We start from the raw sequence: 72089 nt of genomic DNA, 5'->3' as shown, positions 1-72089 counted from the left end.
AAAATAATTTATACATTCAAAACAAAATTCATAGTAGCTATAAATATTCGACTTATCAAAAAAAAGTTAATGTTGTAAATATTCTGCTAGCTATTGGATACGTCAGTTAAGACATGAACATGGTGGTATATGTTTTGGTTCTATTTTCACGTCCACAAGCACAAAGGTCTTAGAACTTTGTGAAGCAGTAAATGAACAGAAATGAAAATGAAGTAATTCGAGTAAGAAAAGAAAAAATATATATAATATTTAGTAATTAAAACCTGTTAAACAATAGATTCATTTGATATAATGTTATGCAGCATAATAGAGGGGAATGAGCTGTAGGCTGTAGCTCGAATGAAACAATGCAAGCTTCTTTTCCCTTTTGAGAGGAAGGAGCAGGGTACAAGATGTGAATATGCATCTATGGCTATGCAGGTTGGTGAGGTTTCATTTTCTAGTGGCATTTCCAATTAGAAATTACCCGCATTCAAGACACAATATCTTCAATTATACCATAATAAATAAAAATATAACAAAAACAATGTATTTAATATTGTTAGAGGTGTTCGATTCAAATAGAAATAGGAGATGTATTATCAATTATGACAATGAAAAAAATTAAAAAGAGGGAAAAGAGGAAAGAGGAAAAGAGGAAGGACCTGGGCTTGAATCCAAGCATTAGAGATGGTGAGAGGGCCGCGTTGGTTGATGAGACGGTAGAGGTCTTGAGCTATGTTAGATGCCTCCTGTGGCGCCACCTTCGGATTTATCTTCCGAAGATTCTCCCCCCTTTTTCGAGAGAAATGCCTCACCAGACTACTACTCATCATATTCATCAACCTACCACTACCACTACCAGTACTAGTAGCAGTCCTACTCCTACTAAACAGTCCGCCGACGAACCACATCTCTACTCCGATCACTCCGCCACCGTTTCTTTCTACTTCTCCACTCTGGGTCTGGGACCTCACCTGAGACTGAGAGCTGCTAGACTCTCAATATATTTAGGATTTTAAATGGGGAGGTTTTGGGTTTAGAAAGAAAGAAAGAAAGAAAGTAGAAACCCTTCCTAATGAGCACGTGTCCCTCACGTGGCCTTTACCTTTGCTTACCCTCCTCCAGTAGCATCCTTCTTCTGTTTATTACAACATGTTTTCAAAATTTAATGAAAATGAGTTGAGGTTTCATTCCCTCCCAAACTTCACATGAGATAAAGAGGAACCTTTTTAATTTCTTTATTATTATTATGAATTACTCATAATAATATTTAGATGATTTCATTGTTATCCCTCAATTTTTGAAATACACTAGACTATGCTAAAAACAAACACTTTTACAAATATCATTAGACCCTGTTCCGAAGTATCAATTAGTTCAACTTCAACCCCCAGCCCCAGCCTCTAAGTGAGGTGTTAGAAAAAGGGTTGTGTTAATAGGCACCGTAAGGTGCTCACTAACTGCAGCCCTTTGTACTTTTTTTTAGCTTTATTACAGTTTTATGTCATATTTTTGCAGCTTTTAGATTGTGGGACCAATTTTATAGAAGAGAAAAAAAATATTAAAATAAGTTGTAGGATCAGTTTTATGTGCTTTTTTTTCATTTTTTTTATCAAATAAGACCCACGTAAGTGCAACATTAACAAGTACTGCACGGTGCTTGTTAATATTTGCCATACTTTTAGCCAAAAATTCCCCCTACCTCTTTTTCCCTCCTCCTTTCTATTTAGACTACAATCCATATGCATTCATTCACATAAGATATGGCATCATCTACATATATATATTGCTGCAGCAGCAGTCACTTTGAGGCTTTCCTCCTTTTCTCATATGTCTTGAAACAAAAACAATTAACATTTATGTAAACGCGTTGTTAACATTTTATATATTCAGCCCACAAAACTTAAAACAAGTTCCACTTACGTCTCCACTATTTCCCACAAACAACATGAACAACGATGTCTCCATTTGGCTTCTGTTGCTGTGTTCCACCATTTCTTTTCTGATCTTACTTTTAAAGAACCATGATATCTGAAAAGCTCTCGAGGCTTTTGCAAAGAAATAACATAAACAAGTTCCAATTACAGCTCTGCAACTGCAAGACTGCATCTATCACAACATCCATGATGCAAAAGGACTGACAAACTGAGAAGTGAACAGGCCATCAACCGCACTCCGTGCAACTGCCACCATTTCAAATCCGTGCTATTTCTCTTTGCTTTTCGTTGATGAAGACATTCCCTCCCTATTACAATCAAATATTCACGTGGAAATTTCCTTAACCTTAACAGCAAGCTATGACTGCATAAACAGATTGTATGAAGTGGTCCAAGGTTCATGTGCAAGTTTGCTGTTGTGCGAAAGTGCAGAAGAGTTAATGGTTCTACCCTTTCCACTGAAAAGGTATACTCCAGATATATCCTGAAATAAACACAAACTAATTATCTCAGTAACCAACACATTGACATGGATTCCAAGATTTCCTCCATAAAGTCAATAAAACTACACCAAAATCCAATTCAATAATAATTCAGCTAAATGTTTCTAACACACATGCAAGGAGAATCATACCCAGATCAAAAAAGTTATCAACCACAACAAGAGGTTAGTAATGTTAGCACTCAATCAAAAGCTTTCTACCCACCAACTAAACTAACTCAAGAAAACATGCAGGGTAATAGAAATCTTCAACACTATAATATGTGGGTTTGAACAGCCTGTCATAGGTCAATCTTATAGATTTTGACGCAAACAGCAACAGACAAAAGTGGTCCATTTGCAGGCACTAATTTTCATCAGCAGAAAAATATATCCGTTATATAATCCATGTGACATCAGTATCAACTATCAAGTAACGGTCAACACTAAATATTTGATGCCTTGGAGTGTCCACCCATTAAACCAAGGCATGTCCAGAAAAGAGCATTAACCAATTCAACTTTGAAGCACCAAAGACACGAGAGGCACTTACCATCCAATCTGTCCATAGAACACAATCAAAAACTCATCACAAGAAATTGATGTTCTACTTCCACCCCACACTAAACAATACATGGGTGCATTTCAAGAGTCTCAAGAAAATATTACCTCAACAACGTTCATAAATAAGAAAAAAGGTGTCCTGCTTTATCACAGCATAAGTTGCTTAATATTACTAAATAGGAGGAGCATCTAAGATATTCCAGAAATTATCGATGTATATCAAGGTACAAGATTAGAACTAGCTGCATTAGACAATACACTCTAGCATGCCACATTTCTGTCAATTGCTTCAGTACAATCAAATTGCTGATATAACTACTGGAGTTGGACTGACACATGAAATTGTAGGCATAATAGCTTTGATTAAGATATATATAACGAAAAAAGGTGTGCCTGCATAACAACTTTGGTTTGAGAATTATAATACAAATTATTAGGAGGAGTAAACTCACTGGTTGCACAAGGGCTGCATCAAGAACAGAGCTTATCCCTTTTTTAGGTGATTGCAAAAGGCCGAGAAGCTTCAAGACTGTAAAATGTAAATGCTACACAAGAAAGGCACGAGGGAACCTCTCGCATAATATTGGTTTCCACTACTCCGGGATCCACAGCACTTCAAATCAAACAAAAACAGAAACAAAAATGAGGTGGAAATTATTGTGGAACATCTTGAAAAAGCATAATGGATGACAGCATTTAGTTAGACCTAAAAATTCTCAAATATGCTTAAAAAGCAAAAATGTTGTACATGGTACGAGAATGGAAGACAAGAAATCTAGAGTACAAAGAGTTAAAAAAGGGAAAATGTAGGGATACAATCCTAGTTTTTAATGCACAAAGCTCAGAAAATGATAAATATGTATTCAAAAAATTGCACTCAAGCAAGTTTAGTGATAATTATATGTTCAAAGATACACCAAGGCCTGAAAAGAAATGAAAAACCATAAGAAGAAGAAAAAAAAAAGCGCAATACATGACAGAGACCCGATGATACTTTTCCATCAAGCAAAGTTGTCGGTGAAGCTCATAAGAAAACAGCACTAGGCATACTACGGCAAAAAATGGGGTGCTACTTGTAAGGTTTCAAATAAAAGGTAGTCTGATATATCTGGTGGGGCATTTATATCTTACATTTAGAATTCTCATAAATACGAGCACATGGATATGGTTTTGTTCTTGAGAAGCACTTCCCCGAAACAGTTTCCTAGTCAACCTGCAAATTAAAAACTGAAGAACAAGGAGTTCATGAATTTTGTGTTAAATAATCTGTTAGCCGATGCAATTATGGGTTTGAACTCTTCTAACTATAAATTCCTGCTTATAAAGAAATTTAACAAACCATCAAGCACCATGTGGAAAAGGTGATATTGCAGGAACTCTCATTACAGCATATCTTATCTTTTTGGCTCAATGGAAAGCCATCATAGCATATCTTATCCTGAGGGATCAATCAGCATGCACTTTTCTTTTGCCATTTTCAGTAAAGGCAACAGTCAGATGTTAGTAAGTTAGCACATTCATTCATTTACCATATTAATGAAACATTACAACTTAAGCCTGGTGACCTCTTTGACACATCAATATGCCTGTCAAACAAAATTTCCAGCACTAACATTCTTTTACAAGTCTCCTTCTTTAACTTCTCTTTTCTTTGCTTTTCTCTTTTCACTTTTTTTCCAACTAACGTCATCATATCGGCAGATTGAATGTATCAGAAATGGACAGCAATTTCAGAGCCAATGCCAAAGTAATGGCATTGGCATAGAATCAAGGATGAGCAAGTAGTACACAGGCAATAATTAGAAGTGTACTAGTTTTTCCCTAATGTAACACTAATTGTTCATAGAAACATGTTCACATACATAACTACAAACCAATTTTACCATTTGGATGAGTAAAAAAATGTAACATTCACGATCTGGGAAGGCACAGGACTATTTTTAAGAAGTGGTAGTAAAAGATTGGTCAAACAGAATGCACCAATGTAATTTGTAGCCATCATCCTGAAAAACACATGTAAACTTATCATCAAACAACCCATGATTGAACTTCATGTGGGTAGGAAACAGGGATGTATCACAGGCACTAAAACGAATAAGATATTTACTAACAATTATTTGTGATGACATCAAAATGTATTTTGCAAAGATGCAATAAAAAAAATCTGCTGAAAATGTAGCACCAAAAAACACAATTTTTGCATAACAAAGAAAGATATGAAATGGAAGATTAAACACATAAAACAAAGGACAAAAACGACTTCGACACAATCTTGTAGGTCTCAATTCCATGAGGTTCAAGTCTAATTGAGCATGGTAATATTGGTATTAAAAGTGCAGAGGTCACTAGCAACTTATGCTAGTTAGATCAAATTATACAAATCAAAAGAAAGCTGAAGCTCATCCAAATTGTTGTCATGCTGTCTGCATGTTTGATCATATAATTGGACCGAAGTACGCATATTTGAATCCAAAAGCCACTGCTGCAGAAAGCTCTTAAAGTTGAATATCGACTGGAAGGATGATATGTCAACCTGAAAAGCTTTGAGATGGGCATCCTTATTCCAATTTTTTATCTCTCTCACAGTCAGTCAGTCACAGAAAATTTAAGAAAAAACGTAAATTGAAGGAGGTTTTTTTTTTTTTTTTTTTTTGCATGATTTTAATTTGAATATCCTTTTGCAGTGTCAAAATATCAAAATAAAAATTATTTGGATATCCCTATATGGTGTCAAGCTATTAAAACTAGAAGAAATCATGCATGACAACAAGTTTTAATTTATTTATTTTTTACTACACTTGGTGTTTCAGAAAAGAATCAGCACTAAATCATTAAGCAAGCTCTATAAAAAAGTTTGGGTGCAAGTCAAAGTCAAAGACAAAGCACGCTTGAATGGTTAAAATATGAGGAAATTTAAATGTTTCGAATTATAGCATAGAAAAGGTTAAAAAACAATTGTGTGACTATTCTATGTGAATGAACATGTCATGTGATTTTATACACTGTTTTTGTGAGCAGAGACACACCCAACCCAGATGTAGCCAAACCAAACTGAACTAGTCATAGTTTAGTAGGGTGATTGGGAAATTAAGGATTGAAAGTAATTTGTTGAGAAAATAATAAGAATTGTGATAATGCAAACAACAAGTGGCAATAATAAGAGACAAGGAGAGAGAGAGAGAGAGAGAGTACCGCCATTCTCCAGAATTGTAGGTAGGGAGTAGGGAGCACATGTCCCCAATTCCTTCATATTTCTACAAATCCAAAAACCAAGACGCCATATCTCTCTCTCTCTCTCGTCAGAGCGTTCGTATGACCTTGGCGGGTCACACACTATAATGGAGCACATTTTTTTGAAAATAAACGATAGAACGGAGCACTTTTTTAATTTGGACAAAATTTGGATCCGAAGTCCAAACACCGTTATTGATGTTAAAAAAAAAAAAAAACAAAAAAGCTGTCATTAAAAAAAGTAAAGACAACGTTTTAATGTAATTTTAGTGTGTATAAATTTTTTGAATTTCAGTTAGTTTAACGGGTAAAATTTTTATTAGTTAAAGTTGATTAAAAAATTGAGAGTTGACGTGTTTTAGTTAATATGACTATTGTAGGGACTGGGTTTGAGCACTATTCTTAAGGGATAAGTGAATTCAAGCCCAGCAAGCCCAATACAATAAATTTGTAGAGAATGGGTAGAAGAACTGGACTTTAATGAGTGTAACAACAGTTGAAAATGATTTAAAGAATGAATAAGTGAAACAAATATGGACTTGAGCAAGCAATTCAATCATTGGCACTAGTCCGAGGAGCTTCAACTTATTATTTCTTGAGTGACAGTTGACAATGGTTGCAAAGTTAGTTTAGATTGCTACAGTGTTTTCTCTGGGAAAATCTCTGATCCTCTTCTCATGGAGGGTCTCTCCCATTATATAGTCCCCTCTAAACCATCCTAATCCCACACTTGTTGATCATCTGAGCCCTTACTTAAGTACCTATCCCATCAGACAACCATTTTTGGCTTTTTGTGTGTTGCGGTTGCCAAGACAGTACTATTCAGGGGTCTTCTCCACATGAATGCGACCAGAGTATTAGTTGTGGAGCATTTAATGTGGAGGCAGCAACTTTTCCTGGAATTGCTCTACCGCCATGCTCTAATGTGCTTACTTGTTGTACTTATATTTTTCCTTGGAATGCTTTGGAAGATTGTCTTTGCTGGTAAATCACTTTTCTTCTATCTCGGCTTTGGCTCGTCAAGGACAGAGTTGTCCTCGGCACGATTTCCTAGGTTGCCATGATCACCATTGTCTTTTTCATATGCGATTATGGGCCTCAGGCCCAATACAAAAGGTGGATGTATATCACTGGGCTCTATGACCCCATAATAGCCCCTCAAAATTATGCTGTCTGGCACCTCGGACAGAAAGGAGGATTTTGATGTCTTCGGGCGTACCTTAGGCTTATCACGTCTTGTCTTCTGCCAACGTCAGTGCCTTTTTAACTGCCCAAGGCATGTTCCTGACGCTTTGGCATCTGGAGCGCGCCCTCATTAAATTCTTGCGACTGGTTGCCCCTCACGTTCTACGACGTGATGGCAATCCAACGGTGGATATTTTTTCCAACTCATAAGCAGGAAAAATCCAGCTGCTACTTCGATTTGGGTATAAATACCCATTTAAATCAATTTGCCCAAATTACCTTTGCATTCAAGAGCTCCTGCGCATATACGTTGAATCTGGCAATCTTTCTCACTTACTCGTGTCTCTTCAAAAGACTGTCTGAGGACACTTTCCTCATCCTTGTAAGTTTTTTCCAAACTTTTTAAATTTTCTTTACTTTCCTTTCTCTGTGTCTTTCTTCCTTCGCCTTTTTTTCTCGACTTTCTTTAGCTTCTCTGAACTTTTCCTAGGGATGGGTAGATTTAGGAGTTTGGTAGAGTCCGAGGAAAGGATGGAAAAATTTAAGGCTGACTACAGGATTCCACCCAACGTGGGCCAGAGATATTGTGAGGAGGGCGAATGACATTTTCTAAGGCAAAAGGGTGGGATGGTGATTCCCATGATCGCCTTCATAGAAAGTGGCGTGAGAATCCCTATGGGGCCGGTGATAAGGGATTACCTTAGGTTTGTTAGATTAGCCCCCACTCAGTGCGTCCCAAGCGTCTTCAAAATATTAGGGTGTGTAGACGCCTTAAACGAGAAAATGGGGCTATGGTTGACCCATCATGATGTAAATTGGGTCTACAACCTTCACCACCTGAAGGGGAAGGGGTACTACCTGAAAACAAGGCAACCTAAAATCAGGCTCATACAGTGCCTTCCCGAGTCTAGCAAGGGGCTAAACAAAGATTTCCTGATCGTGTCCGGGGAGTGGCATGATGGCGTCCCTTGCCCGACGGAAGAAGGGCGACTAGGTGGGGCTCTAGAGATAGAAGTAGGACTTGTTCACTGCCTTATCATGATTTGTGTTGTTTGGCTTCTAACCCTTTGCTTTTCATGGTTCTGCAAACAGATGCGCCATTGAACTAAACTTCAATTTGGCTAACAGGGAGAGCTTGGACAACATCCTCAAGGCCGAGGTGTTTGTGAACGAGGACAACAATCAGCTCAGGGTGGCTCAACTGATACTGGGATATACGCCAATCTCTCGCACTTTCCAAGTGCCAGTGTCATCAAGGCCCACGATCCACGTCTCCATAAGATCAACATCGTAGTTGAGGGTTTCCTGCTCCCGGAGGGTGCTTCACTTCCGGAGGGCGTACCCTTGGTTGGTTCTTCTTCTTCCCGTCCCGTGGTAAAGGAAGAGGAAGAAAAAACAAAGAAAGAAGAAGAAGTCGTTGAGTTAGGTTCATCCGAGGACAAATTTAAGGTGTTCAACTGAGCTCAGTCATCTGAGGACCCTTCTGGTGATCTCGGCGACCCAAACTATACTGAAGCAGACTTCCCCTCAGCATAAACTCCTTTTGAAGAAGATATGGGTATACAGAGGAGATAAAAAACAAACTTGCTGGATTTGATAAAGTCCCAGCCGGGGAGGGAGACACAAGGGAGAGCAGCTCAAAACAAACTACCCTCCCCTTCTTAAAGCAGGCTCCCTCCTACTCCATCCAAACTTCTTCCTCCTCCTCCTAAGCCAACCTTACCGTCGAGACCCGAGCCTTCCATCCCCAAACAAAAAAGGGAGTCAAAGGGCAAGGAGGTGATGGAGGTTGAGAAGTCTCGCCCCACACCAGAAGAAGAGGCCCAGCGAGCCGCCAAGCAACAAAAAGTTGGGCACAGGGGATCTATGAAGAAGGTCGATCCTCTACCTAAGCCCCAGGCCTGGCCCTTGGCTCCAATGCTCAATAGAGCCCCCCTGATGGACAATGCTTCCATCAGGGACTTCTAAGGAGGCACCGACAGCCATGTGGCCAATGCTTTGGAGAGGGCCCTGTTACTACCCTCGGACATGGCCGAGCTGCGATCCTTTAGGAGGCAGGAGGTCTTCCTCAGCCTCAAGAGGTACTTAGGCATAGTAAGGTTTCCAACTTACTTAGTTTAGTTAGTTAGCCCCCTCTTCTTCTTTTTTAGCCTTTGTTCTTTGTTTACCTTGCATTTGTTCTCTTTTTTAGGCTATTCAGGCCACGTTTAGGGCAGAGGAGATGGCCAACAGCTGCAATAGACAACTGGAAGATGAGAGGAATAGGTGTGTTACGGCTATAGAAGCCTTTAACTTGCCGACCAATCTACCTAGGACCTGAGAAACAAGTTGAAGGACGAGGAGAAGGTGAGGAGGAGTGCGGATTCAGCAAGCCGAAGACCAAAGGCTACTCCTTCGCAAGGCCGAGGACCAATTGGCTGCTGCCAAAAGGCAGATTGAGTCCTTGAAGAAAAAATTAGAAGGTGCAGAGAAAGCCAAGAACACTATGGAGAAGGCTAGAGACGAGGTAGTGAAAGCTCGGGCGAAGGCAGAGAAAGCTAGGGAGCAGACAGAGGAGACTAAAGAACGGACCGAGCAGGAGGCTTATGAGATAGGGGTGGCTTAGACTGAGACCAATCTCAAAGCCTAAGTTCCAGGGGTATGCAGGCTCTACTGCTCCCAAGTTTGGGTCGAAGCCCTCAACCAAGCTGGGGTTGAGGCTTCATCTAAACTTAGGATAGCAGAGAACGTGTATTACCCCCCTGCTCTCCAAGAGTCTGCTCCTGCTAGTTCTGAAGCCGATACTGCCCCCGAAGCAGCAGAGGCAGGTCAAGACAGTGCCACCAACGCTCCTACTCCTCTTGACAAGCCTGCCGAGGAGACTGAGCATCTTGGGGTGTCAGAAAAAGAGAAAATCATTAACCAGGAAGTACCCCAAGATGTGATGAAGCCTCCAACTGACCCTCAAGCTCCTCCTGCTGAGAAGGAGGCCCCTGAGAAAATGGAGTTAGTCTTGGCCTCCCTTGCTGTGCCCCTCAAAGTCATTCCTCCAAGCTAGGATTCTGAAGCCTCTGACACAGCCTATCAGCAACCTTCCAAGGACAAGTTGACTATAAAGCTGAAGAAATAGGTTGTTTCTGTTTATTTGTGTTGCTACTGTTGTTTTTTCTCCTTTCTTTTTTTTAGGTGTACTTGAATTTTTGTCATGAAACTGCCTTTTTTGTAATGAAATGTGTGCACTTCTTTCAATGATAAGACCCTTTGCTTATATGATTCGTGTTTTTACTAACATTTGAGTAATCCTAGTAGTGTGACTCATCTTTCATTGAACGGACAATCAAAAAATACTAAGTCCACAATGTAAATTTCAACTTAGGCTTTAATTGATAATTGAGTAATCTCAATAATGCAATTTGCCTTTTATTGGGTGGACCACAAAAGAATTTAAGTTTATAATGTAGATCCCATACCTTCTGAATTGGTTACCATAATGGGCTAAAGATGCTAAGTTCATAGTACTTATAAAAATAAACCTCCAACTTCTAGGTTCATACATTATGACAGGACGTGCAAAGGTACATTTTTTATAAACTTAATGACTTCAAGGAGACACTATAGTATTGACTATAAAGGAAAGATAAGCCCAGTGTACCTTGAAATGCTTTAAGTGATGCTCATGGACGGACATTGGTTCTGTCTAATACTTAGATAGTTGCTAGAAGTTATTAGTTTCCCCAAGATTTGTGGTCCAAGGAGCCATACAAGACCTTGGTTCTGTCTAATACTTAGATGGTTGCCATAAGTTATTAGTTTCCCCAAGGTTTATGGTCTGAAGAGCCATACAAGACCTGAGTTCTGTCTAATACTTAGATTGTTGCCACAAGTTATTAGTTTCCCCAAGATTTATGGTCTAAGGAGCCATGCAAGACCTTGGTTCTGTCTAATACTTAGATGGTTGCCAGAAGTTATTAGTTTCCCCAAGGTTTGTGATCCAAGGATCCATGCAAGACCTTGGTTCTGTCTAATACTTAGATTATTGCTACAAGTTATTAGTTTCCCCAATGTTTGTGGTCCGAAGAGCCATGCAAGACCTTAGTTTTGTCTAATACTTAGATTGTTGCCACAAGTTATTAGTTTCCCTAAGGTTTGTGGTCCGAGGAGCCATGCAAGACCTTGGTTCTGTCTAATACTTAGATAGTTGTCAGAAGTTATTAGTTTTCCCAAGGTTTGTGATCCGAGGAGCCATGCAAGACCTTGGTTCTATCTAATACTTAGATAGTTGTCACAAGTTATTAGTTTCCCCAAGGTTTGTGGTCCGAGGAGCCATGCAAGACCTTGGTTCTGTCTAATACTTAAATTTTTGCCACAAGTTATTAGTTTCCCCAAGATTTGTGGTCTGAGGAGCCATGCAAGACCTTGGTTTTATCTAATACTTAGATTGTTGTCACAAGTTATTAGTTTCCCCAAGGTTTGTGGTCCAAGGAGCCATACAAGACCTTGATTCTGTCTAATACTTAGATTGTTGCCATAAGTTATTAGTTTCCCCAAGGTTTGTGGTCCGAGGAGTCATGCAAGACCTTGGTTTTGTCTAATACTTAGATAGTTGCCATAAGTTATTAGTTTCCCAAAGGTTTGTGGTCCGAGGAGCCATGCAAGACCTTGGTTCTATCTAATACTTAGATAGTAGTGAACCGCATGACACGTAATTACAATAAATCAGAGTGCAAACAAAACTGCTTTCATTAATAATAATACCTTCCTAGGTTATTTACATTCCATGGGCAGAGTATAGCTTTCTCATCTAAGTCTTTTAAATAATATGCACATATTCCTACTACTGAAGTGATGCGATATGGTCCTTCCCAGTTGGACCCCAACTTTTCCCAGGCCGGGTTCTTGGCACTACCCAAAACTTTTCTCAACACCATATCTCCTGGTGCTAGTGGTCGTAGCTTCACATTGACATCATACCCTTGCTTGAGTTTCTGGTGGTAATAGGCTAGTTGGATCATTGCCTTTTCTCTTCTCTCTTCAATTAAATCCAAACTATTTCCTAGCAGTTCATAGTTGTTGCTCGGAGTGAAGGTACTTGTTCTCAGCATTGGGAAGCTAGTCTCTAGGGGGATGACAAGAGTCTCTCCTGTTGACCGACGTGGTGTAGTCCGACATGTCCACAGGACGTGTGGCAGTTCTTCCACCCATCTTCCCTTCGCATCATCCAACCTCTTTTTCAGTCCATTGACTATGACCTTATTAACAACCTCAGCCTGTCCATTTCCTTGGGGATAGGCCGGAGTGGAATACATGTTTGTAATTCTCAGGTCACAATAGTATCTCCTAAAGGCCTTGCTATCAAATTGAAAGTCGTTATTTGAGATGAGGGTATAAGGGACCCCAAATCGAGTAACGATGTTCTTCCAGATAAATTTCTTAGCATCCACATCCCTGATGTTGGTCAGGGGCTCGGTTTCGACCCATTTGGTGAAATAGTCTGTGCCGACTAATAAGTATCTCTTATTTCCTGCCGCTTTAAGGAAATGGCCTACAATATCCAAGCCCTACTGAGCAAACGGCCAAGGACTAGAGAGAGGATTGAGGACCCCTCTCGGTTGGTGGATGTTTGGGGTAAACCTTTGGCATTGATCACACTTCTTGACATATTCTTGAGCTTCCTTCTGCATACCCGGCCACCAATATCCTTGAATGATAGCTTTGTGGGACAGAGATCTTCCTCCTGTATGACTCCTACAAATTCCTTCATGCAACTCCTCGAGCAGTAACTTTGATGCTTCGAGATGTATACATAGCAAATACGGCCCAGAATAGGAGCACTTGTATAACTTGTGATCCTCAGACAGCCAAAACCGATGAGCTTTTCTTCGTATTTTCTCAGTTTCTGATTTCTCTTCAAGTAATGTATCATCTTTAAGAAAGCTCACCATAGGATCCATTCAGCTCGGACCCACTCTGACTTGATGGATCCGAACCATGTCCTTCTTGACTCCATCTACTCTGCACAAGTCCTCAACAAGGATGACTCGAGGTAAACCCTACGCCGAGAAGGTGGCAAGAGTGGCCAATGAATCTGCGTGCATGTTTCCATTCCTAGAGACATGTGACAAGTCGAAGAATTCAAAATCCAATTGCAAGCACCTGACCTGACTCAAGTACTCCTGCATTCTCACATCTCTGGCCTCTAGCTCCCCCTTCACTTGGCCCACAACCAATCTCGAGTTCGAGAACACTTCCACTGCCTTTCCCCCCATTTTTTGTACCATGGCCATTCCTTGCAATAAAGCCTCATATTCGGCTTCATTGTTTATGGCCGAGAACCTTAGTCTCAATGATTTCTCTATGGTAATCTTCTCAAGAAATATTAGAACTAGCCCTACCCCGAACCCCCTTTGGTTTGTTGCGCCATCAACGTACACTTTCCAGCGTGAGAGTCCTTGCATGGAGATTGAGTCAATCGATTTTCCATCCACGTTTTGCTCCTCTGCTACTATTTCTATCGGGGGTTCGGCAAATTCGGCTATTAAATTAGCGAGGACCTGGTCCTTGACAGAGGTCCGAGGCATGTATTTGATATCGAAAGCCCCTAGAATTGTGCTCCACATGGCAATTCTTCTCGTATAATCGGTACTTCAGAGTACAGACTTAAGTGGAAGCTGAGTTAGAACAACAACTGTGTGCACTTGGAAGTAATGAGGGAGTTTTCACGTGGCATGCACTACTGCTAAAATTGTCTTCTCCAATGGTAAATAACGCATCTCGGCTTCATGTAATGATTTACTCACATAATAGACTGGTCGTTGTATGCCACCATCAATTCATATCAACACTAAGCTTACAGCATGAGGGGCCACCACAATGTAGGCGAACAAAACCTCATCGGCCTCAGGGCTGGACATGATGGGTGGCCGGGATAGGTATTCCTTAAGTTGCTAGAAGGCCAAAGTGCAGTCCTCGAACCACTCAAATCCTTTCCATTTGTTCATTATGAGGTAAAAAGGTCGGCACCTATCCGCAGATCTGGAAATAAATCGATTCAAGGTTGTGATCATTCCAGTGAGTTTCTGGACTTCTTTGGGGTTCCAAGGAGGTTGCAAATTGTGAATTGTTTTGATCTGATCTGGGCTCACCTCAATTCCCCTATGAGTTACCATATAGCCCAAAATTTTGCCAGACTCAACACCAAATGAGCATTTAGAGACATTGAGACGTAGTTTTGTGTTTCCTTAAGATGTCAAAAATGACTCCGAGGTCTCCCACGTGCTTGGACACCACTTTACTCTTTACCACCATGTCGTCTATGTATACTTCAATACTCTTGCCCAGTTGTGGCTCAAACAATCTAGTCATCATCCTTTGGTAAGTAGACCTCGCATTCTTCAAACCAAAGGGCATCACTTTGTAGTGGTAATTTCCAATAGGAGTCACGAACGCTATTTTTTCTTGATCACCCAGGGCTGGTGGTATTTGATGATAGCCTTGAAAAGCATCTAAGAAGCTCATCCGAGAATGGCCTACAGTTACATCCACTAACTGGTCTATCCGAGGCATGGGGAACGGGTCTTTTGGACACGCCATGTTTAAGTCTGTGAAGTCCACACAAACTCGCCACTTCCCACTCTTCTTCTTTACAACCACAGTGTTAGCCAACCACTCAAGGTAGAACACCTCCTTGATAGCCCCTTCTTGCTTGAGCTTTCTCACCTCGTCCTTGACAGCGTCGGCGTGCTCCTTGGATGGGCGCCGAGGTGGTTGTTTTTTGGGAGTGGCTGATGGATTTACATTTAAGTGGTGACATATGAAGTTCGGATCAATTCCTGGGGCATCATATGCGTCCCATGCGAACACATCAACATTTTTTCTGAGGAACCCTATCAATCCCTCCTTTTCCCGAGGGGGCAGTCGAGATCCCACCTGGAAGAACCTCTCCGGGTCATCGCCAATGATCACCTTTTTTAAATCCTCACATTTTGCTTCCTCGGTTGGTGCATTAATAGGCGATGCCGGGGTCTTTGATTGCTATGAGCTTTCTTCAACACGGGTCGAGGACTCTGCTCTGAGCTGATGTGAGATGGCAGCCACCAGGTACTCTCTTGCCGTAGCCTGGCAACCTCGAATTTCCAGGACCCATCCCTCGAAAGGGAACTTCACCTTCTAATGCAAGGTGGAGGCAACGACTCCTAGGGTATGAAGCCAAGGTTTAGCCACGATGGCAGTGTAAGGGGAGTAAGTATCCACCATAATGAAGTCAACCTCCACTATCTCCGGGCCGGTTTGCACAGGTAGTCTAATCTGGCCCTTTGGCATGACAATCTTCCCATCAAAACTCATCAAAGGGGAGCTATAGGGCGTCAAATCTTCTGGTCTCAGCTTTAGCCCCTTATAGAGATCGAGGTACATGATCTCGGCTCCACTATCACCATCACCATCTACCATTACCCTTTTCACGTCGTAACCCCCAATCCGAGAAGTAATTACCAACGCATCGTCGTGGGGTTGGATGGTTCCAATTTTGTCTTCCTCGGAGAAACCTAAGACCAGATGAGGATACACTTTGGGTCTTTTTAGCTCTGGGCCAGAGTCATCAGCAGGTAGCCGAGCTACAAACATCACCCTAGAAGGGCATGAGCCCGTCCTCCCCGGAGCAGCAAAGATTACGTTTATCGTTCCTATGGGTGGTCTTAAGGAAGTGTCTCTCCGGGGCTCCTGGTTTGCCTGGCCTTGATAACCACTGGAAGAATGCAAAAGGTGCCTCAGTTTCCCTTCTTGGACTAGCTGATCTAGGTGGTTCCAAAGGTTCCTGCAGTCTTCTGTAATATGTCCGTGGTCCTGGTGGTACTAACAATACAGACTCTAATTGCGTTTCATGGAGTCTCTAGCCATCTTATTCGGCCACTTGAAGAATGACTCATTCTTGATTTTCTCTAAAACTTGATGTACTGGTTCTCTGAATACGACGTTAATCGTCTGCGTGTTGGTTGATCCGGATTGCCCTGCGAAATATCTCCTCGGATGGTTATTGTTGTATCGATCCAACCTGAAATCACTCCTTTTTTGAGGGATAACCTTCTCCTTTCCTTTCCCTTGCAGCTGGTTCTCTTCCACTCTTTTGTATTTGTCAATCTGGTCCATAAGTTGACGTACACTGGTGACAGGCTTGTCAGTCAAGGATTTCCTCAAGCTGTTCTCGGTTGGGAGACCGCTTTTAAAAGTGCTGATGGCGACGTCATCAAAGTTGCCATCCATCTCATTATACATTTCTCAATATCTGTCCGAGTATGCTTTTAGAGTTTCTCCCTCACGTATGGATAATGACAACAACGAACTCAAAGGCCGAGGAGCCCTGCTGTTCGTAATGAAGTGAGAGCCAAAGGCTTAGGTGAGCTGCTTATATGAATCTATGGAGTTCATCTTCAAGCCGTTGAACCACCTCATTGCTACAGGTCCTAGGCTGGACGGGAAAACCTTACACATCAAAGCTTCGTTCTTGGAGTGGACGACCATTCTTTGATTAAACTTGCTCACATGCTCTACGGGGTCCGTTCGACCATTATAAATGGTGAACGTAGGCTGATGGAACCGCCGAGGTAGCCTAGCCTCTTTTATCTTGCGCGTGAAGGGTGACTTAGAAATCTGATCCAGAGCCTTACTCATGGCATCATTACCCAGGCCCCTACTAGATGGGCCCTTGTGTTTACCCAGGCTAGATGCACGTGAACCGCTAAGTTTCTCTGCCTGTAATTGCCATCCTCTTCATCATTAAAGGATATGTCAGAATTGGAAGGAAACCGCCTCCGCTGTGCATGGCGCAGTTTCTTTTTCAAGTCATCTATCTCCTGCTGCATGGCTTGGTTGCTGTTTTGTCTCTGGGATACGCGACTGCCTACTTGGGAGTGGCTTTTGCTCGTCTGGGTGGTATGCACACTCCCTTCTCGATTCCTTTCATTTTCCTGATTTTGTTCATGTTCAGGGCTAGGAAAATTACCCTGTTGCTGGGATCCTACGGGTTCTGTCCGTTGGGGACCTGCTTGGCATGGGTTTTCTTGGTGTGGACCTGATCCTACCATGTCTAACTGTTGCACTCACTAACACACAAGTTCTTCCCACAGATAGCACCAATTGTAGGGACTGGGTTTGAGCACTATTCCTAAGGGATAAGTGAATTCAAGCCCAACAAGCCCAATACAATAAATTTGTAGAGAGTGGGTAGAAGAACTGAGCTTTAATGAGTGTAACAACAGTTGAAGATGATTTAAAGAATGAATAAGTAAAACAAATATGGACTTGAGCAAGCAATTCAATCCTCGGCACTAGTCCGAGGAGCTTCAACTTATTATTTCTTGAGTGACAGTTGACAATGGTTGCAAAGTTAGTTCAGATTGCTACAGTGTTTTCTCTTGTAAAATCTTCGATCCTCTTCTCATGAAGGGTCTCTCCCATTATATAATCCCCTCTGAGCCATCCTGATCCCACACTTGTTGATTATCTGAGCCCTTACTTAAGTGCCTGTCTCATCATACACCCTTTTTTGGCTTTCTGTGTGTTGTGGTTGTCAAGACAGCACTGTTCAGGGGTCTTCTCCACATAAATTTGACCAGAGTGTTAGTTGTGGAGCATTTAATGTGGAGGCAGCAGTTTTTCCTGGAATTGCTCTACTGCCATACTCCAATGTGCTTACTTGCTGTACTTATCTTTTTCCTTGGAGTGCTTTGGAAAATTGTCTTTGCCGGTAAATCACTTTTCTTCTACCTCGGCTTTGGCTCACCGAGGACAAAGTTGTCCTCAGCACGGTTTCCTAGGTTGCCATGATCACCACTGTCTTCTTCATATGCGATTATGGGCCTCAGCATGGGCCTCAGGCCCAGTACAAAAGGTGGATGTATATCACTGGGCTCTATGACCCCACAACTATATATTTGAAAATCTAACGTTTGAATTACATGATCTTTACATTCTTTTCACATATGTCAAATTTTGTTTCAATTAGTATTATTTGCTGTTCGATCTATAAACTTATTTTTTATACACAATTTTATATTACAAAAATTTGAAATTTAAACATATAATTAATGATATAGTTATTGATCTTTAATCTTTTATAAATTTCGCAAACATAGAGGACATAAGAAAGAAATGTAATCTTTTTTCTTTTTTTTTTTACAAATTAAAGAAAGATAATTTAATAGAGAATTTGTCAAAATTCATATTAAATAAAAAAGATACTAAGTGGAGTTGTGAGTGAAGTTGTAACCTTAGACTATGTACAACTAAGTTTGTTGCCAAAGTTTGTCTTTTTAGTTATATGATTTTTTAATGGGTAATGTGACTTATTAATTTGGCACGTAATAAGTTTAAACACATAGGTTCAAACATGTTTAGAGCTAAAAATTTTATATTTTTTAGAAACAACTCCCACTAATCAATATATGATGAACTAAGTTGGGTTAGTATAAGCATAGCAATGGGTTATTGGGTTAAAATTTGCTCCCCAACCCAAAAAATAAATAATAATAATAATAATCCAATAACACAGTGTGTCGAATATTTTATTTTTGCTAAAGTATAATTTTAAATATTTTTTTTGTTTAATATAAAGGTTAGAATCTCTTTTGATCTTTAAAATTTGAAATTGTTTTCATTTTAATCATTTATATTTTAAAATTTTTATTTTTGTCTTGCCTTTTATTTTGATTTCATATTACCATGTCATTCTTATAACCATTCATAATATTTTTTTTGCCTAGAACAATGAAATGTTTGCATCCTACAACATTTTAAAGATAGTATTTTATGAAATAATTATACAAGAAGGACACTTAATGGTCCGATTACCCATATAATTGGACAACATGACCAATATGAAAGTGAAATTAACATAAATGCCAAAATAAAAACAATCTCAAACTTTAAAGGTCAAATGTGTACTTTAGTCCTTTTTTTTTTTTTTTCTTTAAAGGAGCCACACCAAAAATTCTGATTGAGCAAAGTAGTGGATAAGATGAAATTTACCGAACTCAAACCTAACTCCAAGAATTGAACAACCTACTTTCTAGATTTCAAATTGACTAGATAGTTTATTTAGATGCAGTCTAACGTTAATTCAATAGAAAAGAAAACTTTAGAGATCAATTGTCTAGAACTTTATAGGTGTTGGAGTGTTTACATGTGAGTAGTGTGGTTGGTTAAGTAATAAAGTCCCACATTGGATACTAATGAGAAGAGTAAATGGTTAATATAACAAATTTAAACTCATACCCATTGGGCTTAAACCTTTTGAGTTAAATGGTGTCTATATATGTTATATTAACTACTTAAGGAGTCTTCCCAAGATTTTTCTCTCCCCGACAATAGGTTTTTCTTGAGTGTGGTTGATGATTAGTTCATGTTACTAATTGAGATCAGGCGCTACTAGCCAAAGGCTGGGATTGTTCCCTCAATGTTCCTCTACTTGATTCTTTTTATTCGATGTATGGTTGACATTTAAAGTATGTTATTTGACAAGATAAGGTGCAGTTACGACATAGGTGTGGTTTTAGTCTAAACATATTTGGGACGATGATTAGTTCCCGATAAGTGAAGGGATCCTAACAATATGTCATCTCCTCATGAATTGAGATCAGGTGCTATGCTAGCCAAAGGTTGGGATTGTTCCCTCACTATCCCCCTATCTAAATCTTTTTATTCGATACATGATTGACATTTAAAATAAGACAAAATTTAGCTATAAAATTGGTTGTAGCCTAAGGCTACAACCTTACTCAATAAAATAAATGTTACTACATATTTTGAAAATCTAACCGTTGAATTACATATTCTTTGCACTGTTAATACACATGTCAAATTTTATGTCAATTGGATATGGCTACAACCTTACTCAATAAAATAAATGTTACTACATATTTTGAAAATCTAACCGTTGAATTACATATTCTTTACACTGTTAATACACATGTCAAATTTTATGTCAATTGGATATTATATACTATATGATCTATAAGCTTATATTTTATGCATTATTTTAAACTACAAAGACTAGCAATTCACACAATTTATTGATGGCTTAGTTATTATCTTTAATTTTCTAGAAATTTTACAAGTATGAAGGATATAAGAAGAAGATGTAATCCAATGGTAGAATTATCAAAATTCACCTCCAATTAAAAGATATTGAGTAAAATTGTAGCCTTAGGCTACAACTAATTTTGTAGCAAAATTTTGTCTTTTAAAGTATGTTATTTGCAAGATAAGGTGCATATTCGATGTGTGATTGACATTGAAGTATGTTATTTGACAAGATGAGGTGCAGCTACAACATAGGTGTGATTTTATATTGAACATTTCTGGGATGATGATTAGTTCCTAATAAGTGAAGGGAACCTGACAACATGTCATCCTATTACTAAGGGGAAAGGCTTAATTAATTAAGATTAGGGGAGCTTGTCTATTGAGCTCCAAGAGTAATTAGGCAAAGGTTGGGATTGTTCCGTTAGTGTCTTTGGTCGGTCCCTCTATTTGAATCTTTTTATTTGATATATGATTGACATTTAAATTTTGTTATTTTACAAAATGAGGCGCGGTTACAACTTATAACAGGGTTGTTATTGCATCGTCTGGGACTATGCTTCCTCTCTCTCATAGAGGGGTGGGTCCCACCCACCATGGGGCCCACCCCTTTATGAGAGGTAGGGAGTATAGTCCCGGACTATGTAATAATTTTCCCTTATAACATAGGTGTGGTTTTAGATTGAACATTTTTGGGATGGGTGCTAGTCTAAGGACTTTTTTGGAGGCATGTTGGCTTAGGCCCTGATGATCCTTTTGTTCTAAAGTTCATGGAGAAAATAAATCATCTTTATATGTGTATACACACAAGTAAGATAATGGTCAATCATAAGTAATACTCCACTTGTCTGATATCATATAAAGACTCAAGGAAAAATACAATGAGTGGATGAAGAGAGAAATATGGATGAATATTGTGAAAGATATATGTTGCAAGGAAAAAATAATTGTACAAAATAAAACTGAGAATATAATCTATTTTGAAAACTTAAAAGCTTACTTGATTTTTGAACACTTTGAATAATACTTTAAATACTAATTCTCATTCAAATGAGAGGTTTGATAATTTTATAAACAATATATTATGGTTTATAACTTACTATATTATTAGAAATTAAAATTTTTTTTTTCTTTCATACATGTGTGTATATATACATATGTGTGTGTTTATGATGTATGCATATTTTTTGAGTTTATCTTTTACGATTGCATTTGGTATTGGCTGAAAAGGCGATTTTTTTACTATTTAGTTTATTTTTGCTATTATTCAACTTATTTTTGCTACTATTTATGGATCTCATAGCACTTTTTGGTACTATTTATGGATCACATTGTACAATTTCAGCTAGCTTTACTTTGTATCTGTTTGGATACACGTTTCTGCGTCCACGTTTGTGGGTTTTACTCTTCTTCTTTTTTGGCACGCGTTTCAGGAGCAAATAACACTGTTACAGTTACTGTTCATGCACAGCAGCCATAATATTTGACTTTTCAACACATCAATGGGTCCCTGTACTATTTACGGGACTCACAAATCTCACTTTTCAGCAACTTTTTCATTAAAAAAGGGTCCCACAGTATTATTCACATATTTAAAAATTATTTTGCTACAGTGTTTTCAGTTTTAGCAAAATAAGTTCTATCCAAACAGGCCTTTTATGTATGATATGTTCAACAAAAAAATTTTAGTTTCAGCTAAATAAATTATTCCCAAACGGATCCTATATTAATACTACAGTTTAGTCATGTCAAGGAAAAATCCAACACCCACCACTAGACCATGGTTTTATAGAATATTACAAAGTATCATGGTTTTGTAATACTAAGAGCTACCGTAGTTTGGAGTTATCATACTTTTTACCATATAAGCCTAATATATTTCTATATATTTTCAATATTGGATTTATTGTAACATAAATTAATTCTCTTATTTCCGCTGTCTATACATAATTTTCTTTTCTTATTTTTATTTTAAAATAGTATCAAAAGTCACAATCTTTGTTTCTCATCAACATTTGTTGCCACTTCCGCTTATTAAAATTATGAATGGAACAGAAATGATAAAATATGTTCGTTAAAAATGAAATCAAACCACGCATAATAAGACTTTAGTGGCTCGAGCCACCCTACGCACGTGGCATGGATCTCCAGCTCTATGCCTTACTGTGTCACAACTTAGAGCATCCGCATCAGTCCATGGAAACTCTTGTAAAATACAAAAAACAGCTCTTTTTACACATTTTGACCCAAAAATGCTCCACATCAGTGCTTCTAAAATTGTGTAAAAATGTGTATATTTCTACACGAGCTACAGTAATCGTGGAAATATACACGGCTACTGTAGCTCGTCCATTTATTATTTTATTCATTTTCCGTTCGCTCCCTTTTTTCTCTCTCTTCTCCGTGCTCAACAAACTAAGTAACTTCTCTTCTCCTCATCTTCTTCTTTTTCCTCAAATGCACACAAACACACCCACACACAAACACATCCACACAGAAAAATCAACACAGAGATACACTTGCTCAAAAAAAAAAAAAAAAAAAAAAACTAGAGATACACAAACACACCCACACAAACAAACCCAAACACACAAACAACAAAGAGACAGATCAGTGCTTATCGGAACGATCGGTATTTGATCGGTGCTTGACTGGAACGATCGGAGCTCATGGGTCTTGCTTGATCGGAGCTAGTGGGTCTCGCTTGATCGGAGCTCGTGGGTATGGATCTTGCTTGATCGGAGCTAGGCAGATCGGTGCTTGTGGATCGGAGCCTGATCGGAGCTGTGGATCGGTGCTTTTGACCGGAGTTTGTGACCGAGAGGGAGAGAGATGGGTGGATCGGTGCTTCTGACTGGAGCTTGTGACCGGAGCTTGTGACTGAGAGGGAGAGAGATGGGTGGATCGGTGCTTCTGACCGGAGTTTGTGACCGAGAGGGAGAGAGATAGACCGGAGGGATGGGTATACAGAGACCAAGAGGGATGGGTATACAGAGAGAAAGACCAAGAGGGATGGGTATATAGAGAGAAAGACCAAGAGGGAGAGAGATGGGTGTAGAGAGAGAGAAAGCAACAATCAGATAAAATGGTGGAGAGAGAGCGCGCGCGTATAAAAAGGGTTAGTTGAGAGATATAATAAAATAATTAAGAAAATTGATTATTTAAATAAAAGAAGTTGTAGAATAGATGAACTGATGTGGGTGTTTTGTAAAAGTGATAGTGTAAAATAGAAAAAGTAGGTTTTTGGTGTAAAATAGACGGAATCTTTTAAACGAGCTGATGTGAATGCTCTTAAAGCAAACAGTTACAGTTGCACTTCGTAAACAATAAAATGGGTCAATTGCCGAAGCATTTTACTAAATTGAACTTCATTTGATCCATATAACCAACAAGAAAAATAGATTGTGATTATTTTTGGAGGGGCATTTATAAAAATTTCTGTGTATGTATGAAATCTAAAATAGTAATGTACAATATTTCATAACTTAATATGTGTTATAAACAACAACTAAATATAAGTTTTTTTTTTTTTTTTTGAAGTGCTAAATACATATAAATATAGTAGTAATATATACTGTATATTTTAATCAAACTAATCAAATATATTAATAAATTATAATTCCATACTATATATAATATATTAATTTTTTTTTTATAAGATAGAATTTCTACTCTAACCTAATCTAAGTGTATATGTGTGTAAAACTCCCTTTTGGAAATTTGAACTCCAGCCCTTACCCTCCACACTCCACAAACATTTATACTTGTGGTATTAATTATTACAATAACAAATAATATATTATAAGGAAAATAAAAAAGAAAGAAAATGAAAAGTAAAGTAAAGAAATAAAAAGAAAGCAAATGAAAAGTAAAGTAGCACAAAAATACTGTACATGGGTGAGGGTTCTACGGAAATTTCAAACTTGTCTTTCACTCTTTCTTGTCTAATTTAGTTACACAGAACTTTTACTTTTATATTATAAACCCAAAATTGCAATAGCAGTGGGAAAATGAAAAAACTTAAAAGAAAAAAAATATTTTGAATTGTATTATATTTTACAATATTTTTACAAAATGTTAATGTGACTAACTTCTTATTAGTTTTCATTTAGATCACTATTAATATCATTTTTTTGTTTATTAATAACCAGTAACCACATCAGCAATTTATAATATTTTTTGTAAAATAGTTTATATTTCTAGTATTATCCTTCTATTTAAATGAAAGTTATGTTTATTTTTAGACTTTCTTAAATATATATATATATATATATATATATATATACACATGTGTGTGTATATTATGGGGGTATGGGGCCAACATGATAAGGTTCTTTTAAAAAAATTTAAATTATTTAGGATAATTTCAACCAAAAAAAAAAAAAATCAATAGGCCAAAACTGAAGATTTTATATTGCAATAATTTTGTCCATGAGCCAGAAAAACTCGCAAAACAGTCGTCGCAAAGAGAGGATTTGGGACCTTTAGGCTTTAGTTATGGAATGACAGCTGAATAATGACCCAATAAGAACTTTTTTTCACAAATTTTCACTACTGCCGAAATGTTCTTGAGTTGTAATTTGTAAACGTTAGACAATGAAGTGGTGTGGTGATGAGCCTTATGAGAACTAAAAACAAAAATTTGACAAATCAACAGAGATGGAATTTGTTACGAAAAACAGTCATATGTTTGTTTTAGTTATTCCGCAGAGAATTGCTGCTTTGAAGTTTACACTAGATCGGTTAGACCACCAGCAGAGGCTCCATACATATTGGCCTTGTGATGATTATTCTCTAATTCCCCGAGAGAGAGAGAGAGGTCGTGTTAGCTAAAGAGTAATCTGTTTATATGGTCTGTAAACAGGTAAAGTTATGCATATATGAAGTAATCATGATTCACGAGAGAAATTGAAATTGAATTTGAAATACACACAATCCTAGCTAGTTACTAGCTATATATATATATATATATATATATAGCTAATTAGCCAGCTCCATTGCATACAACAAATGTACATATTCTGATCTGATTTGTCTGAACTAGCCTTGAACTTTGAAGGGTAATCATGAGAGAGAGAGAATTGGTCCTTCTCCAGTATTGGTTTGGCTGCAGGGTTGTGTAGAAATAGGAGAGGGAGGGAGACAGCTGCGGCGGCAAGTGGGACAGGAGGTGTGGGAAGACAACCACTGTTGAATGCAGTTCACGTGGAAGCCATGGTTACACCTTCCCAACACACGAATCCCCTCTCCCTCCACGAACTCCGACAAGCAAATCGCGCACTCTGCTTCCGTTCCAGCCAGCTTCATCCCCGTCGAAAACACCAGGCCCGGACCTGCAATTAACGTATCAGCTGCCTCTTTCTCCAGCGTGCTCTTTCGCTCATCATGTTGTACTTCTTGTTGTTGTTGTTGCTGTTGGTTTTGGGGTAGTGGTTGTTGGTGATTATTGCCACCACCACCACCACGTAGGAAGCAGCGAATGGCGGAGTTGAGAACCAAAGCACATATGAGTGCGCAGAGGAGGATGATGAGGACTGAGGCCGCGTTTGCTTCAAAATCCCGAGAATTAGAGTACGGCTGCCACCTGTTGCAGCCATCATCTTGTGGCTCACATCTTGTTCTTGTGGGGGTCGACGGAGAGAGTGGTGGGGAGAGGTGTATTATAGCAGATTCAGCTGCTACTGCCGCTACTACTGTTGCTGCTGCAGCTGGTTGTGGTGTTAGTGGTCGCATTTGTTTCTCTCTTTTCAGTTCTAAGGCTCACTGAAACATTCTGTATTTTCTGGCCTATGGCTTTGCTTTTGTTGTCTTCACTCTTTGAGGTGAGGCACAGCGCAGAGGCACTCAGTTATGCTTTGGAGAGAGAGAGAGAGATTGCGTAGGAGTCCAGACTGGTATTATTGATATGCGCACCAGGCATCAAGAAATGAATACGTACGCCTAAGGTTAATCTTTTGAATTTCCAAAAACACGTGGATCTTTCCAGGACGTGTAATTTTACTTTGTTAGTGTATTAGTTAGTGGTAATTACCATAAACTTATCTTATGTGGGGCCTGCAGTTCCTTTCTCTTCCTTCTAACTTGGCTTTACAGATTTCCTTAACCGCACTAAAAAAACCCCTTTCGATGTTCAACATATTTTGGGAGACAAGAATCTCACCATTTTCAAACGCTACTTCTTTTTAGAATATGAATATTACTTCTTCAAAAAGTCTTTCTTTAGGATCCTTATTTTTCCTTCATTATTTTCACTTTGGTATCTTTCCACTTGGTTTTTCTTCGTATTATACTATTATTCTTCCCTGTCTCTGTTTAACCTTTTTTTTTTTTTTTTTTCCATATCTTTGAGAACACGTGTTATACATCCAGGATTTCAAAATTTATATGAATTTAGAGTCTCTGATGATTTTAATAAGTGTCGTTTATGGGACTTGATGTAAACTTTTTATGGTTAGTCTTAATGGTGCTGATTGATAACGGATATAAACCCCAAGAAAAACAAGAGATTGAAATGTGACAATCATAATAATGTGCCCATTGCTAGATAGAATACATAATTAAATGCATCATTACATTATATCATCATGATATCATGTACCCATTGAAAAAAGGATAAAAGAAGAGGAGGGAAAATGTTAACAAATACCGTGCGGTGCTCGTTATCATTTCCCTTTTTGAATTGAACTTAAAAAAAAGGGAAAAAATTATTAAATAAATTGTCAAAAGGCGTTAAAAACTGCCCAAATATTTGAAAAGTTACCAAGAGATATGTTGTTGACGGGCATCTTATGATGCCCGTTGTGTTAAGGTGCCTGTAAACACAATCCAAAGAAGAGAACCATCCAGTTGCTGTAGACCCCAATAATGGAGAACTGATCTTTGGGCTTTTCTATCTCAAAAGTGGGTAGAAAACAAAAAACAAAAAGGACAGATGAACCAATGGGCTCCGAAACCATTAGAGCCTTTCAACAAACAGAAATGCTGACAGTAATTTCTAGTTTGTTCGTATTAGGGGAAAGGGGGTGAGGAGATATCAGTTACGTCCTTCTCAACCTTTAAAATTTGATTATCGGGAAAAAAAATAAAAAAAGAAGAAAAGATATCAGATATGTCTCAAAGGTTTCAGAAAGACGTAGACACTTGTCTCCATCTTTATCTGCTACTCAGAATTGCTCAGAGAATTGGACTTGTTATAAATTTTGTCGTGAATAAAAGAGGCCCACATCAGTAAACGAACATGAACTTGGCATGCCAAAACGCTGGCCTTTTTGGATCCACCGAGTTGACTCAGCAAATACATTCCACATGCCACATGTATCACGACTGCCCCCACTACTTGTACTAGAACCTTCATTATTTAACATTCTCAACAAGAAAAAAACAATACATTATTATTGAATAGATTGAAAATGAAATTGCCTGCCAGAGAGGCAACTTATCATAGTAGCAAATTGGAGCATCTTCTGCTACTAATGTCATATCTACTTTGCGAGTAGCGTGGTAGCGTCCTTGTCACCATTCCCCATGCCTATAGTTAATATGTTTAGTAAGAGATCCTTCGTTTTTTCCATCAATTTCGTGGGCCCAAGAAAACTAACTGGCCCAAAACAGTCAGGTCAATTTTGAGTCCAATGACTTCAACATTTTTTTTTCTTTCAATAGGGTGATAGAAAACCTGCAGCTCATGAAACTAGACCAACCAGATGAAATAACAAAGCCAAGGAACGATGAAACAGAATAGGAGCGGAGTTTTGAGGAGGAAGCTACCCAAAGCACCCGAAGTTGGAATTGGATAACCAAGGTAGAGTTGGTAATACTTTTGGTGTTGGAAATACTAAATGAATGTATAATATTTTTTAAGTAATAAAATATACATGAATGTCTTTATATAGGAGGCAAACTGTATAGTACAAGTATGTGTGCTATACAAGTAAACAATGTGAGCCTAAAGCTCATAACCTATTACACGTTAACAGCTCCCTTCAAACTCAAGATGGGTGTGAGACCAACTTGAAGTTGTCAACCAAATCATGAAAGTGTCCCTTAGGATGTGAGTTGGTGAAGATATCTGCAAATTGATCTTTAGAGGAAACCGAGAACAGCTTGAGAGCAACATGGATAAGATGATAAAGGATAAAATGACAATCGATCTCGATGTGTTTAGTCCGTTCATGGAAAATATCATTGTGAGCAATATGAATGACACTTTGGTTGTCACAATAAAGAGAAGTAGCAGAAGATGTGGACACACCTAAGTCCTTAAGAAGCAATCATAGCCAAAGGAACTCAAATATGGTATCAGAAAGGGCATGATATTCTACTTCAGTACTGGAGCAGGCCACAAGGGTTTGTTTCTTGCTTCGCTGAGAAATAAAAAAAGAACTAAGAAGAAAGCAATAGCTAGTGGTAGACCTGCGATCAGTGGAATCTCCTACCCAATCAGCATCAGAGAATGCACGGAGAATAAGAGGAGACTGAATAGAGTAAAAAATGCCATGGAAGAGAATGCCCTTCAGGAATCGAAGAATGCATAGAACAGTAGTATAGTAAGTCAATCGTGGAGCAGACAGATACTGGCTCACTTGGTAAACAACATAGGAAATGTCTGGATGAGTGATAGTGAGATAAACTAGGCTACCAACCAAGCGTCTGTAAAAAGAGAGATTAGACAATGGTTTCCCCCCTGAGGGAGTCAGATGCGCATTAAGTTCAATTAGAGTGTCAATAATCTTGCTATCAGCGAGTCCAGCTTGAGACAAAAGTTTAGAAGCATACTTGGCTTGAGTAAAATAAAGTTCATATATAGAATAAGTGATTTCAAGACCCAAGAAGTAGCTGAGATGTCCAAGATCTTTCATCTCAAACTGCAGACTGAGAAAGTAATTGAGTTTCTTGAATGCTACTAAGGTCATCACCAATTATGATCATATCATCTACATATAAGAGAAGCAAAATAGTGCTGCGACGAAGAAATAAGGTAGATTCATAATGACTGGCAATGTAACTTAAGCGAGAGATGGTAAAGCTAAACTTGGTAAACCAAGTTCATGGAGTTTGTTTAAGGCCATAAAGAGCACGTCGAAGGTGACAAACCTTGTTTGGATCAATAGAGACCAAGAGGAGGTTGCATATAAACTTCTTCACTTAAATTCTAATTAAGGAAGGCATTTTTGACATCTATCTAAAAAATGCCCCATTTACTAGCAGCGGCAACAACTAAAAGGGCATACACAATTGATATTCGAGCAACCAGAGTAAAGGTCTCTTCATAATCAATCTCATTCTTGTGTGTAAAACCTTTTGCACCAAATCCCAAGTATGGTTTTTAGATAATGCATCAAGTTACTCTTTCATTACAATCTGCCATAAAAGGTCAGTGGAGGCCTCACGATAGGTGTGAGGCTCGTATAGTGTAGCAAAGGTAATGTAACAATGATACTCAAGTAAATGTGCAGGAACAGATCTTACCCGAGTTAAGTGACGAAGTGGAATATCTTGTGCAAGATCTTCAGGTAGAGCAGGAGTAAGGAACCCAAGCTTAAGGTTAGGTAACTCGTCTTTGACCTGTTCATTAAAGGGTGATCCAGGAAAGACATCAAAAATATCTAATGGTTGGATAGAGAAGTCAATAGAAGGATTATAAGCAACTATAGAAGGAATATATGGCTCATCTAGAAAAAGATCTAAGATAGAGGAGGTAGATAGGGAGGCACGGAAGTGAGAGAGCTCGACAAAAAAGTAATATTCCCAAAAGACAACATTACAGGAGATACGGAGACAATGAGAGACAATATCATAACACCAATGCCCCTTTTGAGTTTTGCCATAGCCAATAAAATAACGAAGCCTAGACCGAGGCTTAAGTTTGTTTTGCTCATGTTTCTGAAGAAGAATGAAACAAGCAGAACCGAGGGAGCGAAGGTGATGATAGTCTAGAGGTGACCCAAAAAGGCACTCATATGGAGTTTGATTTTGAATGACAGGACTAGGATGCGATTAATAGCATGAACAACATGAACAGCAGCTTCACCCCAAAAAGGAGCAGGAAATTCGGCAGAAAGAAGGAAAGCACGAACAGTGTCAAAGATATGATGAAGTTTTCATTTGGCTCTACCATTTTGCTGAGAGGTATCTAGACAAGTTAGTTGATGAATAGTGTCATAGGAATGCAAAATAACTTAGAAAGCATATTGAGTGTATTCAAGAGCATTATTAAATTGAAAATTTTTAATGTGTTTGGAAAATTAAGTTTCAACAATTTTTGCAAAATTACAATATACTTGCAATAACTCAGAACGATGTTTCATATAAAAAATCCAGCAATAGTGAAAATAATCATCAACAAAGATAACAAAATATTGAGATCCACCAATACTAAAGACAGAGGAAGGCCTCCAGACGTCAGAATGAATTAGGCCAAAGATATCAATGGACATTGATTCACTAGTATTGAAAGACAAAGTTGATTGTTTTCCTAACTGACATGAAACATAATCAAAATTTTCGTTGGACACTGAACTTAACAAACCTCTAGAAGTCAAGTGTTGTATCTGAGAGGAAGATACGTGACCAAGTCGGGCATGCCAAATTGCAAGGGAATGAATAGAAGAAACTACAGCAGTATCAACAACAACAGAAACAAGAGTGCTTGCTCACTCCCAAGTGCAGGAGATCGTAGCAATATAATTCTCGGAGTTCCGAGGTCGAAACACAAAGAGCGGGGTAAATTCAAAGACAATGTAATTAAAAAAACTTTTGGTGAAGATGAAGAATAATTTTTGTCTGGTAATTGTTAACAAGAATAATAATAAAAATTAATTTTAATCAATAATGTAAATACTAGGGCATCAGGGTGTTTCCTTATATCGATATGAAATTCTTTGTGATCTAAGAAAACATCTATTTCATAATTGATTGTTCTTATACAATTAAAAACTTATGATTCGGTTGAACTGAGACAATTCAAGAACGCATGATAACCTTGATTGATAATACGGTTAGAAAAGTTTTCAGAAAAACCCATTCACTTTAAATTCTGATTTCTATTTGAAACTATTAGAAATTCATCTAAATAATAAGAAAAACATGATTGAACTTATTTAAAGCATATAAGAACTAATACATCAAAAGAAATCTAATTGAACAATCAAATATGTCGTTGATAAAATCCTAGAAAGAATCACATTAAATATTCATACAGTATAGAAGAAACATAACCCCTAACCCTAGCAAAGAGTTTAGGCTGCCATTAGAGAAAGGAAAATACAAGGTTTTCTCTCCAAAATTCGTTCTCCACAGCCTCCCTTCTAAACCCTAATGTCTAAGTGTCCAAAGAAAATAAAAAATTTACTATTTTAATTTCCGTTCAGGTTTACAGCGGTAACTTGTGAGTTAATTTCAGCCTTCAAAAAATGAGAATTTCGAAAAACTCAAAACTGGAAAGTTGTAGATATTTAAATCACGGTTCCAACCCATCTAGCCTTGTGTCAATTGGATTTTTGAGAAGAGATATACACCCAAAATACTGATCAGTACTCAAATCAGATTTTTCCTTTTCAGATTCTGCTTCTTTGATTTCTTTTCTTATTTGAAGCTTCCAATCATGGTAGACGATCCAAGCACTCCAGCTGCACCTCCTTAGACATTTAAGCATGGTCCTTTAGCTCCACTTTAATTCTAGTTTGACCTCCATTCTCTCACAAATTCCTGTAAACTCATCTTTCTCACATAATTTCCTGAAAGTAGAAAATTACACACAATGAATAGCATTTTATTCAAGAAATTATGTAAAGATAAATAATAAGGACTAATACAAATCATGACTTAATTATACAAATTAAGCATAATAATAAAGAGATAACGCCCATATAAATATATAACAAGTATATATTTTAAGGCGTTATCAAAGAGCAATGGGTAGAAGACAAAGATTGTCCATGGGAAACATACGCCCAACTCTAGGACCGGTCCCAAGCTCTTGTCCTGTCCTCAGATCCTGCACAATACACCTAGAATAATCAAAGGTAATGTGATAACCTAACTCAGCTAATTATCCCACAGAAAATGAATTGTAAAATAGGTTAGGAACATTAAAAACCCTAGGAACCGAGAGGTTGGAGGTCGAAATAGAACCTACATTATGACCAAACATTGTGGAATCATTTGCTGTGCAAATATTAAGAGGGTGTGGTGTAGGTTTAGGTTGAGAAAATAAGGACAAGTGAGGTGTCATGTGATTGCAACAAGCAGAATCCATAAACCAAGAGGAAGGAGACATACCAGATTGAACTGAGAGAGAAGATGAATAAGATGCATTACCAACCATAGGAATGGTATTAGCGATGATGTTTTAAAAGTCAACTGTGGAAATGGTGATAGTGGATCCAAAAAACTTGGACTATGGGGAGATGGGAGCCATTGGTTAGATATTCTCAGTGTTAGCAATAGTAGCAGTAGAAATGGAAGCATCTAATTTATGGCGATGATAGCAAGTCTCAATATTATGGCCAAGACGTTTGCAAAAGCATTTGTTGGACTGTTAAGGACGATTGTTTCAATAAGAAGAAAACATGTCCTTATTCTTCATCTAAAAGCAAAATATATAAAAATGGACTACAAAAATGGAATCTACGCGAAAAACTGGGTTAGGAGCACTTAAACTGCAAAAAAGTCAATGATCAAAGTCAACGGTTAACGACTCGGCCAACGAAGTCAACTATGATGACATCAGCAAGATGACATAAACAGTTGACTGATGCTAGCATAAGGAGCTAACTGGTTGCTAACGTAGTGATGACGCAGAGGATGACGTTTGCTAAGGCTTACATGGATACTGACATGGCAGTGATGACATCAGCATGAAACCCAACAGGGCGTGAGGCAAGTGGAGGCAACTCGCCGAACCTTTGGGCGGCGCGTGGGGGCACATGGCAACTCCAATGTAGACGTTTTCGGTGGCGTTGAGTAGATCGGTTAACGGTCTACATGGTGATAAGTCTCGTGTCTTAATCGAAGGTCAGAAGTGACAAATCCAATGGAGGTAGTGGTCTTGGCAACGGAGAATGACCTTCTGGCGATGGAGATTCAACCTTGAAGACCTCTGATGGCGGCAGAGCAGTCTAGAGATGGCACTAAAAAGGCTTACTAACTGGAGAAGTTGAGGCAGCGAAAAATACTTACAAAGACAAGACTGCAAGAGATAAGAAATTAAAGTTAGAGCAGTGGCTCTGATACCATGTTAGAAATATTGAATGAATGTATTGTATTTCTCAAGTAATAAAATATACATGAGTCCCTTTATATAGGAAGCAGAATGTGTAGTACAAGTATGTGTTCTATACAAGTAAATAAGGTGGGCCTAAAGCCTAAACCTACTACACGTTAACAGGAAGCTATAAGGAAAAGCTGGTTAGAACCATTCCAGGTGACTATGAACAAGCCTTTGGTTTGGTTTGGCTTCCTCCATGTAGAAAAGGACGATGAATCTGGTGGTGAGGAAGAGGTGACTCGTGAAGAAGAAGCATTGAGAATTTGAGGAAAATATAAAATATATATAAATTAAGAAAGAGTATCCATACCTTTTGAACAAAGTCATTGATAAGTGCATCAAGTATTCTATCCCAAATTAAGTATCAGAGTACACCACTTCCATTCCAATATAGAAAGAACATTAATGATATAAGAATAAATATAAAAAATAGTTGCAATACTTCTAGGATGTTACTTGAAATCTCAATTTGGCCAACCTTTTTACTTCAGTTGACAGCAGGAGATTCAAATGGATTATGCTAGTTTATCTATTCTCTACAACAAATGCATATCTTTCCAATAAGTATCACTTAATAAATATCTAAATAGATTACAGTTCACTAATATTTCAATTTGTAAGGAAGCTTGATTTCTGATCAACTTAGGAATTATAAGGAAGAGCACTGTAGTGCATTAGTTGTACTGGACATGTGTCTGTATCTCCACGTGTTTGAAATTATAAGAGTTGGAATTATTGATTATAAAAGTACTCACATCAATGGATGTATAATAGGGAAAAAAATGTAAAATTTACATAGTTTTGCCTAGAAATGACCAACATCAATCAGTATATAATTGTATAAATTTACAAGTTTATTACCATAAATGTGTAAATCTACACTAACACTATTTATTTTGCATTTAGTTTTTTATTCTATTTTTTACGTATCTCAAGGATGAAGAAAGAGAGTGAATGATAGTTATTGTATGTGAAGAAAGATATCTTAATAGATTAAAGTCCACTAATATTTCAATTTGTAAGGAAGCTTCATTTATGATCAATTTAGGAATTATAAGGAAGAGCATTGCAGTGCATTAGTTGTATTGGACATGTGTCTATATCCCCACGTGTTTGAAATTATAAGAGTTGGAGAATTATTGATTATAAGAGTACTCACATCAATGGATGTATAATAGGGAAAAAAAATGTAAAATTTACATAGTTTTGCCTAGAAATGACCAACATCAATCAGTATATGATTGTATAAATTTATAAGTTTATTACCGTAAATGTGTAAATCTACACTAACATTATTTATTTTGCATTTAGTTTTTTATTCTATTTTTTATGTATCTCGAGGATGAAGAAAGAGAGTGAATGGTAGTTATTATATGTGAAGAAAGATAAACAGTTTTTTTTAAATCAAGAAAATTTGACAATTTAATGAAATGTAATGTAAAATAGATAATGAAATGTATGATGTTTTGAAAAAAAGAGTGTAAATTATAAAAAGTAGGTCATTATGTTAAAATGGACAAAAGATTTTGCACAATGCAAATGCTCTAAAAATGTTGTATTTTGGGAAAAAAATTGTAACACTTGTGATACTTTATTATAAACATCAACAAATAAGTACTAACAAAAAAAGTGTTTTTTATTAGGAAAAAAAAAAAATTGTTCAACGTAAATATAGAGATAGTTCGTACATTGTATGGACTATGGAATAGATGTTATAATTGTCGGTATTGTATGATACGCGATATGTATCGTATGTAAAAAGTTTTTTATCATAAGAGAGTATCGTAAGTGCTCATAAATCGTGTGATACAAGATATATATCATATGAAGCGAATCGTATCGTATCGTAAAATCGTATATATCGTACAATACATAAACATTTGCTTTAAAAGTTGTATTTTATTTAAATCTAATAAGTTGTTAGACTTGTCTTTAACATAAAATTATTAGATTACTTAATTTAGCCTAATAAAATAACATGTTCATAAGTTTTTTTTTTTTTTTAAATTCTTTATTCTACAAAATTTGGACTACACACTTACACTTCACTTTTATATTTACAAACAATATAATTATTTTTTTTCATTATTGTTAGAAGTTTAAGAAACTAGAATGCCAAGAAGAATTTTTTTTTTTTAAATTATTAAAATAAAAGAACAATAAAAGATAATAAATGTTGATGTTGAAGAAGAAAATTTCAAGAAGAAATAAGCTTGCAAAATGATGAATATGATGATAACATTTACTTAGATGAAATTGATTGGGTAATATGATGAAAAATATATTATTATTTTGGGTCATTTATAATGTATTATCACTTTTAAGTTTAATCAATTTGAATGTGTATATTATAAACAAATGCTAGTTTGAATTATTTAGTTAGCTTGTTAAATATTATTACATAATTTATGAATAATGACTATTAGTTGAATATATTCAAAATTTATAATGAATATACCATTTATATATGTATATATATATATACCTTTTTTTTATTATAAATTTTATTAAGTGTCTGTAGATATTACAACATATGATACAATACGATACCAAAAAATATAAAATCGATTCACTTTACAATTTACGTGTTGACAACTATGTTTAGGGGTGTTCACCAAACTACTCAAACTGCACAACTGCACCTAAACCGCCTACAAAATGAAGTAACCACACCGCAAGTGGTAATGAAACCGCACTGCACTGCATTGTGTGGTTTTTTGATAAATATATATTAATAATTTAATATTATATGAAGTAAGTGTCCAGCCTAGTGTTATTACATTCTAGTTTCACGTTAAAAATGAGTTTGTTTTGCTTAAATACAAAATCAAAAATTCAATACATCATTCACTTCTCCATCTCACACTCTCTCTTTCACAAAATCAAAAATTCAAAAGTTTAATATTATTTTTTTGTTTTGTATATACTATATATTTGCAATACTTTTAGTTTACTATAAATTTGTCATGAATTTGTTTTTGTTTTGTATATATTTATGTTACGTTTTTTGTTACATATAGGTTTTTTTTTTTTTTTTTTTAAGTGTACTATCATATTGTCATGATTATTAATAGTAAATTAGAAGTTGACCATGACATCTTAAAAAATATACCATCCCAAAATCGACCAAACCACATCTTGTACATTGCACCGCACTACACATATGACTGTAAAATTGAGGTGCAGTGCGGTTGTGGTTTTGGCCAAACTGCACCACAAAGAGTACTGTTTAAAATGGCCCAAAATCACACCGAACCGCACGGCGAACCCCCTTAACTATGGTTGTTGTTTTTTAGGTTGATTTGGAGTGGTTTGGGATTTTCTTACATATAAACATGAGTTTAAAAAAAAAAATTGTGCATTAGGGAAAAAATTGTTAAACATGAGTTTTTTTTTTTAAACAAAAAAAAAAAAAACTGTGCATTAGAAAAAATTGTTCAATTTAAATATTTATAAATGTATGTATATTAAGAAAGAAAAGTTGTCTTCTCAAAAAAAAGAAAAAAGAAAGAAAAGTTTTTTATAAAAAAAGATAAAAAGATATTAAACTTTTATGTTTACCCAAAGAATTGATAAGGTCATGATAACTTATAAGAACAATTAAACTGTTATTTTTATTTAAAAATGGAAATGTTAGCATATGCTCTAAGAAAAGTTTTTATGGAAAAAAAAAAAATTAATATTTTAAAAGATTTTTATATTTCTCATAAAAATTGTGTCAAAACTTTGCTAAAATAGTTTATTAACAATTTCCCTAAACGTACCTGCTAAGATGAGCCTTTAAAAAGCTGTTTGTTTAAAATTTTAATTTGTTATGTTTATTTATATTTGATAACAAATACGCCCCTTTCTTTATATGTAAGACTCTGTGGCGCTCTGCCTTAGAACTTATTTAGTAGAATATTTTATCTTCTTTAGACTGATATTTCTTTCCCTCCTTTAACATTGTTACTGGTAGGATTTGTTGGGTTTTTTCTTTGGGCTTGGGGAAACAGTTTTTATTTGTCCATGTAATGGATTCTATTCTCTCTTAATGGAACTGTTTCACTCTATTAGACAAAGAAACTTCTCATGTCCATCTTATAGGATGTGGTGATAATCCTGAGTTTGTTTTGGCAGCAAAGTTTTTAACCAAACATGCTTTGAATGTTGAGGCTATTGGTTGGACTTTTAAGCCACTCTGGAAATCTCGGAAGGAATTTAAGATTTGGGATGTTGGTAACCATGTTGTACTTTTTGTTTTCCAAATTGACACTGATGCTGATCGAATGTTGATGAATGAACCTTGGAGTTTTGATAAACACTTGGTTTTATTCAAATGTCTGGAAAATAATTCATCTACACAAAAGATTAATTTCTCTCATACTCTGTTCTGGATTCAACTACATGGCTTGCCACTGAATAAACTAAATATCGATATTGCAAAGGAGGTCAAAAAAATTGTGGGCACAGTAGTTTCAACTCAATTTAAGAATGATATGATAGGGTTGACTCTATATGTATTAGAGTCCAAGTTGATGTTTCAAAACCACTTTGTCGGGGCCGTAAAGTTGTTTTCGAAGATGGTAAGAAAGGATTGGTGGCGTTTAAGTATGAGAAGCTTCCTATTTTTGTTATTGGTGTGGGCTTGTAAGTCATGATGATAAGGACTGTGAGCACTGATTATCTAGCAAAGGAACTTTGGCTATTGAATCATAGGAATTTGGAACTTGGCTTCGAGCCCCGATTTTCAATTCTGGTAAGAAGAGCATGGTTATTGTTGAAGGTTTTGGGAAGAGGTTCATGGTGTTTCTTCACGGTTATTGGTGGCTAGGGCAGTTATTGTCAGTTCTATGGATACAGAACAAGGAACCATTATTCCACTAAGTAAGGAAATTCAAAAAATTTCAACTGAGGGTACAACAACTGTCACTCAAACCACTACTCCACTTTTTGCAGAAAAAAAAAAGAAAGAAAAAAAAATTATTTGGTGGGGATTAATCACTCCCTAAAATTCAGTAAGGATATTCCTTCGAATTGTCAAATTTCCTCTCTGGACACTTCACTTTCAACCCCAAATTCTTTAGAAGATACAATTCTATAGATAGATGCTGAATTGAAGAAGTTTGATACGGTGGATTCTCTTCAAAAAGGTGTGGCTTAGGCTTATCCAAACTCTATACTTCCCTCATCTTCAAAGACTTTATCTGATAAGCTAGATAAGGATTTATTAGATATCAATGTTGTGGGGATGGCTAAGGAGTCTAATGTAAGTATTGTATCTATTCCAACTTCTATTCTCGTGACTAATCAATCCAATGAAGATGATATGCCTCTTAATTCAAGGTCCTGGAAACGATTGGTCAGAAAGAAAAAGTTAAAGATTGTATCCGTGCATGATAAGTCTTATGGGAAGAAAGCAATGTCTGATAGTGAAGAAAATCAACTGGATTTACCTTGCAAACGCTTGTAGGTTTTGAAAGATGATGAAGCAATACCTTAGAAATTGGCGAAGGCTGTTATGCAACCCCGCCAAGAACAATGAGTCTCTTAGTTTGGAACTGTTGTGGGCTTGGGAACCTACGTATAGGGAAGGAGCTTAATGAATTAGTACGGGTTAAAGATCCCTCTGTCGTGTTTATAGCTGAAATATGGGCAGATGAAACAAGGCTAAAACAAATTAAAAAGGATATTCAATTTGATTGTTTGTGTTTTGTTCCAAGAGTGAATAGAGGGGGAGGTTTAGCTATGTTATGGAAGAATTCTATCAATTTGTCAAATGACTCTTTCTTTAAGAATCATATTGACTTAATTATTGATAAGGATTCGAGTGAAGATTGGAGATTTACAGGATTTTATGGGGAACTAGATACACAAAAGAGGAAGGAGTCTTGGGATTTACTTTGTTTGTTGAATCAACGTTTTGATTTACCTTGGCTCTATGCTGGAGATTTTAATGAGATTGTGAGTAGTTTAGAAAAAATGGGAGGAAGTTCAAGAAGTCAAGTTCAAATGCAACTCTTCAGGGAAGCAATTGATGAATGTGGTTTTTTAGATTTAGGTCTCTTAGGGTCTCAGTTTACTTGGCAAAGACACTTTTCTAATGGTCATTCGATTTGGGAAAGGTTGGATAGATGTTTGGCTGATAATGATTGGTTGATTAAGTTTGTTGGATCTAAAGTGCATCACTTGCATTGTAGTACTTTAGATCATAATCCATTGTGGATTGTCCTTGATGGTATAGAAACTACTAGACCATTTAAACCTTTTCGTTTGGAAGAGATGTGGCTATCAGATAGAGGTTGTGATGAAACTATTGAAGCTGTTTGGACTAACATTAATCATGTGGATTCTGGAATTCGAGTTGTCAACAAGATTAATAAGTGTGGAAAAGCTCTTACTTCATGGAGCCGAAATTGTTTTGGTAGTGTGAGGAGGGACTTGGAACAAGCAAGGAAAAAATTAGTGCAGACCGAAAAGGATGCTATGACTTCAGGGGTTAATTGAGGAGTAAAGTTAATGATTTTCTTGATAAAGAGAAATAATGTGGTTTCAAAGATCAAGATCTTTATAGGCTGTTCATGGAGATAGAAATTCAAAATATTTTCACAATAAAGCTACTCAGAGGCTTAGAAGAAATAAAATTAGGGGCATTAAAAATTTTGCTGGACTATGGGTTACAAATCCTATTGAAGTTGCTAACTGCCTTGTAAGCTATTACAAGTCCTTATTTACAACTTCTAGTATTTGTCACCCGAAGAAGCCATCAGTACAATTCCAAGTTTAATTACCCCAGAGATGAATGCAAAACTTTCTATAGATTTCATGTTGTGGGAAGTCCAAGCTGCTTTAAAACAAATGGCTCCTCTCAAAGCCCCTAGTCCTGATGGTATGCCTCCACTCTTTTATTAGAATTACTAGAATCTTGTAGGTATAGATGTTTCACAATCTGTTTTGTCTTTCCTTAATTCTACTTCTCTTCCCCAACACCTCAATCACACTTTCATTACTCTTGTTCCAAAGGTTAATAATCTGGAATTAGTTTCTAATTTTAGACCTATTAGCCTATTCAATGTTTTGTACAAACTCTTTTCTAAGGTTTTGGTGAATAGACTCAAGAAAATTCTGCCTTAGATTATCACAGAACATCAAAGCGCCTTTACTAAGAATTGGAACATATCTAACAATATTTTGGTAGCTTTTGAATCTCTTCATAGTATGCAGAATCACAAATCAGTTAAGGAAGGTTTTGTGGTTCTTAGACTTGGTATGAGTAAAGCATATGACAGAGTAGAATGATCCTTTTTGGAGGTTGTAATGAAGAAGATGGGATTCAACGATCAATGGATTTCTTTGTTGATGCTCTGTGTTAAATCAGTCTCATATTCCATCCTTGTTAATGGTGAACCTAAATGAGTTATTCATCCTACAAGGGGTATTCGTCAGGGTGATTCTCTTTCACCTTTTCTTTTTCTCTTGTGCACTGAAGGACTTAATGGACTTATTTCCCAAGCAACTCATCAGGGTGATATTTGTGGTTTTTCTTTGAGTAAGTGCATCCCAAAATTGACGCATCTTTTATAAGTAGACGATAGTCTTTTGTTTTGTAGATCTACTACTTTGAGGAATGTTAGAAAATTATGGATATTTTAGGAGTATATGAGAGATGTTTGGGTCAACAAATAAACAAGAACAAGACGACTATCTTTTTTAGTAAATCAACTTTAGAAGCTAGTAGGAATCAAATTAAAGATTGTGGAAATAAAGCAGTATGAAAAATATTTGGGTTTACAATCTTTTGTGGGAAGGAAAAGAAGCAGTGCTTTGATTTCATTAAAGAAAAGGTTTGGAAGAAATTATAAGGGTGGGAGGAAAAACTTTTGTCACAAGCTGGGAGAAAAGTTTTGATTAAAGCAGTGCTACAAGCTATCCCTACTTACTCAATGAATTGTTTCAAATTGCCTCTAGGTTTATGTAATGACTTTGAGAGTTTGATTAGAAAATTTTGGTGGGGTCAAAGGGGTGGTTGAAGGAAAATCCATTGGTTGAAATGGGATGAATTGTGTAAGCCAAAGGAGGGAGGTATGGGCTTTAAAGATCTTACTTTGTTTAATGATGCCCTTCTTGCTAAACAAGCTCGGCAACTTCTTCACAGTAAAGATTCACTATTTTACAAGGTGTTTAAGTTTAAGTTTTTTCCTCATTGTTCAATTTTGGATGATAAAGAAAATTTTTGGGGTTCATATGCTTGGAAAAGTATTCTAAAAGGTAGATATGTGCTCAAAAAAGGTGTTCGTTGGAGGGTTGGCACAGGGGAAAGTATTAATTTGTGGGCAGATCCTTGGATGCCATCCTTTGAAAATACAAGGCTTCAATCTCCTTTGCCAGAATCTTTTATTGGAGCTCATGTTACTAATCTTATTAATCCTATGACCAAACAATGGGATCTTTCACTCCTTAATAATCTGTTTCTTCCCCATGAGGTAAGTTCCATCATGTCTATTCCTTTGTGTAAGAATCGGGTTGTTAACAAAATTTTCTAGCCTTTAAATCAATCGGGATTGTACGCTGTTAAATCTGGTTACCAATTCTTAGTGGAAGAGTAGAAGAATTCTGATGCTGATGGTCTGCAATTCGGCCAGGCAGATCTATTCCCTCTCGGTCAAGTTGAATGGAAGAAAATTTGGAGCTTGTCAATTCCAAATAAGGTGCGTAATTTTTTTTGGAGAGCTTGTAAAAATTCTATCATTGTCAAGACAAATCTAGTGAGAAGGAAGGTACTCAGTGAAGATATTTATGATCATTGTCATCTTTCCTATGAAGATACAATGCATGCTCTTTGGAATTGTCCTTGTCTTTCTCCTGTTTGGGATTTAGATTCAATGTGGAATTTTCGATGAAATTCAATTTTTAATAGATTTGGGGACTTGGTCAAATTTATCATTGATAGATGGAAGAATCTAGAGCTGTTTGCTGTTATAGTGTGGACAATCTGGTATAGGAGAAATCTCCTTCGCACATTAGACAAGCCTTTCCTTATTTCTCAAGTTCTTCCTAATGCAATTGCAGTTCATGTAGATTTTATCCATACTCTCTCTGATGATTTGCCAGCTCTAAATCCACATGGCTCATCCAGAGTAGTGTGGTTTCCTCCCTCTTACTTGATTTTTAAAGTTAACTTTGATGGTGTTGTGTTTAAGGAGAGTAATTTAGCTCGGATAGGGGTTGTAATTCGAGATGATCTTAGACAAGTTATGGCTTCCATGTCTAAAAATATTCATTTGCCTTCCTCAGTTGATAAAGTTGAAGCTTTGGCTATTTTAAGAGCCTTATGTTTTGCTCAAGAAGTAGGTTTTTCTTCTGTTATCCTTAAGGGTGACTCCAAGAGAGTTATAAAGTCTTTAAGGAGTGAAGAGTCTTTTTCTGTTTCTTTTGGTCATTTGATTGAGGATGCAAAGGTTATAGTAGTATCCTTTGTTGGTTTTACTGTTTCTCATGTTAAGAAACAAGGAAATTTTGTTACTCACAATCTTGTTAGACATGTTAGTGATTTAAAGGTGTGGATGGAGGGTGTTCCTTCACATCTTAATGTTGTAATTATTGCCCACTTGGCATCCCTTGTTTAATAATATTACAGCTTTCTGCTTCTCAAAAAAAAAAAAAAAACTTGGTGCAACCACTATTTTTAAGCTCAACTTTTAGTACGAGTTTCAAATATATATTCGAATTTAGAATAGATGCTCTCAATCCTTTTTTATTTTATTTTATTTTAATATTATTCTTAAGTGGATCGAGTCTTATAGCTTAATTGACACCTCTCTATGCATAAAATAAATTTTTTTTTTTAGAGATGCTACGTCTACAATATTTTTACAACAAATCACAAGTGGTTAGTTGTTATTGGTTCAAATTTCAAAGTAACGATAAGATTACTTTTTTGCCCCAACAATAACAACTAGTAACAACTTGCCACTTATGATTTATTGTAAAAATATTGTAGACATATCATTTTTTTTTTTTTTGGTTGAGAATCAAGTACTTGGGGTTCTATAAGAGAAAATCTTCAGAACTCCCTTGTTTAATAATATTACCGCTTTCTGCTTCTAAAAAAAAAAAAAAAAAAAAAAACCTTGGTGCAACCACTATTTTTAAGCTTAACTTTTAGTACAAGTTTTAGATATATGTTCGGATTTAAAATAGATTCTCTCAACCCAAATTTTATTTTAATATTAATTTTAAGTGGATCGAGTCTTATAGCTTAATTGACACCTCTCTATGCATAAAGTACATTTTTTTTTGGGTTGAGAATCAAGTACTTGGGGTTCTATAAGAGAAAATCTTCAGAACTACATGATTAACAACATACGGTAACTATTAAAAAAAAAGGTTAGAGTGCACTGAATGACTAAAATAAATGAAATGATACGATGAAGTATATGATTAGATTTGATATGACATGATATAAAGAAATGTTACATTCATAATATTTTTACAATACTTTCATAATAAATTTTAAGTGAGAAGTTGTTACGGACTCTGACTAATGTTGGATTCAAATTAAAAAACCATAATAACTTGCTATCTAAGTGTCTAGATTCAAATTAAAAAACCATAATAACTTGCTACCTAAGCGTCGTGAATGCAGTACATTTCTCTACTGTGATATATTGATATTAATTTTTTGCTGAATATGATATTGATATTAATTATGAGATCCTTTTTATGCATATGCATTATTATGAGATTCTAAACAGAAAAAACCTTTAGATGATACAATTTGACATGACATAAAATAGAAAAATAACACTTCTAAAATATTTTCATAACATTTTCACAGTAAATATTAGCCTCATGCACATAGCACACTTCTTTACTGTAATGTTGATATGAATTTGAAAATGTGAATGAATGCTTTTATTGATTTGAATTTGAATATGTGACAGAAAGAGGAATGTTGGAAGTTTTGGAGGAGTTAATAGATAGTGGAGTGACAAGTGGTGATTTGGGTTTGCAACAGAACATGTGAGTGTCTAGCATGGCCACACCATATCGATATGGCAGTAAATAGATTAGAGATACAACAACGCATGGTCACCACCAAAACCATGGATTTGTTGTTGTAGAGGTTGAGAGAGGGATCGTTCGATCGATCTGGTAACGGATGGCATCTTCTTCATCAACAACGGGAGTTAGGTCATGGAGGACGGCGTTTCTGACCCTCAGAGACGAAACCCTAACAAGTCATAGTCCTCACGCCAGAGGAGGCGCCTCCTCTTCCTCCATTCACCAACTCCTTCATCATCTCATCTTCTCCCATTCTCAATCTTTCATCTCCGCCGCTCCCCAACTTCCTCCTCACGAGGTTCTCTCTCTCTCTCTCTCTCTCTCTCTCTCTCTGTTATTGTTTTCTAAATTTGCTCAAAAATTCACATCTATGAATTTGAATATAATGATGATTTGATTAGGTTACCTCCGACCTCTTGTTTCTGCTGGAATTGGTTAATGCTCACGCCCCACCCGATGATATCACTGATACCTTTACTCTTACTTCACACTTGGTACGTACCTATGATTTTCTTGTCTCCTTTTATTATTATTTAATTCTCATTCTCTGTTCCTCGTTCTTGTTTTACCGAATATATTATATTTTCTTTCACAGATTCATGATGTCTGTCTTCGTGTTTCCTTTGACCTTAATCCATCTTCTTGGACTCTCATCCTTGACTCATTTACAAAGATGCTCCAATATCTCATTCACACTAATGCTGCTTCAGTTGCTTCCATCATCGAATGCCTCCACACCATTAAGTTTGTTTACTCTCCTTTTTTTTATCTCCCCCCAAATTCCTTTTTTTATGCATATGCATTATGAAATGCTACTTTTCTACCATTATACAACAAGTTTGGCATCGCATCATTATCAATTCATGACTTCTGTTCATTGTTTTTTGCTGTTCATACTTCATACCAGTCCATACTCCAGAGAATATGTATTCCAACATCTAACAATTATGTTCTAACTTCAACTTTTCGTGCCTCAGACGTCTTACTAGTCTATATCATAGAAAATGTTCACCATCTGAAGATACCCAGCTGGTGAAATTCCTTCTCAGTGTCATTTCGCGCTCTCATACGGAATTACTTTGCTCGTCTAATTCTATCAAAAACCAAAGACGTGCTGCTGACAAAGGAAAGAAAATGCCCAGATACAGCAGTTTGTGGGAAGTCCAGACTCTTGCTTTCACTATGCTTGGTGATACTGTCTCAAGCGATGGATCATCCATTCCAGTTGATATTTGGAAATTGATTATTGAGGTGGGCAGTGATCATATTAGCTTTTCCTTTCTTTGGTAATATCTACGCATATAGATTCTAAGGACTGTCTATTTTGAATAGGTTTTTAGGAAAGTGATGGATTTCCTGGCATCTAAGAGCTTGCTCGTGGGAGACACTGTTATGTCCAGGTATACCTCCTCCTCATAACTGAATCCCAAGAAAGACTAACAGAAAAAGCTCCCTAATGTTAATTGCTCTAATCTATGCATTTTTTTTTAAAAGTTCTTATCGTCCTCATGGATGGGTGGGTGGTACTTCTGCCCTGCAGGTTTTATGCATCTCTCTTGCATTGTCTGCATTTGGTACTCAAGGATCCTAAAGGTTCCCTTTCTGACCATGTAAGTAACATCTGTGTTTTGGGACTTTAGGTCATGTGATGAATTTGTTCCTGCAGTTTTTGTTTTTACAATCTCTTCCTTTGTGATATATTTTCCAGTTGACAGGTTTTGTAGCGGCACTACGAATGTTCTTTACTTATGGCCTTGAAAGTAGAACACAAATTACATATCCAGCTCCTGGTAACCAGGAGAAGGAGCTCCGTATAATGAGTAAGTCAAGCTTTGATGAACCTAAAAAAGTAGAGCATAGTCCATATCGGCCTCCACACTTGCGCAAAAAGGACACTTCATATATGAGGCAGAAGAAATCTCAAAATTCTCAAAGTTCTTCAGATCATGAATCTTCTACAGTTGATTTCACATCATCAGATTCAGATTACAGTGACAGTGATGGATCAGTTAAAGAAAGTGAGACTGTTTGGCACTCTAAGGTTAGAGTAGCTGCCATTGTTTGTATTCAGGTCAGTTCACAAATTCTTAATTCTCCTCATGATGCTTGAGTCATTCAAGGTGTCCTTTTTTTTTTTTCCGTCATTAAATCAAATGGCAATAGTAGCCTACAAAAATCAATGGAATCCTCCCCTTATTCTTCTGGTTGAACCCACCTCCAAACCTCCCCCCTCTTGGAGGGAAGGGATTGTACTTGGGACCACACGTGTTAATATGAACTTGTGAAGGTCACTTAGGTGATCATTGCACTTGGGGTGGCACGTGTGGGTTATTTTCTCAGATGCTAGATTTTGCTATAAATATATAGTCTTTTTGAGATAATGCCTAAAATGAGGACCTATTCAGGTCAACCTTCCTAAGACCCCTGATTGTAAACAGCACGTGTCAGTTCTCTTTATCAGTTTAGCACTTTTTGGTTTATTTGTATATGATGCTTGATTTTGAGATGTCCCATGTGTGTATTTGTTGCCTTTGGTACTTTTAGTTAATTACTACCTATCACAAAAGAGAGTTATGCTGTGCATGTTAGCTTAGCCCTCTCTGTAGATTTTTTATCACTACCTTTGGTGAAAACCATTTTGGCTATTATTGACAATGACAACTTTTACTGTTGGCGGGAAGGATCTCTGTCAAGTTGATTCCAAATCATTTACAACCCAATGGACTCTGCTTTTGCCGACCAGTGATGTACTGCAACTTAGGTGAAACTTTCATTGTTCTTTGTTCCTTTCTTGTTAAATTATTTCGATTGTCCCATCCCCAAATTTGTTAACCTTCCACTTCATTGTGACTTGCTTATATACAGGAAGTTTGAAGCGACTTTAATGACATGTTTGCTATATGATCCTTATTTAAAGGTATTGGTTCTTTTGTTTATATGTAATCACTTCTGTTTTTTGGTTATTTAATTAAAATCTAAGCGTCCAATATTAAATAAGTTTATTTGTAATCTGTGAGATACGATGCATATATTTCCTCTTTCTTGTTTGTTGCAGTTTTGATGCATCTTTTATCTATCATATTATGATTTTCCTTATTGGTTTCCCTGGCTAACACATTAAGCTGTTCTGTGCTGCCTAGGCTCGGATTGCTTCAGCCTCAGCTCTGGCAGTCATGTTGGATGGGCCTTCTACCATTTTTCTGCAGGTAGCAGAATACAAAGAATCTTCCAAATATGGATCTTTTATGGCACTTTCAAGTTCCCTCGGACAGATACTAATGCAACTACATGCAGGTATTTAAATACATTGTTGCACTTCTCATTTAGGCTGGTGCAAATTGTGCCTTCATTTTGGTGCTTTTTTTCAATGCATGAGGTTATTTATATACTGTTTACATGCTTGCATTTTACATTTTTTACAAATCCATTTTGTGTAGGGATTCTGTACTTAATCCAGCGCGAAACTCATAGTAGATTGCTGGCATCCTTATTCAAGATTCTCATGCTTTTAGTATCATCCACACCGTATGAATCTTCTTCTTAGTGATCTCATAATGCTGTACTATTTGTTACTGTTTTTCATGTTGTCCCTATTGTGCTTAACTAATTTGCAAAACCTCATACATGCAAAACATTTGTCACTTGTACCTGTCAGAATTCAGTTCCAAAACATGCCATACGTGGTTCAAATTGTCACCTTCTTGTTAGACTGGGATAACCTCGTTGATCATGGGTTTATGTCTATAAGTCCAATTCATCTACTCTGGCCTTAAATTATCCATATGTCTGTATACACATCTATAGTATTTAACTATCTTATACAATGATAGAATATATGATGTTATGATATAGTAAAGCTTGCTTTCTGATATGATGGTTAAATGGATATCAACCTGCAAAATTTTTTCTCAACTTATGCAATGCCAAACTTCTGATCTATGGCAGTTGGTAATGAATCTGAAGACTCTGAACCATTAATAATGTAGCTTTGTTTTTAGCTAAGGATTAGGATTTTCTACCTAGACCTAGTTGATTAATTATAGGCAAAAATGCAAAACTGACCTTCTAACTTTCACATTTTTTCATTTTAGTCCTCTAACTTTCAAATTTGTCAATTCAGTCCTTTGACTTTTAATTTTTGTCAATGTAGGATTTTGTTAGAACTCAGTTAGGGGCTGCCATTAATTGAGCCAAAACGACGTTGTTTTGGCTTTTTTTTTTTTTTTTTTTAATAATAAATTTCGGAATTTAAAGAAAAAAATCTGTATAAAAAAAAAAAACCGATTCAGAACTCCATCACCGAACTCCAGTGATAGTGCATAATATTAGGAAAAAAAAAAAAAAAAAAGACAGATCAATATTTCTTTTAAACAAAAGCACTTATACCAGAAGAAAGCCTTAAACGTTTTTAATTTTCCAACCCACAATATAAATCCTTAAATACTCCAATAGAAACCCATCTATTCATTTGAATCGTTCATCTGGGTTTTTGACGTTGCTCTCTCTGTCTTGCAAAGATCGACCATTCTCTCTTGCACAGATCAGCCCCCCTCTCTTGCATGGAGGACAATGGTGGGCAATGGTTTGGGTTTTTGACATTGCTCTCTCTGTCTTGCAAAGATCGGTGGATATGGCCACCGTTGCATGATATCGTTCATCTGGGTTTGCCAACATTTGACCGAGTTCCTTCTCCTCCCACCATAAATTCATATGGGTTTGCCTTAGTTTCTTGATTTTAATGTTTTTTGCATTTTGGTTTTGATTTCTTTCTGGGTTTTGTGCTAGATTTTTCTCTAATCTGTTTTGAGTTCAGGGGAAGTTTCTTTTCTTTTTCTTTTTTCTTTTTTTTAGATTTTTCTTTTTTTTTAATTCTGAATTAAAAAAAAAAATGCAAAACGGCGTCGTTTAAGGAGTTCTAACGGCAGCCACTAACTGAGTTATAACGGAGTCCTGCATTGACAAAAATTGAAAGTTAGAGGACTGAATTGACAAAACTGAATGTTAGAGGACTGAAATGAAAAAATGTGAAAGTTAGAGGGTCAATTTTCCATTTTTGCCTTAATTATATGATAAATGAGCCTAACAATGAACTAAACATATGATGTTATGGGTCTTTTTTGAATGGTGAATGAGCATACTTTGAATGTTTTCATCGTTGTGAGAAAATGTTCCTACTTACAATATTGTTGTTTGTATTCATGATAATTCTTCAGATATTCAAGAATGCCTGGAGAGTTGTTGCCAACAGTTATTACATCTCTTCAGACTAGGATCAATGAAGGGTTTTCATTCAAAAGTGATCAGACTGGCCTTCTGGTTAGTTTCCTCATGTGTTATATTGAAATATTTGTAACTCTCACTTACTGACCTCTCATCATATTTCTACCTCCTTTAACAGGCTGCTGCTGTTAGTTGCTTGACTGCAGCGCTGTCTACTTCACCTTCCTTACAAGTCAGAGAAATGCTTTTAGAAGAGATATCTACAGGTTAAATTCCACACCACCTCCCCCCCCCCCCCCCAAAAAAAAAAAAAAACACTTTCTCCTTTTTGTGTATGTGTAGGTAAATTAAATTTTTTTGAAAACCAACACTAGTTACAAACACCTAGAAGAACTCTTTGAATACCTCATAGATTCAAAAGGAAGTATGAGGTTGAAAAAACAGCCACATCAACCTTGGCAACCCAATAGCCTTAGGCCCGAAGCACGCTATCTCCTTATTCAACAAAGCATTTCTTAAGAGACATAACACTTGAACAGAGCTTCCATGAAGTAAGAAACACAGAATTCTAGACAGTACTACTTAAAGCCAAAATCTAGCCATTTTTAAGTTTCTGTTGTCTGTAGCAGACAATATAGTTTAGTGGATGAAACTAGTCGTGGAGTCAACACAAGTTGGAAACATGGAGGAATGCTGTAGAATCTAAAGAACTCACAAAGATGAAACATCTCTGTAACTGTGGCTTGATGGTCACAGAGAATAATAACTTTTTTTTTTTTTTTTTTGATAAATAAAGGAGATTTTATTTAATAACTTAATAATGAGTCACCTGAGTATACAGGAAATATACAGCCGGGGACCAACATAATTGAATACATAAATTACAAGCACCCATCAAATCATAGACCGAAGAAATAGAATGACTTCCTATGATAGACATCCAGTCCGATTGAGTTATAAAGAAGAAAAGTTTTAAACCAGCTATATTCCTTTCAGAATCTTCAAAACACTGGTTGTTTCTCTCCCGCCAAATGCACCATATCAAACAATGAGGGACAACCATCTGAAAGGATCAATTTGGGCATTTCTCAAATTTCAAGGGTTTTTGATTTCAAATTAGAAGATCAGGGGTGTTTTTGGTACTGGATATTTCTTAAGTCAAATAGAAAGTTTTGCAAGAATGTTATAAGACTAGCCATGTTATATGGCACTGGATGCTAGTTTATTAAGAAACATGTTCATAAAATGAGCGGATTTGAAATGATAATGTTAAAGTGATTAGTGGATATCCAAGGAAAGATAGGATATCGACATAGGAAAAGTTAATGAATTTGTTTACGTGTGGTTGTAGTGGGTGTAGAGTTAGAAGAATTTGTGGATCTAGGGTTTAGAATTGTTGAAGAAAGGATTATGGGGTTGTGTTTGGAATTAACAGGTAACTTGATAAGTTATTTGATGGCTATTTGGTAGAAGAAAGTAAGTAGGGTTTTAAAGTTTTGATGGGTAAAAGAAAGGCTTGGTTTGAGGTTGTAAGCAAGAAGGAAAGAGGTTTTTATAGTGTACAGGTGCTGTATGAACAGTATCTGTGTAGTGTGAACAGTATCACAAGAAAGAGTAGAAGAAAATAGAGAAGAGAAAGGGAGTAAAGAACACACAAGTCCAACATGCCTCAATGCTCAAAACACTCATTAATTTATTAATCAACTCCATTTCTTTTTTAATGTATAAAGCGCAAATATGTATATATAATGACTCTCTTGTATTAGTAGTATTTTTACTCTTGTATTAGTAGTAAACTAAAAATATAATAAAAAACTAACTTGAACTCGAAGAAAATAAACTCTAAGTTGTGATCTCCTAGAAAATTCTAGACTCAATTAAACTACCAAAATGCATTTGATTTGTAGGAATGGTTGAATTGCAAATTTGTCTCTGACTACAAAATTGACCATAACTAATAAAATAAAAACCCAAATAAAAAATTGTTTAACCCTAAAAGACTCATACCTAGGCCTTTAAAACCATACAAATTTTACTTCGATTGAATTTCACATGGACCCCATAAAATAATATGATTCTTGAATGGGTCAATTTGCAAAGCAATAGCAATTTAATCTTCCATGGCCGCATTGATGAAGGAGAGTCATTTGAAATGGTTTGGTCATGTGCAAAGGAGAGTGGTTAATGCACTAGTGGGAAGATTGATTTGATTCAAGTTGAGGGAACAAAAAGAGGTAGAGAAGACCTAAAACAATACTAGAAAAAGTAGTAGAAAAGGCATGTTAATTAAGGGGGTGACAAAGAATATGATTTTGGATAGGATAGAATGGTAGAGAAGAATACAAGTGAACAATTCTAATTAACTTGTTCAGGATCCATAGATGACCCCATGGTTTTGGGACAAGGCTTTGCTGTTGGCGGTGGGTATTGTCATATGTATAGAAAACATAGAATTTTTGTCTTCCACCTTTTTGCTACTTGACCACTTTCTTGACTTTGATATGTGATATGTCTTATAATTTTCGTTTGCTCTCATCTTTAATGATTTTGCTTCACCCACGTTATTTGGTTGGGGGATGGAAAAGTGGGAGGATAAAAGAGATTTTAGTTTCTCTCATTTGTGTTTGGTTGGGGGTGAAAAAGTGGAGGGATGAAAAACTCATTTATTTGGTTGAGAAGAAAAATGGGAGGATAGAGAATGAGGTTTGTCTAAATTTACTCTTATGTCCGTATTTTATTATATGTAAGAAATACTTTTCTCATACTGGTTTTACTTATCAAAAAAAAAAAAACTTTTCTTTGTAATAATGCATGCTTCTTTGAATGTACCTCGCTTTAGAGGCGAAAAGCATTAGAGCCTTGGCACTTCGCACTTTGCTCTTAAATGCACTTTTACCAACACTACTTTAGAGTTGAGAACACACATTGAGAATCATGATTGGGAACTTTGTATACAAAACCAGAAATAAGCATAGAGTATCTCTTTCATTGATTAACTGCTATACAGCCTTATGAATGTATTTATGGTGTCGGACTAAGAAATACAGTATGTGTCAAGTATAGAGTATCTTTGGGAACTTGGATGCTTTGGCTCATGTTTTATGTTGTAAGGTTGGTTGTTTGCGCTTGTCTTACTTGGGAATGCCTCTTGGGGCTCATTACAAGGATGCTTCGATTTGGAACTCTATTTTAGAAAGGATGGAGAAAAAGCTTTCAGGTTGGAAGCGGTTATATTTATCAAAAGGGGGTAGGCTTACTTTATTGAAGAGCACTTTGTCGAGCCTTCCAACTTATTATCTTTCTTTGTTTACCATTCCACAACATGTAGCAGACAGATTAGAGAGGATTTAGAGGAACTTCCTTTGGGGGAGATCTAATGAAGTTTTTAAATATCTGCTTGTTGCTTGGGATAAGGTTGTTTGGCTGGTGGAGGCAAGTGGTTTGGGGATTTGGAAGATTGGGCTTTTTAACCAAGCTTTGCTTGGGAAGTGGCTATGGCGCTTTGGGAAGGAAGTTACCCATTTATGGCGTCAGGTTATTGCCACCAAATATGGGGAGGGTAGTGGAGGTTGGTGCACTAGAGTTGTCAGAGGGACACATGGCGGTGGGTTGTGGAAGAGTATTAGAAAAGATGCAAATAGTTTCTTTAGTCATGTGGTTTATGTAGCGGGAGAGGGAACTCGCATTCGGTTCTAGCACAACCCTTGGAGCGGTCTTATTTCTTTGAAAGAGTTATATCCGGAACTGTTTGTTTGTGTTGTGGTTCAAGAAGCTTTGATTTCTGATATGATTTTATATGCACCAAATGGGGGAAGTAGGAGTTGGAACTTACTTTTCTGTCGTGAATTTAATGACTGGGAAACGAGGAGATTTTACTCTTTTTTTTTAGCATGTTTAAGCTAGAATACCAAGGGGGGAGCGTGATGATGTTATGATTTGGCAGTTGAATCGTAGTGGTATTTTTGATGTATGCTCCTTTAATAATTCTTTATTAAAAGCCCCTTTTGTTTCTTTCCCTTGGCAGAGCATTTGGTGTATTAAGGTACTTGAAAGGGTATCTTTCTTTTTATGGACTGCTGCTAGGGATGGGATTCTTGTCGTAGATAACCTTGTTAAGAAGAACTTGCCTCTTGTTAATTGGTGTTGTCTTTGTCGGTGTGATGAGGAAACTATGGATCACCTTTTACTCCATTGTAAGTTTGTTCATGCTGTGTGGAGTGAGGTTTTCCTTATGTTTGGGGTTCAGTGGGTGATGCTGGATACAGTTGTCTCTCTTCTTTTTGCTTGGAGGAATTGGTTGGGGAATTATTCTTCAAAGGTTTGGAATATGGTATCGGCGTGTCTTATTTGGTTAGTATGGAAGGAACGCAACGCCCCAACTTTTGAGGACATTGAGAGACCTATTGAACTGTTGAAGACATCGCTAGCTAGGACTTTGTTTGAGTGGTCCCGTATTTGGGGCCTCATGCATTGTATTTCCTTGTCTGATTTCCTTATTTCTGTTAGATCTGCTATTTGATTTGTTTGTATTCTTTCTTTGCCGTGTGTTTACAATCGTAAACACATTGCATTTTTGTTATCAATAAAAATTTTATTACCTACCAAACAAAAAATCTCTCTCCTTGCAACCGCCTTTGTCTTTAGGCTGGATGTTTATATGCATAATCAACTTATTATTAAGGTTGGAAATTTCATTGCTATTTTCTTTTTTGGTTACCTGGGAAATTCTTTTGATGCCTCTTTCCAGGTTTCCTTGAGGCTGAAAAGAAGTCAGGTGTTCTTTTTGCAATATTTCAATACTCAGAACAACTAACCAGCCCAAATATATGCTTTGAGGCTCTCCAGGTAATTTCATAAGAAAGCTAGTATTTTTTTTTATAATTTGTGTTGATTGATTTCCCATTATCAATACTGGGGTTAATAGTTCTTGTCTGGTCATCCTCTGTTCTTGCCATTTTCTCCTTGTCTTTTCTGAAGTCGGGTGACTGGGGGGTATGTGGTAATTGTCATGGGTCTGTTGAAAAATGTTATCTGGGATGCATATGGTTTAACTCAGTCTGCTCATTAAAGCTAAGGTTTTGTCTTACACAGCTATTAAATGAGAGAAAATCATAAAGCTTTTTTCTTTTTATTGGTAAGTTACACACACCCATTGGGTCTTGAACCCATGACTCACCCTCCATCCAATTATTATGGGAGGAGGAAGTGTTAGTTGTGCTATTGCTCATTGGCCTAAGGGGCACAGATATTATTATAAAATGTAATCTTTATGGGACTATTTGAAACCCAAACTTAAGTAGGCTGCTTACAACAGTAACATCCTATTATATGAACTCAACACTTAGATTTGTGCTCATACCTGTGTCCTTGGTACTTAGATAAAATGAGTTTTACTCACAGCTTTTGTCAAGACACTGGCTAGTGGTTGCTCAATGTTTTAATTAGTTGTGAAAATTATGCTAGAATTTAGAAAAAGGATGGTCGAAGATCTTAAAGATGTTACTTAAATTTTTGCTTTTGTTGGAAATAAATTGTTTTGGAATTTGACATTCATCGTATATTATTGGTCACAGGCACTTAGAGCTGTGTCACACAATTACCCAAACATTATGTTTGCATGTTGGGAACGAGTTTCCACCATTGTTTATGGCTTCTTCATGGTAGCAACTCCTGAAGTAGCTGCAAGGCCATGGAAGGGAAACGCTGGAGACATTGTTGGGGTTATTGGGGAAAAAGTGCTTACGGCTGCGGTCAAGGTAGGGCGTCTTTGCATGTCTATTCCCTTCCCACCCCACCCCCCCCCCGGGTGTCAAAAAAAAAAAAAAAAGGAAAAAAAGGCAGATTGTGCTTTTTTTAGTCCCAAGCATTCCCTCCTGTATGATTTCTACTGATAGTATCATATTGTTACTTCTGCTCAAATCTAACATGTCCTTCAATAATGTGTGTACTGATCCATATGGTTTATTTTTTTTGGTTCACTTCCTTAGCACCTCTTTTGATGGTCTCTTTATTATGAGATTAACGTATTTATCAGATCTTGGCCTGTGAAGGACTCTCACATGCTTCTGGAGAGTTCTGTTTTATGTTTTATCATGATGCTTAAACCTTATTAATCTAGGAATTTTGGTTGGTTGAATGCAAAATTCATAGTATTTGAAGTTAAGAGGATATCAGAAGATGTACAATAGAGCCTCCAGTTCTACATGCTCATTTTTACCATGATAGAGATGCAGTTGTCATATTTCCACCTCTTTATAGAACTTCTCTTCTGGATGATGTGCGGTGTGCCTCAAATGTGTTTCTCACTTTTTGTGACTGGAATGCCTTCTTCCTGTTCTTCTTACTTTCAGGTTTTGGATGAATGTCTTCGTGCAATATCTGGATTTAAAGGAACTGAGGATCTTTTTGATGATAGAGTTACCCCGTTTACATCTGACTGCATAAGGATGAAGAAAGTATCATCGGCCCCATCTTATGAACTAAATGGCACAGAAGCTACCAAAAATGAATCTGAAGCGTGTCAGACAGGCACTGAGCAGTGGTGTGAGGCAATTGATAAGCATATGCCTCTAACTTTATGGCATACTTCTGCAATGGTTGGTTAGGATTTTGATTTTGATTTTTTTGAACAATTAAGTTTCATTAGTATACTTGGTCCTGATGAAAATTTTAGAATTTCATATTGCTTGCTTTAATTTTTTTCGTTAGATCTAGATGATATGTGTGCTGTATTCTGCCATTATCTGCATAGACAGAAATAATATCTCTGCTGTATTCTGTCATATTATCTGCATAGACATTATGGCATTTTTATAAGCAATCTTGTCTTAATGAGGATAGTAAAAGTTTATACACACCTTAGAGCATTCACATTGGACTAGCAAAATTTTAGCCAAATTTAACTCAAAAAGCCACTTTGCTATTTCAACTAACACTTGACTCCCTATTTTTTTTTTATTAACTACTTTATTTAAATATTATTGATCTTTTCTATTTTTATTCACAAATAAATTGTTTGGTCAAGATCAGCCACCATTCCATTCAGAAGATTGGACACTCCATGGCCATGATCAGCCACCCACTGGCCAGGATTGGCCATCTCACAGCCAAATCAGCCACTCAATGGCCAATTAGCTAAGAAGCACAGACACGTGTATGACACGGCGACATGACAATTTTTGAAAAAATAAGACATGGGTACGGCGGGACACGTCTATTAGATAATTATTAAATATATTTATATTTATATTTATATTTTCCATATATTATCAAGCATTTGTTTTTCATATAATGTTTTATATATATATATATATATATATATCAAATTAAGAGTAATAATGGGTAATAAAGCAAATCCATGACTATTAAAGGATGTTTAGAAATTAGAATATAAACCAAGAATAAAGATAGTTATAGTATTAATTTTCAAATGCATTATTACTATTTAGAGCATGAATGCTCTCTTTGTTTTGTTAAAGGGTATTCGATTCCTCTTGTTATTGTGTCCTACCAGTGTCGTGCAAAAGTGTCCCAGTCGTGTCAAGTGTCCGACATGGTTGCAGCACGCCAAAATGAAGTGTCCTTGCTTCCTAGTCACTGTGTGCCCAACATTAGCCACCGCATGCCTGAGAGAGAGAGAGAGAGAGAGAGAGTTGGAGAGAGAACCATTGAAAAATATATACATTTATTTTTCTGAGCTACAGTGCTAGTTAGTTTGGACCATGCATTGTAACTTGATGATATGGAGAGAGAACCATTGAAAAATATATACATTTATTTTTCTGAGCTACAGTGCTAGTTAGTTTGGACCATGCACTGTAACTTGATGATATTAATGCTTTTTTTTTGGAGGGGGGGGGGTGGGTTGGTTAGCAAAATTTTAGCTGGAAGATGGATAATCCATTTGCTAAAGCTTTTTTATTATAGTAAGCTATATGTCTGGATTAAGACATTCAGATCCATTGATTTAAGGGAAAAAAATTCAGGGTCTTTGGGTTTTAAGGGCTTAAAGAAAATGTATCCTTATTATTATTATTTCGGCTGTTTTTTCTTGAATGTGAAACACTTTCAAATATGTGCTCAAATACGTGCTCAAATACATCAATTGTTTAATATTATTTGGAATAAGTAGTTAGATATGATATTGATGGATACTAAGATGTTAAGAGAATGGCATATATGGTAAGCTGGTGAATATTCAGTACTGCATGTCACTTGTGCTGAGTCTTTTTGTGAACCAAATACTTTTAACCTCTGAAAGAAAAAGGCCGTATATGACTTAATTTTTTTTTTTTTTTGATAGGTATGACTTAAATTTAAGTTCTCATCTCTAGGTTTCAGCAGAGTGAAAAGTTAATTTGAAACATTTTTTTAAATTTTTTTTTATAATTAGTTTCTTTTAGCTTTATTGTTATTATTATTTACATCCTTCAGCATTGTGGTGGAGAGATGTGAAATGTAATCTTTTTCCTTTTAAATTTATTATCATTACTTAAAATTTTGGTTTAAACCACTAAAATTATAAATCAGTTATAGAGTTGGACAATGGATCTATGCAAGCCACAGCTATTATAATGTATTGGTGGATTTATAGTTAACACTTCTGAAAATGTCTCTCCAATCCAGATGAACAATGGGTTTTGTTATTGTTTGAGAATGTAACAAAAGATTTTTAAGCAACACGCAAGGCAAAACAAGATATAAATATGGAGAGAAAAATGCCCAATGTTTTGAGGGGAAAGAGATGTGGACGACAAAAGTTTTTATTTTTGAAGACTTTATATGACTGGACTTAAACTTCTAACACTTTCTAGAGTTCCTGGATTCTTTGAGCTTCTAATAACATATATTTAGTTCTTTGTTTTTATTTTTGTTTGGGCTTTGCCTTTGTGTTTTTATTTTAATGGATTTTTGTTACTTATAACACACACACACACATATATATATATATCTAAATTTTCTTCCTTTTCCTCTGGAAGGTGAGAGCAGCATCAGTTACATGTTTTGCGGGTATAACATCTTCTGTTTTCTTTTCCCTCATGGAGGAGAAACAAGATTTCATTCTTTCTTCTTTAGTAAGTGGACTTGAACCTGTGTTTGTTATCTGTATTATGATGAATGGAATTGAATGCCTTGCTAATTAGGTTCTGGATTTAATTGCAAAATCTTTGTAGATTAAGGCTTCTGTAAATGATGAGATGCCTTCAGTTAGGTCTGCTGCTTGTCGAGCCATTGGTGTCATCTCATGTTTTCCTCAAGTTTCTCAGAGGTGATTCTGAAATATTGTTATATGGTCTATTAGAATTCCTATGATCTTTTATCTACTTGTTTTTATGCAAGAAAAATGGCTAGAGATTTTACTAAAAATGTAAACCATATAGTGCAGAGATCCTTGCCAAGTTTATCCCTGCTGTTGAGATTAACACTCGTGATCCCTTGGTCTCGGTATATTTTTTATTTGGGTTATTTTATTTTTTATATATATTTAAAACAAACATTTGATTTTTGTTGCTGAAGGAGGTAAACCTTATTTGAAAATACTTGTTTCAGGTAAGAATAACAGCCTCTTGGGCTTTGGCCAATATATGTGATTCAATCCGCCACTGTGTTGATGATTTTCAATCAAAACAATCTAAAGGTGGGGGTTGAAGTCACTAGAGTCGTATTATGAGTCAGGCTTTTTTTTTTTTTTTTGGGGAGAATCATTGCATTCAATATTTTAATTACTGTTTTATTATTATTTGTTGTTATAGACTCAGATGCGGACTCTTCATTAATTGGATTATTAATTGAGTGTGCTTTGCATCTTACAATGGATGGAGACAAGGTAATTGTTGTTGATTGGTTTGTTTTTTGCCCTTTGGTTGGGTGATATGGGGAGGCAGGAGGCACTCATCATTAAAGATATTCTCTAAACTTAGAATAGCACCTTGACCAATATGACCAACAATATAGAACCATTTTTGGAAGTCTCTCTCAGACTTTTTACCTCATACTTTTTATTCCAGACACTTGACCATCTTGTATGTAGATTTGTTTTATTATCTATGTGAGTAGTAGTATAATTGCTTTCTGATAATATATTGATGCAGAGCATCTGGCCTATATCACAAATACCACAAGCTAGATGAAGTATCAAACATTTTGATCCATTTTACATTTGCCCCTATCTGCTGCTTGCCTCACTTTTTTGTATGAAAATTACAGTCTCTCTTTAGTTGCTTAGTTTCCAGGTTTTACTCTCTTTTTTTTTTTGGGTTCAGCAGCAGATATGATCTATAAGCTGGAAAGAATTTGGTTATAGCTACCAAGCCTACTATACTTTTCTTTTTGTATTCTTTTTCATACTGTCTAATATGTATAATTGTTCATTGCTTTAGAAAGTCCTTTCTTTTTCATTACCATCAGATAAAATCAAATGCTGTGAGGGCTCTTGGGAATCTCTCAAGATTTGTTAAATATACATTTTTGTCTGGTGCTTGTGACAAACCAATGGACTATACTGGCCTATCTCAAAAGACCAGCAGCAATGAGGTATTTCCATCAAGTAGTTATATGAAAGGTAGCTACACGTCAAATTCTCTCCATCCAGCTTCTATGGGAGATCCGTGTCGGCTTGAGAGAATGGTCCAAGCTTTTATCTCTTGTGTCACGACTGGGAATGTTAAGGTATCGTATCCCCATTGTTATATTTGTGGAACCACGTTTCTAGTTGGACTTGGTTGAGAACTTGCATATCATTGTTTCTAATATCAAGTCTGTTGGGCACTGAGCGTGACATGTCTGTCTAGCAGGTCCAGTGGAATGTTTGTCATGCATTGAGCAACCTATTTCTAAATGAGACGTTAAGACTTCAAGACATGGATTGGTATGGTAATTATGCTTGCTTTTGTTGAGATGCCTATTTGTTTACATATGCATTTTCCTGATTTTGTGTTAACAAATTGTAGATGTGTGCTAATGCTAATAAGTAATTATAAGTTGATTAGAATGTAATAGTGAAGAAATTGAATAGACAGTGAAGATTTTATCTTTATACTGGCACTTCATGTACTTCATCTAGGTGTTTGCATATGGATATTAGTTTCAGGTTGTCTGTTTGTGCTATTTGTAGAACTCCATGTGCTCCTATAGAGTTGAATAAGGGGATAGAAACTTGCATGGTTGGGCATGTATAGAAAAGGCCATATGGATTCAAGTGCAATGAGGTCTGTTTTGGAGCTAGATGTGTTTCTGTATGCTAGTTTTTCTCTTCAGATTCATGAGCAGATAGTGCAAGTCTCCAGGGGGTTTTGTTACCCAAAATATCTTTTCACACTCTAAACCATTCCCATCTAATGGTAAATCAAATTTTTTTTCCCAGTTCATCTTTGCCTCTTGAACTCATGGTTATATTCGTCAGTTTTCTATTTTGAGAATGTGTTAGATGGATACCACCATTCAGAGTGGACATTACACCATTTTGCATAAAGCGAGGAAACAAAATATTTCACTTAGTACATGAAATACCTTGGCCTTTGGTAATACTAGTCCAAGATAGTTAATCGCATCCATTAGTTGGGTACCTTTTTCTTGGGGTAGTGACAATGATGTATGTCTCCTTGTTATTGTGTTATTTTTCCTCTCAATTTAGCTATGATACCAATAGACATCAATGAGAAAAGGGATAAAAGTGGCAGAAGTTGTCTTAATCTTTGTCTGTGGTTGTCATCTCCTTCTCCTTCTTCTCTTCATATTTTACTGTTTAAATCAGCCTCTGTTGAAAATACATAATTTTCCATTTGTCCCTCTTTTCCCCTTTCTTGCCTTGAATTAACACTGTCATATTTTTATTGTTCATGTATGCTGTGGCGAGTTGTAAATTTTTTAATGATAATATTTAGTTACAGTTCTTGTCATCCACCTTGTAAGCATGTCATAAACGTTTCCTTTGAGTATTAAAGTGCATTGTAATATGATGTAATTATGCATACCCAATAATTTGGCAGGGCTCCATCTGTTTTTAGTATTCTTCTACTGTTGTTGCGCAATTCTTCCAACTTTAAGATCAGGATACAAGCTGCTGCTGCTTTGGCTGTGCCAGCATCAATATATGGTGTGTATTAGGCTTGATTCCTTTCTCCATTTTTATGATTGAAATGTGATTGTAGTTGTTGTAGTAACTCAACAATTCCATTTACTTATCAGCATAAGCCAAAGCTAGGATATATATTGCATCGTGGTCATCTTCTTTTTAACCCCATGATTGTTTCATTTCCTGCTTTCTGGGACCTTCTTGTACTGTTCAATTTGAGGTTTCCTGCCCTGTTCTAAAATAAGTAATTGGATGAGAAGGTAACTTAGTCTTCTCCCCATTTGTTTAATGCAGATTATGGGAAATCCTTCCCAGATGTCATCCAAGGCCTGGAGAATATAGTAGAGAATCTAGGATCAGATCAGATTTCAGAGCCATCAAGTTTCAAATATAGGGTTGCACTTGAGAAGCAGGTCTAGCTCCTAGATCTTTTGCATTTGAGCACTCGTATGGATTGATATTATATGGGATTATCCCGATTTGCCTGTAGTTGTCAGATTCAGATGAGATAATAAAATTTAATATATTATATAATTTGAAGTAATGGGGACAATGTATGACAAATATTATATGGGTGCTGAAATATATTATATTGAATTGATGAGGTGAATTCATTTCTGTGGGTGCTTCCTATTATATACCCCTGGTGTATTAGGGTTGTGCCTCTCTGTCGCTTTGGTGAATTCATGTAACCAATCCGTAGCAGTTTGGATGAATTGGGAGTGTGTAAATAGTGACATATAAGTTTCCAACATATTATGACAAATGATGTGTGTTATAGTTATGTAAAGTTATTTATTTTAATTATCTGAAAAGAATGCTTATTTTGAAGTTGATAGAAGAAATACATATTGTTTCACATTTTTATTATATGAAAATTATGATCTTATTTACTAGAGATCAAACATGAATAATTTTTTGCGATTGTATTATCTCAGTTGCTTGGGATCTGAAAGTTTATTATTATTAGAACTTATATCTACTTAATGAAAATTCAAAATTTTTTCATGTTAAACACCATGCTGCTTGTATGTGCAGATAATCTGCATCAAATTGTTAGTACTACTGTCACAGTTCATGCTTGCAAAGTATCATGAACACCCCCCTACACTTCAAATCACCAATTCCTGACTACATTTGACCATGCGGGGGGGGCGTACCACTATGTTTGGGAGTTTATAAGAGATTGGAACATAATGAAATTGGTAGATTATACAAGAACGGAATGGACTATGGCATATTGTATCCATTGTGTCTGGGAATTTATAAAAGAAGGAATGAAAGGGAAAGTAATACTATACCATTTACTTATCAAAAAAAAGAAAAAGAAAAAAGTAATATTATTCCATTTACCTTTTATTGTCTTTTCTCATGATAGTGGTAGAATCAATATTTCTTCTTTATTTCATAAAAGGAATGAGTGTTCCTCTCATTTTTGGGATGAATGCTTATGAGTGAATGGGATGGAATTAACATCCCTGCCTAGTTATTCAATTTCTTACCACAAAACTCCCAAACATGGGATTAGATGGAATATTGTGTAAAAATCATTTTCAATTTATTCCATTCCATTATTTTCTCCCCTCTCAAATGAGCTTTATGATTCAAAATATAAATTGTGACATTCTCCTCTTTCGGTATAGATATTTACTGAATTATTGAGAGCTGTTATGTTTTGTAAGCCTATTTCCTTTAATTTCTCTCTCTCTCTCTCTCTCTCTGTTATAAAATTTAATTTATTCTTTTTGCCTCTTACAGCTAACCTCAACCATGTTGCATGTTCTTAGCCTTGCTTCAAGCACTGATCATGAACCTCTGAAAGATTTTCTTGTGAAAGTAAGTACTTCCATGTGTGTAAATACTAGTCAATATGCTGTCAAAATTTATTTTAAATTATGTCAGTTCTTTTTTTTTTTCTTTTTTTTTTTTTTGGGGGGGGGGGGGTTCACACGTGTCCTTTTTCTTGCTAAGAAATATTTTCTGCAATGGTTAATTTAATGCATTGAGTATGCTGTCTGTGAGTGTGGATAGGTTTCACAATAATGGTTTGGCTGACAAGCAGCCCAAGTAGCACCAACGCTTAAAGATGAAGCTTTGACTAAGACATGCTTCAAGCATTAATACTCCCTCTGCCATATATTGTTGTTCCTATTTAGTAGATCCAACTTTTTAAGGGAATATCATCAAATGCGAATATCATTAAATGCACTATCTTTCAAATGAAAAGGTAGAGGTTTCCAAAACTACCAGTTTTAATGTCAACTCAAATAAAAAGGAATATTGAATATTTGGTGTGGAAGTCATTCTCTAGAAGACTAGTTCCATGATTAGTATGCTTGCTTGCTTGATCAGAATGCATCGGTCCATTCAGTCACGGAGAGTCAGGAAGGTGGGGAAGGCCAGATCTGGAATGTGAGATTTCACAGAGGTTTTCATGATTGGAAGCTGGAGTCAGCTGGTTCTTTCTTGGACCTTCTATACTCCAATAATCCTAGGAGGGAGGGGGTGACAAGATGATCTGGGAATTGAAAGGGAGTGGTGTTTTTATTGTTTGCTCCTATTATGAGGTTCTTCGTGGTGCATCGGTTAACTCTTTCCCATGGTGTGTTAAGGCCTCAAGAGGGTCTCTTTTTTTGTTTGGATTGCAATTGCCGAAAACTCTTACTTATGGTAATTTAATCAAGCAGGGATTTACCTTAGTTGGGTGGTGTTGAATGTGCTGGTGTAGTGGAGAGATTTTAGATCATTTGTTAATTCACTTTGGTGTTGCCTATGACTTATGGAGTCAGATTTTTATGTCTTTGGGATTCAATGGGTCTTACCAAGGAGAGTGGTTGATCTTTTGTTTGGATGGAGGAATTGGTTTGGGAATACTCTTTGCCGATATGGAACATTGTACCACTATGTTTGATGTGGTAATTGTGGAAGGAGAGAAATAGTTGTACATTTGAGAATACAGACAGATCAAGGACTCAACTAGAATCATTTTTGATATGCACTCTATTTTATTGGTCTTGAGTTTGGGGAATTACAAATTGTAACACGCTAATAGATTTCACACATTCTCTTCTTTTTTTAGTATAATATTTTGTGATGTTTTTAGGTTACAGAGTGCTCAATCATAAGCATGCAGTAATCTATTTTTTTAATAAAATTATCTAACTTATCAAATAAATAAATAAAAGGTTAGTTGGTAAAATTATTAACATTATTATGTCCATTGACTTTTTGAAGAGTATCATGTTTTAGGACATCCTTAAATGGAATAAAGGACCAGCAATATAGGATAGGAGTACTTCTTTTACAAATTCATAAAGTTTGAATGGAAATCTGTAAATTCGGACACTTGTATGGCTCATGCACAGTAAAACGCTGGACCATTTTCAGATACAGATTTTGTTTCATTTCAGGCAGAGTGGTATATGTTTGTTTTTTTGGGAAGGGGGGGGGGGGGGGGGAGGGGATTAAAGGGAGGGAGTTGTATCAAATCATCAGAACTTTAGGTCTAATTAAAGCGTTGACTAAATGATATGTAATGATGTTTGAGAGAGGAAAATTAATGTGTTCATGCATGTATATACGTGGTGTTCTTCTGAACCTCCTAATTGCTTTGTCCATGCTCTGTTTTCAAGAATTTGCCATGTTGAAATGCCTGCATCTGGTTACTCTTATGGTGTCTGTCTGCAACATTAGTAATATAGTCTTTCCCATAATGTCTGTACCTTTAAGGGGGGTGATGTGGCAGATCGCTTTTTACTGATTTAGACTTTTATATGCCCATCATTTCTCATAGTGCTTGACAAATTTCTCTCTTTTTGGCTATTTAACTGCGTTCCATGTAGAAAGCTTCATTTCTTGAGGAGTGGTTTAAGGTGCTATGCTTGTCACTGGGAGAGACAAGTGATCAATCTGAATTTGAAAATATATATCTTGGGGACCAAAAGAAAGAGATGATATCCAAAGCACTACGGTCACTGATTGAAGTATTCAAAGGCAGGAAGCATCATTCAATGGTTCAGAAACTAGAGAAGTTGGACAGCAGCATATGGTAAATTTTTTTATTGTCCTTGTTGTACATTTGGTGGTTTACTTCTGCACTGCAAATCCCAGCCCCATGATTTTGTACCTTACAGAGCCCTGCTGTAAATGAAGAACACAGATCCTCTATAACATTCCTGATAATGGATGTGTTGGAAGGGTTAGAATGGGGTGTGTACAGGGCATCAGTTGCTACCCAGTTACCATGACAGTTAGCCACGAGCAGCTTGAAGATCGTATCACTAACAGGGAAGTTTGGTGGATGATTCTTTGTCCATGACTAGGGTACTGATTTGGTGGGAATTGAATGTGAATTAAATGGTAGGGTGGTACTGTTTCTAAATTATGGTCTGATATAGTGAATCCTGTACAGGGCATCAATTGATGAATTCAAATTAAAGGTTTATGTCAGCCATTTTCGTTCTCCAATATGATTATTCCTATTTACTCAAAAGTGTGAGGTGTCCGTCAGAAAGGTACATGAAGGGATGTCATTATCCCTCATTATGTGAAGCACCACGAAGAGTTTTCTTCCAAAATACCATATTTGTGCAAGCACAGGTCTTCACAATGTATACTACTAATGTTCTTGGTCTGTTTTGGCATCAATATAAGTAAAATATGTTAATGTACAAAAAGCAGATTGTAGACTAAAAACAAATGATAGTAGATTATGCCAGCAACTCTTCGCACTAATATGCAATATGAATGATGGTACTAAATTTAGGATTGTCTGTTCAATGCGGACAATCCACTACATGATGATCTATCATGTTGTTGACAGAGTGCTAACAAAAATCAAACTGATTATGATGTTTTTAGTGATGGAATGCAGTAAAATTTCATTAAACTTTCTTATTTTTTTACCCAGGTAAAAGTGTAATATTATTAAAAAAAGAAAAAGGTGAAAGAATACAGGGTGTTCCCAATAATAAACAAAGAACTACAAAACAAAGGCAAAGAAACATAGGAATCAAGACGCTATGCTAAGAGATCTTTACTTTGATGCGACGATCATTCCACAAGTATAAGTACTTATGAGATGTTGGGGGCAAGGGTCGGGTTCAAGTTTTTAGGAGGAAGTTTTATATATATATATACACTTAAATTAAAATAGAGTAGAATTTTTATCTTGTAAAAAAAAAAAAAAAAAACCTACACTAAGAGACGGGAAATTTAGTAAGGGAAGAACAGTTTGAGAAAGCCCAACACTGAGACCAATCTAAGAGTCTGTTGGCACAAATCTATCAACTAAGCCAACAATTTCTCATTATCCTTAAAAGAATGCCAATTACATTCTGTCCAAATAATCCATATTAAAAAGCCTTGAACCAAGTTCTATTCCCAGGCCATTTCTGCCAACAAAATAATAAGTTAGCAACATAACCTACCCAATAAATCCTAAACAACTGAAATATATGCACCCACAGATAATGAGCTAATGGACAAAAAATAAAAGAATCCCAAACTTTCTTCTGTTGGAGTCAAGCTATGGATAAATAGCTTTTTAAACGATGCTGATCACCTCAAAAGTCCATCGGACATGAAATAAGAATCCCAAACTTTCTTCTGTTGGAGTAACAAGATATGGATAAATAGCTTTTTAAAGGATGCTGATCACTTCAAAAGTCCCTGTGGAGTTGGTGTTTCATTTTAACTCCCCTACGGTTGCCAACTCTGTGATGGTCATGAGGATCCACAAACGTCTAAAAGGTTAAATTGTCTTAAATTGTATATTTAGATATTCAACGCATCTACAATCTTAGCTTACACTCTTTCTTTCTGAGCTATGGGTATCCTGTAGAACTTTGGTTACATGAATTGCAGGTGGGTGGGGCAAATCCATTTCACAAAGTGATTTTTTTTTTTTTTTTTAATTCCATAAGAGAGACTTCATGTGAGGAAGTATGAAGTTCTATCATGTGGTGCATTCTTTGCAAAAAAAATTGAAATACTCTCAAGTGCCACATAGAGATAATAATAAATTAAATATTAACTTTTTATTTTATTTTATTCAATGTTTCAAGACTTTTTTAATTAAAAAATAAATATTCTTTGCATCAATGTTTTAAATAATTTCCTCCTTCACATATACACACAAAACTTGTGATTTTTAAAAAACAAAAAAAAAAAAAATTCCATAAGAGAGACTTCATGTGAGGAAGTATGAAGTTCTATCATGTGGTGCATTCTTTGCAAAGAAAATTGAAATACTCTCAAGTGCCACATAGAGATAAGAATAAATTAAATATTAACTTTTTATTTTATTTGATTCATGTTTCAAGACTTTTTTAATTAAAAAATAAATATTCTTTGTTTTCTTTGCATCAATGTTTTAAATATTTTCCTCCTTCACATATACACACAAAACTTTTTGCATTTCAATTCAACATCTTCACATCCTGCACTTCTACTCTTTTATATACCACCTACCCATAGTCCTTCATGTCATCCCATGTCAAATACACACAAACAAAAAATGATGTTATTACCTTCAATCTTTTGACAACAGCTACCTAGCTCCAACATTATTGTCTCATTATTTTAATCTAGTGAAAGGGGCTTGCATTTTATATTGAGTGATAGTAGTAATTACGATTTTGATGTTAAGGTCAAACGTTGTGGACTTATAGATCTTGTAAAGCCTGTGATTGACTGTGGGTGTTTGAGATGTTGATGTAGGAAAGCAATAAGTGTATTTTGTTTTAGAATTAAAAATAAATAGAAAAATACATTCTATATCAACTTTTATTCTACAATATTCCTCCAAAATTGCTTTTTTATTTCTCATTACTTGAACTGAATAATTATAGTGGACATGCGTGTGCAATTTATAATTTTTGTTTCTTATTATGAAATTAAAATAGAGCTTCATCCGAGTATAGGTTTGTAAAAAATTTTAGCATCTATGAACAATAAGGTTGTATATACACAACTAGCACTAGCATTCGGGGATGCAAAAAGGTGTCTAGCCATTTTACAACCTCAAAATATACTTTATCTATTTTACCATCTTGTTTTATAACTCACCCAACATCCCAATTTCTATTTTTACATACAACTCATTAAAATAATATAAACTATACCAACAAATAATATAAACAAATCAATTCTCTCTCTTCCCTCCCATCTTTCTCTTTCCTCTCTACCTTTTTGTCTCTCTTTCCTCATTAAAATAATATATATATTTTTTACATTCTTCTGAATAGTTGGTAAAAAAAAAAAAAAAACCTACCCCCGTATGTGGCTAGATTTTGGGTCTGGGTTTGGGTTGTTGATTGCTAAAATAGTAATCGAAGGGTTTTTACACTCCCAATGCTAATGTTACTGTTCATAAGTTGTAAACAAAAATATTGATATTTTAATCTCTCTCATACTTAAAAGAGAAACATAATTTTTTTATTTATTTGATAGTGTAGTTTATATTATTTTAATGAATTATATGTAATAATAGATATTAAGTTAGTTGTAAAATAAAATTATAAAATAGATAAAGTATATTTTGAAATGGTAAAATATATATTTCTTAACAAATCCCAATGCTAAGCTCTAGCTTAGTTTTTAATTTAGAAGTATGAAGTTTCCATCCTCGACTCAGTATTCGTAACGTATGAGTCTGTTTTGTGCAATTATTATAACACAAATTCTAAACAAACTTTTTTGACTGTATGTTAAGTGTCAGCACGTAAGATGTGTGGCATCGCGAGTGGGGATGACAAATTGTTTTGGTTCGCACTCGAGTCGATAACGAAAGTAAAATCTGTGTGTGTGAGAGGCGCATGCAAATTAGTCGTGGACGAATGGACAATTAATAAGCCCATAGGATACCTCTCTGTCTCTCTCCGACATGTGTGATTGCGACTGGTACTTGTGGACAAGGAAATTAGGTCACTACTGAGGAAGAAATATATGCATTTCCTAAAGAGCAAGAAACGCAATCGCTTTTTTGAAAGATCCACGTCGCGAACAGCTTTGCAATCAGTTTTGTCATGTCAGCGTCTGTGTCTTAGGCTATTGCTTTTCCGTTACTTTTACTTTGACACTTCCGTTTGCTAAACGTTCTTCTGGCATCTATTCTTTGGTCTTTCGTCTCACTTCACTTTGTTCTTGGCGGACCAACTCTCCAAGCTTGTGGTCCCTTCGGGGGACATCCGATGATATTAGAACTGTCTAAGCTTGTGGGAGCAGTGTACGCGAGGTGTGGCGCGTCACGCGCGTGTGGGACCCGATCCTATATTCCCATGCAGTAGTTATATTTATTGTATTATCAACCAAAAAAGGATTAATTTATTGCATTTGTATAGGAAGAGATACGTACATTATGAATACTTAATAAAAAATAAAAATAAAAACCCTTGTAAGGACTAGAATTAAACCCTCAGCTCAATGAAAATGGATGATAACCCAATAAGCCCAAAACAATATATTTGTTAGAGAGTGGATTTTATAGATAAAAGACTTAGTAAATCAAGTATGGGTCACAATAAATTGATTCGTGCCAGAAAGATAAGAAAACACAATTTGAAGGGAATAACACTCTCGATCAAGTCTGAAAATGAAGTGTTCTTATATTTACTCCAACTTTTTCTAAGTAAAACTATACAAGGAATTCTTTCTTTTCCTTTCAAATTCCATGCCCCATTTTTTCACGGGGACCGTTTCCTTATATAGTCCTATTCTTTTCAATCACAACCTTCCACTTGTTGATCATGTAGGCGATCTTTTGGATGCTTGTCCCATCAGAAACCTCCTAGAAGCTTTGTAAGTAACTGTGAACTGAGATATCCTTGCTCAGGGGTCATTTCCATATACATGCGGTCAGTTGGTTAGGTGCAGAACATTTAATGTGGTGGTAACAGTCTTCTTCTCAGATATTTCTTAATTTACTGTGGACTCTTTTATCTGAAGCTTATCCTCAGAAGTATGGTTGCCTCTGGCACGGTATTCTCTAGGTGACGGGGCTCTAACCTTCCACAACGCTTCTCGAGGAAGTTTGGATCCTCGGGAGACACCATTTGTTCGTTATTACTTGTCCTTATCTTCGACCCATTGACCCACATACTTATCTTACTATTTGACTATTCTCGGGTATGGCCCACGGCCCAATACTCCTACTCGGCTCATTTATCCCCACAATAACCCCTCAAAAATCCACATTTTTTCTCTTTTGAGGAAAGTGGGGTTTTGATTTTGGTTTCCAAAGTTCACATGCTCAGTGAACATTCCCACGTGGTAACGTCTTTTCACCTACTTTGTACACATTCCTAACGCTTCGGCATTCACGACGCCCCATTAATTGCTTCACACGGTGCTCTGTCTCCCATGTTCTACAGTGCAATGAGAATCTTGCAGTAGAGATTTTCCATGGAAATTCAAGCAGGAACTTTCCCGCTCATCTTCTCTTCCTATATAAAGTGTGCGGGGAATATAAATTCTCCATTTCTTTGAATCTCTAATCTCTCAAGAAGCGGTCTGAGGTGCTCTTTTCCTATTTCTCTGTAAGTACCCTTTAGCTCGTATATTGACTTTTAGAATCCTTTCTTCCTCGGCCTCCTATTCTCCACCTCACTCTTCAACAGTCTTCTCTTACTTCTTAGATGGGTAGGTTTGCTAGCTTAGTAGATACTCCCGAGGGTATAGAAAGCTTTAAGGCTTGGTACAATATCCCACCTGGGGTCTTTATACGGCATTGCCTTCTTGGTGAATGGCATGCTCTAAGATCAGAGAGGGATGCAGTGATCCTTATGATCTCCTTTATAGAGGGAGGAATGAAAATCCCTATTGGGAGGGTGACTAGGGACTGATTGCCCATAGACTCTGCCTAACCCAATACTCCCCAAACCTATTTAGGATATTAGGTAGTGTGGATGCCTTTAATGAAAAGATGGGGGTAAACCTCACTCATCATGACGTCAACTAGGTGTATAACTGCCAACACCTTAAGAGTATGGGGTACGACCTCAAAATTAGGGTCCCTGAAATCAGGCTTATCTTGTGTCTTCCCGAATCTAACAA

At 36.2% G+C, this 72089-nt stretch overlaps 5 protein-coding genes and 1 long non-coding RNA gene across 13 annotated transcripts in view; 2 read left to right on the top strand and 4 right to left on the bottom strand.

Annotated features, from left to right (window-relative positions):
* The window catches only part of LOC115975135, a 4206-nt gene extending 3186 nt beyond the window's left edge, over positions 1 to 1020 (bottom strand). The window contains exon 1 of the mRNA XM_031095804.1: positions 645 to 1020. Within this exon, the coding sequence (XP_030951664.1) occupies positions 645 to 893 (249 nt within the window). The 5' untranslated portion in view covers positions 894 to 1020. The remainder of the gene's footprint in view (positions 1 to 644) is intronic.
* A 646-nt stretch (positions 1021 to 1666) lies between these two features.
* On the bottom strand, positions 1667 to 6358 carry LOC115975133. Its single transcript, XR_004088086.1, has 5 exons — positions 6157 to 6358; positions 4848 to 4967; positions 4096 to 4191; positions 3417 to 3577; positions 1667 to 2403 (listed from the first exon to the last, which is right to left on the bottom strand). It is a non-coding gene; the product is annotated as an uncharacterized LOC115975133 (long non-coding RNA).
* Positions 6359 to 15525: 9167 nt separating this feature from the next.
* Positions 15526 to 15981, bottom strand: LOC115962113. Its single transcript, XM_031080999.1, has one exon. It carries the CDS (start codon positions 15979 to 15981, stop codon positions 15526 to 15528), a length of 456 nt encoding a protein of 151 aa, XP_030936859.1.
* Positions 15982 to 25316: 9335 nt separating this feature from the next.
* On the bottom strand, positions 25317 to 26364 carry LOC115977789 (RING-H2 finger protein ATL79). The gene has a single exon (XM_031099808.1). It carries the CDS (start codon positions 26164 to 26166, stop codon positions 25498 to 25500), a length of 669 nt encoding a protein of 222 aa, XP_030955668.1. The 5' UTR covers positions 26167 to 26364; the 3' UTR covers positions 25317 to 25497.
* A 15744-nt stretch (positions 26365 to 42108) lies between these two features.
* Positions 42109 to 43305, top strand: LOC115962109. Its single transcript, XM_031080986.1, has 3 exons — positions 42109 to 42162; positions 42275 to 42387; positions 42597 to 43305. Exons 1-3 carry the CDS (start codon positions 42109 to 42111, stop codon positions 43303 to 43305), a joined length of 876 nt encoding a protein of 291 aa, XP_030936846.1.
* A 1224-nt stretch (positions 43306 to 44529) lies between these two features.
* LOC115975132 (HEAT repeat-containing protein 6) lies at positions 44530 to 66526 on the top strand. Of its 8 annotated transcripts, none has more exons than XR_004088085.1 (28): positions 44530 to 45041; positions 45145 to 45237; positions 45339 to 45487; positions 45721 to 45994; positions 46076 to 46143; positions 46284 to 46353; positions 46452 to 46814; positions 47425 to 47504; positions 47609 to 47660; positions 47884 to 48037; positions 48181 to 48268; positions 49957 to 50059; positions 50142 to 50229; positions 54711 to 54808; positions 55537 to 55719; positions 56314 to 56559; positions 58942 to 59037; positions 59137 to 59231; positions 59344 to 59407; positions 59513 to 59600; positions 59716 to 59789; positions 60371 to 60631; positions 60754 to 60830; positions 61951 to 62057; positions 62331 to 62449; positions 63795 to 63872; positions 64389 to 64638; positions 65879 to 65962. XR_004088085.1 is itself a non-coding variant. In XM_031095799.1 (28 exons), coding segments are annotated over exons 1-28 (3576 nt in total). In that variant the 5' UTR covers positions 44534 to 44840; the 3' UTR covers positions 66171 to 66503. The 8 variants fall into 8 exon arrangements, 7 of the variants coding, with proteins under 7 accessions (XP_030951661.1, XP_030951662.1, XP_030951659.1 ...); XM_031095799.1 differs by lacking the exon at positions 64389 to 64638 and adding an exon at positions 66170 to 66503 and having other exon boundaries at positions 44534 to 45041; positions 65879 to 66084; XM_031095800.1 differs by lacking the exon at positions 64389 to 64638 and adding an exon at positions 66170 to 66503 and having other exon boundaries at positions 44536 to 45041; positions 60757 to 60830; positions 65879 to 66084.
* Positions 66527 to 72089: the final 5563 nt, after the last annotated feature.

This window comes from Quercus lobata, chromosome 2 (assembly GCF_001633185.2).
Source record: "Quercus lobata isolate SW786 chromosome 2, ValleyOak3.0 Primary Assembly, whole genome shotgun sequence".
NCBI lineage: Eukaryota > Viridiplantae > Streptophyta > Magnoliopsida > Fagales > Fagaceae > Quercus > Quercus lobata.
The sequence above is the reverse complement of the archived record's forward strand: the minus strand, read 5'-3'. Positions and strand labels throughout refer to the sequence as shown.

Excerpts from the sequence above, each read along its gene's own strand:
- LOC115977789 (XM_031099808.1), bottom strand. The coding sequence starts at position 26,166 with ATGCGACCACTAACACCACAACCAGCTGCAGCAGCAACAGTAGTAGCG.
- LOC115975132 (XM_031095796.1), top strand. The coding sequence starts at position 44,841 with ATGGCATCTTCTTCATCAACAACGGGAGTTAGGTCATGGAGGACGGCG. Across the intron at positions 45,238-45,338 it reads TTACTCTTACTTCACACTTG|ATTCATGATGTCTGTCTTCG; the intron begins GTACGTACCTAT and ends TTTCTTTCACAG. Across the intron at positions 45,488-45,720 it reads GAATGCCTCCACACCATTAA|ACGTCTTACTAGTCTATATC; the intron begins GTTTGTTTACTC and ends TTCGTGCCTCAG.
- LOC115962113 (XM_031080999.1), bottom strand. The coding sequence starts at position 15,981 with ATGTTTGTAGCTCGGCTACCTGCTGATGACTCTGGCCCAGAGCTAAAA.
- LOC115962109 (XM_031080986.1), top strand. The coding sequence starts at position 42,109 with ATGACCAAACAATGGGATCTTTCACTCCTTAATAATCTGTTTCTTCCC. Across the intron at positions 42,163-42,274 it reads ATCTGTTTCTTCCCCATGAG|TGGAAGAGTAGAAGAATTCT; the intron begins GTAAGTTCCATC and ends ACCAATTCTTAG. Across the intron at positions 42,388-42,596 it reads GCTTGTCAATTCCAAATAAG|ATTTGGGGACTTGGTCAAAT; the intron begins GTGCGTAATTTT and ends AATTTTTAATAG.